Source organism: Anabrus simplex, chromosome 7 (assembly GCF_040414725.1).
Source record: "Anabrus simplex isolate iqAnaSimp1 chromosome 7, ASM4041472v1, whole genome shotgun sequence".
Taxonomy (NCBI): domain Eukaryota; kingdom Metazoa; phylum Arthropoda; class Insecta; order Orthoptera; family Tettigoniidae; genus Anabrus; species Anabrus simplex.
Genome location: NC_090271.1, coordinates 109,313,248 through 109,385,336, shown reverse-complemented (window position 1 = coordinate 109,385,336; position 72,089 = coordinate 109,313,248). Strand labels below are relative to the sequence as shown.

The window sequence follows — 72,089 nt, the reverse complement described above, 5'->3', positions numbered from 1 at the left end:
TATATGTACCATGAGATTACTGATGGAAAAACAATGGGAATATGGAGAAGATCTGGTGACGGTATTCCTTGATCTAGAGAAGGCATCTTCTTCTTCTGTGAATCTGTCTTGAGACAGGTATTAACTGGACAGCCTCCATGATTCTTTGTCCTAAGACGGGGCCGATAACCTTAGATATTAGGCCCCTTTAAACAACAAGGATCATCATCATCTTTGTCCTGAGCATCTTGCTTCAGTTGTTCATAGCTTCTCCCTTGTTTGCCATCTGTTAACGTTCCAAACCTTCTTCTTCCTCTTCCTTTCCTTCCATCCATTTTTCCCTCCATCACCCTATGTTGAAGACATTTCTATGTAGTATGTGACCCAACCAGGATATTTTCCTCCTCCTTATCATTTTCATCAGGTGTCTCTTATCTTCTACTGTACTTTTCTTGGCACCTCTTAATTTCTCACTTTATCTGTCCACTTTACTTTTTCCATTCTTCTCCACAACCGTATTTCAAAACTTTACTAATTCTTTCTTTCTTTCTTTCTTTCTTTCTTAATGTCCATGTTTCAGCTCCATATGGCACTTCACTCCGCACAAAACACTTTATGAACCTCTTTCTTAAATCAATAGGGATTGCCTTAGATGTCAAAAGCCCTCTCACCTTTCCGAAAGCTTCTTTTCCCATAGATATTCTGCTTCTTATTTCTTCTGTACAGCTTCCATTCCATGTCAACAAATTTCCCAAATATCTGAATGACTTGACTTGTTCCAATTTCTTTCCCTCTAGTGTTATATTAACAGCAATCTCCTCCTTTCTTATTCTCATCGCCTTAGTATTCCCAATGTTTACCTTCTTTCCAATCTCTTTGCCTACTCTCTCAATATTTTCCAATATGACTTGCAGATCTTTTTCCGATTCTGCTAATACCGCCACATCATCTGCATATTTTATGGTCTTTATTGGTTCTCATCCCACTACAACGCCTCTTGCTTTTTCCAGGGCCTTTTGTTACAATTTTTCGGCATACCGGTATATATTGAACAGAGCCGGTGACAAGCAACATCTTTGTCTCACTCCTCTTCGAATACCCGCTTCTTCTGTTTTATATTCATCCACTCTTACCATCAACTTCTGATTCTTATACAACTCTTTTATCAGTCTTCTGTCTTTTTCGTCTACACTAGTATCTTTCAGAATCCTCATCAGAATGCACCAGTTCACTCTGTCAAATGCCTTTTCCCATTCAATGAAACATACATACATTTCCCTATTCACTTCTAACATCCTTTTGGCAATCATCCTTACGCATCCAAATGCATCTCTGGCTCCTCTTCCCTTTTTAAAACCAAACTGGTCATCTCCCATATACTCTTCTACTTTCTTTTCTATTCTCCTCAGCACTATCTTGGTCACTGTCTTACTAACATGACATATAAAACTAAGTGTCCCATAGTCTTTAAATTGTTTAGCATTACATTTCTTCGGTAAAGGCACCACAATGGTCCTAAGATCTTCTGGCCAAATGCCTGTATCGTATATTGTATTCACCAGATTGGTCAGTCTAACTATTGCTTCAGATGGTATTTGGTCATAGCCCATCGCTTTCCTTTCGGCCGATGAACTTAGATGTTAGGCCCCTTTAAACAACAATCATCATCATCATTTCCTTTCCTTTAGGTCCTGGATTGCCTTCTCTACTTCCCATTTTTCTATCCGTAGACCTCTGGATTCTTCGTCACAATCCTGCTCATTCTCCAGTATCATTGTTCCATGATTAGCTTGATGATCATATAGATCTTTTATATATTCCGTCCACATCTTCATATTTTCTTCTAAACTTGATGTCATATTTCTGTGTTTGTTCATTATTCCTTGCTTGCTTATCTTGCTTGGATTTCTCCTCATCAAGCTCCTTGCTGTTCGATACATCTCTTATATTTTTTCCTCCTTTTCCAACTTTTCTATTTCTTCACATCGGTTTTTCATCCATTCTTCCCTGGCCTTATCAGTTATCTGTCTCAGCTCATTGTTTAGTTTTCTGTATTGTATTTTTCCTTCATCTTAGGAGTCGTTTTTCCATTTCCTGCATTCATCCAATTTATCTAACACCACCTTCATTATCCATTCCTTTTTATTTCTTTTTCTTCTGACTTGACCTACTTCTTCTTCTTCTAAGGTTTTTACTATTGCAGTCCTGATGGTAAGCCATTCCTGTGATACATGCATACTCATTCTAGAGTTTTCCAACTTTTCTTCAGTACTTCTTATATAAGACCCGACATTTTCATTCTTCAGTTTTGTTACGCCCCACTTTCTTCCAGGCTGTTTACTTCTGATATGTTTCAGTAGTGTTCTTATATCAGCCCCTAGCAAGTTGTGGTCTGCATTTGCATCTGCCCCAGGGAATGCTTTTAGCTATTTTAATGCTGTTTTTGAACCTTTGATCGAGTATAATAAAATCTATCTGATATCTGGCTGTATCACCAGGACTCCTCCATGTATAGTCTCTGTTTATGGTTCTTAAACCAGGTGTTCACAATCCAAAGGTCAAGGCTCTTGCAGAAATCAATTAGCTTTTTTACTCTTTCATTTCTTCTCCTTAATCCGTTATCTCCAACCATATTACTCTGTCTTCCACTTCCCACTACCTCCCATCATCACAGTTCTTACTGAACCTTTTCCATTCTCCTCAAACATCTCCTCTATCTGTTCATAAATCCAGTCTACCTCTTCCTCGTCTGCATCCGTTGTACGCATATACACTCAAATGAAAAGTCCCATTGTCCTCAGAATTATGGTTTACAGGCTGTTAAAAACTTTCGGCATAGCCTTCGCATTTGTTTCATAAGCTCTATTTTGCAGGGCACATTTGTAGCTTAAGCTCTCTTCCATTCTTCTTCACTCCGTTTATTTTTGGGCAAGTAAGTAGTTAAAAATATACAATTAAATATGAAGTTTATTTCAAACGGGGAGAATAAAAGTCAAACTTTTATTTCATGGTAAATAAGTGCTTTTGTAGAATTCTTAAACTGAGTTGTTCTATTTCATGTCTTTCTGCAAATCAGTTAACCCACTGAGCCCTGCATATTTGTTGGATTGAAACTACATTAGGACTGGGATTATTTTGAAGGAAACATAGGGTCTGTCATATAAACGAACACCGAACGGACGGTTTATATACTCTGCACTACGGCACTTGCCTCAGCTGAACTTATGTTGCGCGTGTCCACCTTGCTTTAGGCGTGTATACAACCTTATATGAAATCTTACCTTATAAAAGATGCTGCACTTTCTTCCTTCCTGGGTTATAAAGGCAATGTATTTGGCAACCACATTCTGGCCGTCATGAATGAGTTTTGCCGTTGTAATGATTCTGATTTAATTCATAATGTTTTATTTCAGTGCCTCCAACGTGTGAGGATTTGTTTGATACTTTTTCTTTCAGTTTATCCCGCACAAGTAAAAATCACACTGTTATATCTGGAGAACAAGGGGGAAATAACCAGCACTGATTACTCTGTCTGCAAACACTTCCGAGATTGTAAGAAGGGAATCTTCTGCTGTATGAGCAGGGGCTGAATCTTGCGGAAACTACCCATGCAATTTTTTTTCTTCTTCCATTAACTGATACAAGAATGGAGTCAAAATGACATCTTAGTACCTCTCTGCATTTACTATCTAAAAAAAAAACAGCCGAATTATTAGTCTTGCACCGTGCAACAACTTTTAGCTCTGAGTGCAGAAGAAATCAAAACCTTTACTTGTGCTAATTATGAGAGCAATTTATTTGGTTACCAGGATTCGCACCAATGTTATCTAGCTTTTCCTGTTAAAATTGTTCGTGTGCGCACGTTTTTTATTGAACACTGGGCCAGTAGTTTGAAATTTATTTACAATTATGTGAATCTGTGCTCGTGAACGTAGCACTTCACCACCAGATGTTGCGCACATACGTATTTACTCGTATATTAGACCCCCCCTCCCCTGGCTTTTCGAGAAGAAGAAAATGAAAAAATAAATCTCACATATAAGACCCCCCCAACGTAATTCGTCAGAGAACAACAACGATTTCGCTTCGAAGCAGGTACAAGTCTTACTGCAGCTCTTATGACATCACACAAATTTGTGAACAGTTTCGTCTGTACGACCTACGCAATGAAAATGCGTCCAATCCATACGGTACATCTGTGTTTCGTGGTTAAGAAATGTCCGCCCCCGTAGCGTAGGTCTACTGCAGCTCTGATGACGTCGCACAAATAGGTGAATAGGCCTAGCTTCGTGTCCAACGCGTACATTTCAAGCATGCATGTCATGCTATATGTCTGTCTTTTGTAGTTAATAATGTCCACCAGGATAATAGTTAGCACAATTAGTTGCTGCTCTCGGGAGTCTGACTTCGATTCCCGGTACCGTACTGCCAGAGATTTACGAATGGCAGGAAGGGTTATATGCGGTAAAAGCTGTACATGTAACTCTCCTCCATTGGGGTGTGTCTAAAAAGAGCTGTACCACCTCGGGATTAGGAAACGAGTTTACTTTAGTTGAGAAATATTCGCGGTTGTTGCTATTTATACAGCAGGCGAGATCATTAACAAAGTGATAGTTTAATATCTCGTAACTCGGACCAATATAGGTATATATTTGGAGAGAAGTAAGTTTAAAACTTGATAAAAACTATCCAATTAACTTAAAACGATTGTTTTACTCGTCAACGTACCTAACAAATAATAATAATAATAATAATAATAATAATAATAATAATAATAATAATAATAATAATAATAATAATAATAATAATACGGTAATAATAATAATAATAATAATAATAATAATAATAATAATAATAATAATAATAATAATAATAATAATAATAATTGTATGTCCCCACGAACTTTAAACGATTTCCGGAGACGCCAAACAAAACATACTACTGTAGAGTATGCGTTAATAAGGAGACCACGAACGTACGAAATTAAACATTATTATAATAAAACGCATTACCGCTACACCTGTAGATATCCATAAATGCGGTATATTTTTCTGTTATTTATTTTTATTCTTTCCTCGAGGAACTTTTGGCACTATCACAGGGCGATAATATACCTAACCTAAACAATGTGGTCTGTCTTATCACATGGACAACTGTTTACGTACATCCTAATGTGCTAAATGTAGAGAACAAGCATGAAATATACTTAAAAATAAGGGTCCGTGTTTCAACAGTCGCAAAATCAAAATAATGCTTTCAGTTACTATGTATTACATTCGGAAGTACAACTCGTAACATACGCTAGTTATCAGCTGATGGTTTGGCATGCCTACTACAGCACGACTTTATTCGGAAGGAGTAGTTTACGTAAATCCTAATGTGCTAAATGTAGAGAACAAGCATGAAATATACTTAAAAATAAGGGTCCGTGTTTCAACAGTCGCAAATATCAAAATAATGCTTCCAGTTACTATGTATTACATTCGGAAGTACAACTCGTAACATACGCTAGTTATCAGCTGATGGTTTGGCATGCCTACTACAGCACGACTTTATTCGGAATGAGTAGCTTCTGCTACATAATACACCAACTGGGAATATCAGAGACAATCTCCAGAAACCATTTGGGAATAGATTCACACGTTTAGACTCTATAGTTGGGAACGAAATTATTTTTAAAAGGTTTAAAAAGACGGGACCTCATACAAATACAGTAGAGACAATACGCGACACTTACGGATTTCACCTTGCTAAAATGGGAGACAATTCGACGGTGGCGCTCCTAGTGACTTGACCTGAACAAATCGCGCTAAATTCAAATATCAATGGAAATGTATATACGGAAATGGATAAATAAATTACGTCTAGAAAGAAAGTGGTATTGAGATATTAACTTCGAAGTTGCTGAAGCAATTCTGGATAAATGAATGAAGAATTATTTAAAAGGTTATTATTCAAAGACTGACATTAGACACATAAACAAGATATGAAATGGGCTGCTGTGAAATGGTTTGATCTTTCATTTATGCATTACTTTTTAAGCTTTAGCATTCCTGCCTGAACTTTTACTGTTGGACTTGTCTTTCTTCTCATTTAAAAAACATTGTATGATCACATTAAGATACTTGTCAATAAAAATATCGGCACATTCCTTACACGCATGATGTAATGAATTAACATTTAAAAGCTGGACAATTTTCCTCTTAACATGAAGCCTACTAACAGAAAGAAAATCTATAAAATTCCGGCTTTAATCTGAGAAGAGGGATTAAAGAAAGAAAAGTATGAAAATGTTGTCGATAGTGATGCTTTGAGGAATATTTACGTACAATTAGAGTAAAAATTGTAACATACCCTTGGCTGTATAGTCGAGGATTTTTAAAGTCGCTGGCCTGGAAATAATCTGAACAGATCTTATAATTCTTATATAAGCGTAACGTCCCTTCTTTCTTGTACACCTTATCAGGGGCGTATTCTCCTTGAATGCAAGGCATTCATTGCATGCGTTATGATAACACAAAGAACTGTCTGATTTACGATTTTAGGTTGTTTCAGGTCAAATATTAACGATTTCATCTCTCAGAAGTTCAAAAGGTCCGCGCAACTGTACTAGTTCCGTTGCTTGATTACGTGTGGTGCTGGTGTAGTCTCGCCGTCTACTCCACTCTCGGAAGAAAGAGACAGCAAATGTAGGAGTTACGGACGTAAGGCATTCAATCTTAAAATTGCATTCAGTGGCAGACGTAGTTCTGAAACCCTCCGAACGATTTCGCTGCAATTGAAACTTGGTCAGAATTTGTCACCCCATACCCGTGCTACCCTCTGCCATCTGTTAGCAACTTGGAGAAGTCGACATATTTACAGCGAACGGGACCCACAGATTACCCCCCAGCGAGAACCCAACGTGACGAAACTGACCAATGCCACTGGGGTGACTTACCTCCAGTGCTTGAGTTGTGGCTAACTAGTGAGTTAATTCATTGTGTGTTTTGCTGATTAGTGAGTTCATTCTGTGTGTGCTGTTCCTGTGCTATTCGTCGTTTTCGGTGTTTTATTATATTTTGCGCACATGTGGTATTAACGATGGATGAGTCTAAAACGGATATAATTGTAAATCAGTTTGAAAAGCCATTTACTGGCCGTTCGTTTGATGAAAGGATGCAAATAGTTAAAGCAACGAGACCTCTACCTTCCCTCATAAATTTCTTCTTTTTCTTCTTCTTCTTAATCTGCTTACCCTCCAGGGTTGGCTTTTCCCTCGGACTCAGCGAGGGATCCCTCCTCTACCGCCTCAAGGGCAGTGTCCTGGAGCTTCAGACTCTGGGTCGGGGGATACAACTGGGGAGGATGACCAGTACCTCGCCCAGGCTGCCTCACCTGCTATGCTGAACAGGGGCCTTGCGGGGGATGGGAAGATAGGAAGGGATAGACAAGGAAGAGGGAAGGAAGCGGCCGTGGCCTGAAGTTAGGTACCATCGCGGCATTTGCCTAGAGGAGAAGTGGGAAACCACGGAAAACCACTTCGAGGATGGCTGAGGTGGGAATCGAACCCACCTCTACTCAGTTGACCTCCCGAGGCTGAGTGGACCCCGTTCCAGCCCTCGTACCACTTCAAATTTCGTGGCAGAGCCGGGAAGCGAACCCCGGCCTCCGGGGGTGGCAGCTAATTACACTAACTACTACACCACAGAGGCGGACCCTCGTAAACTTAAAAACAGAAAACAAGAATTGTGTACGCACGTTCAATCCAGAAACTTACTGTAAAACTGTTTGGCTCGAGTTCACCTACATGTAATTAGGGTGAGTAGAATTGAAATTTACTTAATACATTGTGTTAACTGCATGGTTACTAGTTGCATGACTCAGTGGAGATTCCAGGATACGCCACTGCACCTTATCCAAATCACTTCTGTGACATTTCAAAACCCACAGATCACACCTACAACACCACATCGGTATTGAAGGTTAACTGCTGCACTATACAATAAAATATGCGTATTACATTTTATGGCAGTTAAAATATGGGTCGAGCAGGTCAGAAAATTATGAAGTACTATAAAAATCTCTGTCACTGGAAGAATATATATGCAAACACAATATTACTTACATGTTCTTGTCACGAGGGAACCTGAAGAACGACCGCGCATTTTTCTCTACTTCGTAATTACTGCAGCTAAACACAGCACGTACCTTTCCCTTCATGTTGAGAGGAGATATCAAGGAATGACACACGCTACTATTTAATTATGTCAACTCACTGAAAACGCATAAATAACACCAAAAAATTCACACAAAAATACACGTGCTCTTATGAGAGAATCAGTACTGTTCAGGTCTATACGCTAGAGTGAGCTCCAATAGCTGTCCCTCGATATCTCGCTCAGTGTCGCGTATTGTCTCTACTGTATTTGCCTCATATGCTCTCGATTGCAGTGCATGGCTGACGCGACCGACGAGATGACGTCACTTGGAATGCCGACACGCCGGTAGCAGGGCAGGGAAGTTGGCGGCGCAATGCGATAATTCAAATGAAAGCAGTGATCAGGTGTTTACTGTGTGGTAGGCCTAGGCTACTGCTGAACTGGCAGACAAATGACGGCCATTAAGTTCTTTCGTATCAGTATTTATTATATGATAACACGATACCCTTATCCCTTTCTTCTATGGGGTCGAGTATGAAGTGAGACGAATCCTCGTAGCGAGTTTTACGGCCGTATGCCCTTCCTGACGTCAACCTCCCCAGAGGAATTAATGAGATGTAACGAATGACGTGATTTGAGTAACTAAAACGGACTTTTATATGTACCGTAGGTCTAAAAGTCGTGTTCACCATTTGTCTTTTTGTGTTTAGAAATACTGCCTTCCGACGAAAATAGCCAGTATAACTTAAATACATTCTAAGTTTGTTAAATTATAGAATGTTTACACGTACAATTTATAGCTCTTTATAGCACATGTCATGTGTTCGCTGCACAAAATTTTGAGGTTATCGCATATTGGACTCCCCCTTTACGATTTTTTGCTGTAAAATAAATCACTATTCCAATTTTAATAAACCCATAGCAATATTCAATCAAATAAAAAAGTTTGGGAAAAAAGGGGTCTAATACGCGAATAAATATGGTATTACAAGAGATTGAAAGAAAATGTGATCCTCCTCCTTCTTCTTCGACTCTGCTCAGTGCTATGTCCATTCATTACTTCTTTTTCGAATCTGTGTTGTATGCTGAACAAATGCAGTGCATACCCGTCGAGCCGACTCTTACTTAAAATAACTTTTACATACGAAAATACGGTGTTGCAATGATTACAATCTCTCCATATTAACAGCCGAGATTCAGACTGGAGACTGATGCTTGCGAGGTCGAACACGTGCAAGCTGCTTGCAGGACCAAGAATTATGCAGGTCTCCGATACTGCAGCTTAAGTATTGGAGTAAAACGCCGCTCGGACGGTCTTAGTTTATAAGGGACACCCTGAACAGTGATGCTTCACATGATAAATTTCGTATATTTACAAGAGCATTAAAAAGTCAAATATAGGCCTACATGAATACAACAGTAATGGTACATAATCCTTCTCAGTAGTTGTAGTGTGCGTTAAGCCTAAAAACAGTGAAACCTGACAATTTTGGTAGAACCACTGCTCTCTTCGTGTGTTTTGTGCTAACTTTACTGGCTCTGGAAGGTAACTGCTTTGTTGCGGTGGGTGGAATAGGAAAATGAGTCCAGTTCCTGGATTTCAACCTAACAGGAGTCATCAGTAGGGACCTGAAAAATTAGCATCTATTTACAAAGTTAAAATAATTGCATGGTATTATTCATTTTAATGATTCCAAGTTTATGAAGTGCAATTTTTGTCCTTGGTTAACACACAATAAGAAATTCATTGTTCAAACAAAAGCATTGTCAGTACTTCGGCATTGCTTTTTTTCAAACTGCACCGTCTGTCTGTAACCACTGTGTTGTAATGAGACAACACGCGCTCGCTATCTACATTGTCCGTTGGGGTCCACAACAATTCAAGATACCGTACCGTAGTATTTAGCAAATATGCTGAACTCTGTCAATGCAGGCATGACATTACATTTTTCAATTTCTTTCATCTGGGTTTGAATTGCATGTTTCAGAGAACAGTAACCAGACCAGATATCGTTTTGTGAGAGATCTGTTACTCCAAACAAGCTCATCTAATTTATCAGTGTTATTCAAAATTATATTTTTTGGATACAAAGCTTGAGAAATTGACACAAAATGCTTATGGTTGGGGTCTTTAGTTTTCAATGTGGCTAGCTTTCATTATGAAGAATGAGCAGCTTTGACAAATGTGTTTCTACATGCAGCCTGCTGTATAGGAGTGAGCTTAATGAAAGCATCATTAGTTGCTGCAGAAAAATTCCCCTCACAAATTAAGGTACAAGTGGTGTGAAGGTTATGCAGTTTGGGGTAAAGGAGATGAGAGGTAGGATACAGAGACCTTTCAAGTTCAGTAAGGTCATAATCATTATAAAATATCAAAGCCATTTTGACAGTGCTGATATAATTATTTTATTATTATTATTGATATATACAGTCGTATCAGCACACGCGTTTTTTTTTTTTTTTTTTTTTTTTTTTTTAAACATAACCGGTTTTCGGACACTAAGGTCCATCATCAGTGTTAATATTTAAATTTAATTTCACATAAGTGTGTCGTCAAAATGAGTTAAAAATGAGTTTAAATTTGTAGCCCTGTTGACATCAACTGTAAAATGAGAAAAAAAGAAACCAAGTGTTAAAATTATGAAATCAATACATGTAAACTTACAATGTTGTTTTAAAAATTATGGACATACCATGTTAAGGCTGGCTTTCCTTCGTTCTCAGGCTGTTGGTCGAGTACTAACGAGCGTTCAGCTTTAACTACAGAACCGCACTGCAAGCACATGATGTTACGTCACCTCAAGGTTACGTAGTGAGCACCTGATGTTTACGTCAACTCAAGATTGTAAACAAGATGTTGCTTGCGGCTGTTTCATTTAAAATTTTATCTGGTTCCCTAGTCTGCGCTAAACCAGATAAAATTTTAAATGAAACAGCCGCAAGCAACATCTTGTTTACAATCTTGAGTTGACGTAAACATCAGGTGCTCACTACGTAACCTTGAGGTGACGTAACATCATGTGCTTGCAGTGCGGTTCCGTAGTTAAAGCTGAACGCTCGTTAGTACTCGACCAACAGCCTGAGAACGAAGGAAAGCCAGCCTTAACATGGTATGTCCATAATTTTTAAAACAACATTGTAAGTTTACATGTATTGATTTCATAATTTTAACACTTGGTTTCTTTTTTTCTCATTTTACAGTTGATGTCAACAGGGCTACAAATTTAAACTCATTTTTAACTCATTTTGACGACACACTTATGTGAAATTAAATTTAAATATTAACACTGATGATGGACCTTAGTGTCCGAAAACCGGTTATGTTTAAAAAAAAACGCGTGTGCTGATACGACTGTATATATCAATAATAATAATAAAATCAGTAAGGTCAACCAATCCAGCTGCATGATCTGTGACAAAAGCCATGTGGGAGCGAAGCCTATTCACTTCTCGATTACTCAGATCAGTCAGGTACTTAATACCACAGTTGTTGATGTCCTTCATGTCAGACATCTTGAAAAATGTAACATCAGTAAAGTAAGCACTCAAATAGAAGACAGCCTGAAACCAGCTTTTCCATGGGGTTATGACAGGTGCAGGAAAAAGCTTTGCTTCCTTTGAAGCACCATACTTCGATGTTAAGAATTGTAAATAATTATATTTTCGCTTTCATGTGTTCAAAAATGCAGACTTTACCATCGCAACAACATGATTTAAATCTGTCACCACTGCGACCCAACTATTGCCAACCAAGCTGATCTTATGTGCCCAGCACTGTACATGCATTAAATGATCCCCTATGACCACACTTAATGTTTCATAACACCGGGTCATGTACGGGGCACTGTAACAAACATTTTAACTGCATCATATGGTACACTATAACTGCGCAGAGCTTCTAAAACAGCACTAGAGCAGTTTGTAGCATTTCCTGCATCAAGATAGTTCACAGAAATAACGTGCAATTCTCTTTTCGATCCGGCTGGGACTTGGAATATGACCATAAAAACACAACGGCCCATTCTATCTGTATTTTCATCACCAAGTATGTTGATGTTCTTTCCCACAACAGCCTCTGCTGTTCTTTTGTGGTGGTCAGGTGCAACTTCCAGAAAGGAAGAAGGATCTCAAATTATAACAAAATAATTTAAAATTACTGGATCAATTGGGCACGGGTAAGATAGTTCGATATGGAAATCACACTCAAATTAGTGTAATCCTTCAATTTTGCGCATAGTTTCGATGTCGTAATACCTAAACCGTACCTGATCAATGAAATCGAAACTTACCCGGTAAATATACTTCACATAGAGTTCTTACACATGGCAGCTCTTCATTTGAAAACTCAGTAATCCAGGCTCTTAGCTTTCCAGCTTTTCCAGAAAAATATTTGCTTTGGCAACTACTTCAACTGTGCGTTTCGAGAAGTTATCTCTGGAAATTTTTCATCTTTTACAACTATCTAACTGTGTAAGCACAGAAGATTGCTTTCTTTGAGATGTACTAGCAGCAGGGATTGAACTTTCGTTATCGCGTCGCTTACCCACATGTTTTTTCATATTTAACATGTTTCACAATGCTATCCTTTTTTTTCCCACCGGCAATTACAATACTTGCAAAACACTGTCGCTGAATCTGTGGCATATAAACCATCCTTTACATATTGCTGAGCCCTTTCGTGCACCCATAACCTTAACAATCGCTTGACTTTCTACTCTTCACTATAGTTCAGTTATTAGGAGTTTCGACTTGACGATTGAGCGCTGTCCTTCGGCGGAGGGTAAGTGAATTAATCAACAGCCAATCATAGGCAGCCGATCTCTCCGATAGAGCGCGTTAGACTCCAGTTCTCGTTAGCGGTGTTGTCGATCTGTTGTTTACTGTAACCAAGTGCAATCAACTGTGTGTTGTATTGTGCTCAGTTCTTTTCGCGGTCTTTGTGTGTCTTTGTGCTAGGTTGTTGTTCGTTGATATTTCATAGCGTAGAGTTGATAAATGAATTGTTTAGTATTTTTGATAGTATAACGCGTTATATTGCAGTGAATAGTGTGTAACAGGTGATCTATTTATATAGCAGCTTAGTTTAATATTTCGTTCGGTAGTTATGTAGGTTAATTTTAGGCCCGTGTGTGAATTTGATATTCTGTCACGGTGACGCCTACGTCTAAAGATGAAGCTCCCAAGAGAAGAAAGCCCTTCGGGCGCGGTACTCCACTAAGGAGCCAGACGCGGGAAATTGTTTGTAATGTTAGGGAGTCATTCTTGACAAAGCACCAACAATGGCGGCTAGAAAGAATGAGTTGATTAAAGTGGTTGAAGGAGCACAATATTTTGGTTCGCGATGACATGGGGAAGGGGATCTTATGGATCTCCTGAAACAAAACAAGCCCCAGTGCCCAGTTTATGTGGTGGATGAAAAACCCAGAAGGAACGGGCATAAAGTAGTTGACCTTCCACTATACCATTGCCATTTTAACGCCATAGAACTGATTTGGGCCCAAGTGAAGGATTATGTAGCTGAGAATAACCGACTCTTCATAGTTTCGGAAGACGAAAGACTTATTTTCGGAGCCGTAGGCCGTATAAGTGCGGAGGACTGGAGCAACGTTGTGAGACACAGGAAATCCGAGATAATTAAAGCTTGGAAGAAAGAAAGTCTCACAGACGATTATGTTGAAAACTTTATTATCTCTTTAGTGTCAAGCGAGAGTAAAACCTCAACAGACGATGACAATGCCGATAGTGACTCAGAAATGAGTGGTATATTCGCTTTGAAGGATTATTTCCTTCGTTACGAGAAACTGAATCTAACGGCAACGCGAGATCTTCTACATTGGGAGTAGAAATGTAATTTTTCTCACGTTTTATCTGTTCGAGCATTGACATATTTTTATCTTATAGCCTTATGCTAAATGTGTTGTGTATTATTGCTCATCTTGTGTGAATCGTGTATGTTGTTACAAAGAATGACTGATTATGGACTTATATTCCAGTATTTACATTTCTGTTTGTATTCGTAGCAATTTGGCACCACCGTCTGACTTCCGGCTAACTGTCAAGTCGAAATTCATAAAAACGGAACTATAGTTCTATCTTGTTATTTCCGTGACACTCTATTTACATTTCGATAATAATCGATACAGACCTTATTCCCCTTGCTATTCCCATTGTAAATATAGATTAAAGCCAGCCAGCAAGCAGCAATCGATCAGAACGATCGAAAGATTTATGCAACATATTTTGAATATTTCTGACGATTTTGCCGAAATATGTTTTTGCCAGTAAGATAGCACATTTTTGCAGAATTCGCATATTCATACTGATTTAGCATTTGGGTGACAATTCGCATTTTTTCGCACTTCTATTTATGCGTAAAATGATTTTATTCCACATTAGAATATTACCATAGTACAAGATTCAAAAATTTGCATTTATCGCAAATGCTATTTTTTCAGGTCCCTAGTCATCAGCAATGAAGCTCTCCCTGAAATTCTCTGTACTGGAAGGCACTGCTGATCAGGTCTTCAGCTACATCTACTCTGAAATCAGGGTAGTGCATCTTTTTCCCTACAATATTCTGGCATAAAACATAGGAATTGAATAAGGTCATATCCAATGGTATTCACAACATGAAGTGCTAATTTTCTTCCTTTTTTTTGCTATTTGCTTCACGTCGCACAGACACAGATAGGTCTTATGGCGACAATGGTATAGGAAAAGCCTAGGAATTGGAAGGAAGCGGCCGTGGCCTTAATTAAGGTACAACCCCGGCATTTGCCTGGTGTGAACATGGGAAACGACGGAAAACCATCTTTAGGGCTGCCGACATTGGGGCTCAAACCCACTATCTCCCGATTACTGGATACTGGCCGCACTTAAGTGACTGCAGTTATCGAGCTCAGTGACATGAAGTGCAGAACAGGAATATATAGTTTTAAATTTCATTAGTATCACAGGTCCATACCCAGCCTGCATGCTGAGCTGAAACACTGTCATCTTCCACTTCCCCTTTGGATTTCCAGATCACTTCGTTCATCAGAACTACTAATTTAATTGAAAGAACTGCATTCCTGATCATCACCACTTTCTGAACGTAAGTTTTGGTCATTTACTGGCAGCCATGTTATTTACAATAGAACGTCAAGTCAAGAGAGAGCCTACTTCAAACTAATACGAAGCGTGTTTTTTTAAGTAAGGTCCGTTTTGTTGTAGACACTAGGGTTGGGCAGACCGGAACATTCACTTGTTCAGCAACATTAGGAGCTTGAGGCGGAGTGTTTCGGTACAGAGTGCCGGGACACAGGACTGTAACTGCGTCCTAGAGAGAACTTCGAGAGGCAACAGGACATGCTCCGCTTCAGCTGGAATGTGCCAGAACCGAACGTGCTGTGCCAAGGCCGCACTAGATAGTAGTGATGGGCAGTCTGAGACGAGGTCTCGAGATTTCTCGAGACTAGCGCAGGCATTATTTCTTGCGAGAAATTTCGAGAAATCTCGAGAGCGTTGTCCCCATAATGTGCGGCGAGCAGCGTGTCGTAGGCCTGCAGGTAGTCGGAGCTGAATGTTGTTTGTTCCGAATATGCGAATAGCCCACAGGCCTTCTCATTTTCGTAAATACGTGTCAACAAGCGACTAGGGCGTTCGTTTATACCGAGGTCTATTTTGACGAAGTATAACATAATTATAAAGGATACGCATTCGGGCATTGTATGCACTGGTAGGTACACGAATGAGTGGTTTAAGTACAGAACCTGACGGCTACTGTAGGTACACGTAACTGGATACTAGAGGCGTGCATTATTCGAACTCGAGACGAGGCAAGACGCGCCTTGCTACATATGCAACCACCATTACGCATGAGTGGAATGTGCAATCTAAATTGCTATAGAGTATTCGCGTCATAATTAGGTAGGTACTTCGATATATGACGGTGCAATGTGGACTGTACGCGACAACTTGAAGACGATGTCCGAAACGCAACGTAAGTCGTGGATGTCGGTTTTTTTTTTAAGAGATGTCACATAGCACAGCCCACTGTGTTGCTTATTCAAAAGAAGTAAAATGCATCGGCAGAAATACTTCTGGGATGATCCGGCACTTACAAACGCATAATATCAATGAAGACCGGGCGAGTTGACCGTGCGCGTAGAGGCGCGCGGCTGTGAGCTTGCATCCGGGAGATAGTAGGTTGAATCCCACTATCGGCAGGCCTGAAGATGGTTTTCCGTGGTTTCCCATTTTCACACCAGGTAAATGCTGGGGCTGTACCTTAATTAAGGCCACGGCCGCTTCCTTCCAACTCCTAGGCCTTTCCTATCACATCGTCGCCATAAGACCTATCTGTGTCGGTGCGACGTAAAGCCCCTAGCAAAAAAAAAAATCAATGAAGAGGAATCGTCACAGAACACCTCCGGCCCGGTCTGAATCACAAGAACTACCCTGCCGACAACGATTGTGAGGCATCCAGGTAGGATTACATCCTAATAACAATTATTAACAAATTATAGGGGTTATTCAGCCAAGATGTCCACCTGACATAATTCGTGAACAGTTTAAGATACTGGCATTCTGTATTCACTTTCGTTAATGGTAAGGAGCTCATAGTTCAACATGCAGTGCTTTCATAGGATTTTGACAAAATTTATCGTCACACACGTTTCCATGTGAGAACTGCTGATGATAACTATCAAGCTTACACTCGTAGTTACTGGGACGTCGCACAGCTCGCAGCACTCGAGAATCGGTCTCGAGAGCGTTGCCCATCACCCCTGTTACACGTTCCACTCCTGTGTAATGGGGTTTGCATATGTAGCAAAGCACATCTTCCCCGTCTCAGGTTCGAATAATGCACGCCTCTAGTAAGAGATGGGCACTATCGACTGATAACTATCGAACTAGTCGATACTCCACGCTTTGCTCTCCAGTCAGCACACAACAAGTCGACTGAATTCAGTTGCATTCCCGTCACGGATATCACCACGTTTCACTGTCCAGTCAGCACAAAACAAGTCGACTGAATTCAGTCGCATTCCCGTCACGGATCTCTCCACGTTTCACTGTCCAGTCAGCACAAAACAAGTCGACTGAATTCAGTCGTACTCCCGTCACAGCGACGCGGAAGCGAATGGAACTATCGGTTTATGGCCATTTCGGATATGTAATATATAATATGTTAACTTTATAGGTACATACTCAATGTGGCGATTTTCTTTTGTCGTTTTATGTGCTCTTTATTTCGTTCCATATTTGTTTATATTAATTATGTTATTCATAAATAAGGCATAACTATAATAATCTAGAAAATACAGTAGTAGAGTGTTTGGCTAGTCTCATATATCTTGATTGTGTACTATAGCAACAAATTTTACATATTATTATTGTTAGCACTGTTCGAGAATAGAGACTCATTGTGGTCTTTCTACGTTTCACTGTCCACTTAGCACCAAGAAAGACCACTCCTATGATGCTTATTCATATTAAGTGCATCTCCCTATTTATTAGCGCCGTGTACGGACGAGTGCGTAAATCGGATTTTAATCTGCGCAACTGTGAATTCCTCGATAGTGTGATTATAGAAGTCTGGGATTGGGGTATGCGCCCAAGGTACAGTACTACTGTGGCATTTGCCAGGAATGAATGTAGAAAACCCCATGGAAAACTGCATTAAGGATATGGTATCCGCTGTCAGTGAATGGAATACGGACCTGGGATATCCAGGTTGTGCAGCTTCTTATTCCTAATGTGGAGTGGTGTGGACTTCTCGGCTGCGAACGTGGGTCCCTCTGAATAAATTTGTAAGTCACTCAATTTAACATTAATTTTGTTCTAATGGGTGTCTATACAAGTGATTTCTAATTATTGGTAAATTGCGTTAAAATCAGTCGAATTCGTAAAAGTACGATTCTCCACTTTTGATACGGAGAGTTTCGACTGGAAACATTCGAATGTTTTTCATGGACTGACTAGTTGCGTTATATGAATACTTTCATTCGACTGTTCAGTCTTCTCAACAGAAAGTAATGAATACTTTTGTTCGACTGAAAATATTCGACTATTTAGTCGATAGTTCGCAGGGACTATCGCCCGACTAGTCGATAGTGCCCATCTCTAGCCTCTAGTATCCAAGTAGGTGTACATCCTATCTACAGTTATTCACAAAGTATGCATTGTTATTCACCTAAGATGTCCACCCCAAAAAAGTCGTGAACAGTTTAAGATACTGACATTCTGTTTCCACTTTAGTTAATGGTATTAAGGGGTTCATAGTTGAACATGCAGTACTTTTCCAGGCGTTTGACAAAATGTATTGGCTCACACGTTTTCATGAGGACGTTATTTCACGCAATAACTGCCAATGATATACTGTCAAGTTTACAGTCGTACTTACTGGTACGTCGCACAGCTTGCGCTACAGGAGTATCGGTCTCGGGATTCTCGAGATCTGCGACGTCAGTCTCGAGAGTCTCGAGCGAGAGCGTTGCCCATCACTACTAGATAGATTAGTTGGCCTTGGCTGTGTCTGCCTGTCGATACCGGCTGTGTGCCGCCCTGTGCTGGAGTGTCAACATTTTTTCATCCAGTTATATCTTTAATTCCAAAGCGATGACCCAATTTTTCTTGTGCTTAAAAGTTTCCTTAAAGTCCAAATTAATTTTTAACGCCAATCCCCGATAAAGTGTTGAGGGAAATTTTCGAGATATTGAAGAAAGTAAATGGAAGTTGGGAGGGAAGGAATTCGAAGTGCAGAGAGCATAACAGCACGAAAGTACAACAATGTATTCATCCAGTTATATTTTTAATTCCAAAGCGGACACATATTTTCCTTGGGCTTAAAAGTTTCCTTAGTCCAAACTAATTTTTAACGTTAGTCCCCCAGAAAGTGTTGAGGGAAATTTTCGAGATATTAATTACAATACATTCAACTGGTGAAAATATTCTTGAATTGGTTACTTTTAAACACCTGCACTGCCACTGTAACCGTGTTGTGTGTATTTTATATTGACCGGGAAAATCTTAACCTAAAAGCAGCCTTTAAACGTGATTATTGGGCGCGAAGTTCAGTGTTCCGACTGTTCGTTCACGTTTCCTGCAGCTTTATGCTGGACCATGGCCATAACTACACACAGACACACACCACACAGCACGTTCCGTATAGGCACATTCCCAGTTCCCACTGGCACGGAGCATGTAATGTTGCCTCTCGAAGTTCTCCTCTACACTGCGCAGTTACAGTCCCGCGTCCCATGCGCCCGCTGCACGGGTCAGCTAGTAGGCGAAGGGCAGTGCATAGTGGCGCTTCTGACGGGACAGCGAGCGAGTGCCTCCGGCTCGCTTGAGAATGTTTCGGATCAATTGACACTCGGTGTTCTGGAACATAACTGTGCATCGGCACAGTGTGCCGAAACAGGGACATAGTGCCCAACCCTAGTAGTTCGCGCACATATCGCAACGAGAGCGTGCATCGTGTACCGGCATGCCTCGGGAACCACTGTGCTAAGTTACAGCTCTGTAGTTAACCAGTACCGTTCTGTCCTTTCAAAACGTTTAAGACTATCAACTCGCCCGCCACGTGTGAGGTTCGGTCAATGATCGTTTTTTGTCAGCAAGGAACCTGTCTACTGCAGAAATTCATAGACAGATTTGCGAAGTGTACGGTGATACTGTTATGAGTGAAAGCAAAGTGCGTAAGTCGGTACAATTCAAAGATGGCCGTGACAACTTCCATGATGAGGACCGCTCCGGTCGCCCTTCTTTGATTACAGGCGATTTGGTGGCTTCAGTTGAAGCGAAGATTCGTGAGAACAGGCGCTTCACAATAACACGTATCTCAAACGAATTTCCTGATGTGTCGAGATCAGTGCATTACAGAATTGTTTCTGAACACCTAAAGTTTAGTGAACTGTGCTCCCTTTGGATCCCGAAACTCCTAACAGAGGACCAAAAAAAACCAAAGATTTGAGTTTGCAAAAGTTCTCGACTCGTTATGACGAAGGCGACTGCTTCTGGTGTCAGATCGTAACTGGGGACGAAACATGGGTTTCGCACATCACGCCCGAATCGCAGCAACAGAGCATGGAATGGACACACACACACACTCGCCTGTAAAGGTGAAGGCTAAACAGACTGTCCCAGCGCAAAATCATGGTGTCGGTGTTTTGTTGGTCGACTTCATGCAACGAGGAACAACTATCAATGCAGAAGCATACTGCATACCTGCCAACTTTTAGAAACCAAAAATAGGAAGATTTTTTTAATTCCTGGATTTCATCACATATATTCCACCACGGTCTAGGTGAAAAAAGGTCAAGATAAAAGGCATACATATCTACAGTTACAATGCGAATTGACCGTTAAATTTCAAATCTTAAACTACCAAAAAACAAAAATGGTTACAAGAAAATGTACCTTATCATTATCATTTATGACACTTAAACGAATAATAATATTTATGTCACACCGACACACGCAACAAAATGCATAATATCGTATTTTCTCGCGTAATTAACGCACTTTTTGACGAAAAATACAGGCGAAAACTTCGGATGCGTAAATTATTCAAGGAATTAAGATATTTACAATTCATTTACATTTAAAAGATGCATCAAATATAATATAAAAACACAACTGGTTCAACTCGTTTGCGGTTATCGTCATTTGGCGTAAAATTCCGGAGTGAGATTTTTCCTGAAAATTCAAATAGGGTACATCAGGTAAGTTAGACACGTGGGATTGAAGTACCGACTGGAAAATATTCTTCCCATTACGAGCTGACAATACGACCTGGAGTGAAAACATGAACTAATAAAAGTACAATTCATGTAACGCCATAACAATGACATACCGGCAAAAAACTGTCCAACACAAGAAGGGCCGGGCATCGAAGGAGGGACCCTGCTACATTACCCCAAACCGTTTGTATCCAATCTTGTACGAGTGACGTGTCCATCCATCCTTCTTGAATACGAACGTGGATCACTCGCGGAAATTTGGCTTTGGCATTGTTTTTCGTTTTAGATCAATGTAAGGTGTAAGCTTTCTGAGATCAGCTGTTATAGCAAGCATTGCAGTACATCGTTGTTTTTTGCTTCCGGTAGCGCGTACGATAACACTGTATGATCCTTTCTTATCGATTGTTCGACTTTGTGGCATATGGAAAATGATTGGCGTCTGATCTGCGGTTTCTGTAAGGGAGATCAAATATTCCTCACTTTACGCTTCTCAATCACAAAACGATGAAAATGGTTTAAATCATTCGTCATTTTTTGGCATGATGATGTTCTTCGCTGAAGAGGAAGTCCATTTCTCTTCATAAAAATAATCAAGATTCGGCTAACCTTCAAATCCGAGACACTGATTCCATGTGCAGCGGTTATTTCACATTCTTATAATACTGCATTTCGTGAGAAATTGCTTATCCAGCGTTGCGTCACAAAATCATGTATTTAAGCAGATCCTTCTCTACTTGCGGAAACTTGCCGCTTTTTGGTCCGCGAAATGCTTTGCGAGACATGTTGGCCGCTTGACGTGCACTTCTGTTACCGCGGTAGCGCACGTTTCATTTGGGCACTGAATACTCGCTGCCCTCTTCCCGTATGTTTCGGTGTAACTGATCACCGCGAGTTAGTATGATGCAGTATTACTCGAATACTGTGGACTGACAAACAATTTTGAGATCGCAGAATGTCCCGTACCCGAAACACTCGTAAAACTAGTGCAGTGGGATTTCCTGCCGGCTAATAAAGGCACGTTGCCCTGTATCTGGAATGCCCGCTTTCGCAATAGGAAGCCTGCTACTTGAGTAGTTGACATCTATATTTCGAAACGCATCCGGAGCTGTGTGATGGATGTTCGAAGTTGTGGGGGCGTCAAATACGTGAACATTTGTTTTTTGTCCACTTTGGACCCAAAAATATTGGGATGCGTAAATTATGCAAGGGCGTTAATTACGCGAAAGAATATGGTAGTTTCTTTATCAGACGGTAAAATGAACGGAAATTTATAGGTATCTCTGAACACTTGGAGATAACGTTTGTTATATTTTTGGCCTTAACGAGAAAATGAACTACCTGAAACTGTCACCGACACAACCCACTTAAAAACATTCAACTCATTAAAATGATGCACTTAAATACGCGAAACTACCACATACAAAACAATTCTATATGTCCCATACATTATTAACATACGACTTTGGCAGTGGGGGAAAGCATACAAATGCAAGAAAAAAAGGGGCCTAAAACTCCGACGAAACTACACACAGAAACGATGTTAACAGCGCGCGAACAACAATAATAAACTCATTCTTTCATCCCGATTAACTGAGTCGCCAGCGCGCGCCAGCCTGTCTTGCTTGCAGGACAATTGCCGCCCCGAATCCCCAGCTGTATAAAGCGGACACGCTGCTGTGGTGAGCGGGAAACACGATACACGAAGGCGCAGGACGAAATACTCACGAAATAAAGCATCAAATAAATACTCTTGAAAATGAGGTTTCGTAAATTACACAAACACATAAGAATTTATAGTAGGGGAAGATTATTGGCCGTACTAGAAGTTATATTGGTCAAAAATAGGAAGAAGTAAAAATAAATCGGAAGACGAGTTAAAAACCGGAAAGTTTCCGGGTAAATCGGAAGGGTTGGCAGGTATGATACTGACAAACCCTGAGAAAGCTACGCAGACCAATTCAAAACAAAAGACGCGGCATGCTGTAAAGGGAAGTGTCCTTCTCCATGACAATGCAAGACCACACTGCAGGTCAGACCCGCGATTTATTGGACAATTTTAGACCACCCAACCTACAGTCCTGATCTTGCGCCGAGCGATTACCATCTGTTCCTCCACCTCAGTGGCAACCATTACAATGATGAAGACGACGTGAAAACGGCAGAGTGAACTCTTGGTCATCGGAGCAGGTGGCAAGTTTCTATGAAGAGGGTATTTTAAAATTGGTTACGAGGCATGATAAGTGTTTGAACAAACTTGGCAACTATGTCGAAAAATAGAGTGAAGTATGTACCTTCTGAAAAATAAATTTACTTTTTTAAAATAACCTTTCGTTGTGTACTTATTTTCAAATGGACCTTACTTAAAAAAAAAAACATGCCTCCTATTTCCAAGCACACTATCGATGGGTTAGCAAAGAGCATCTAACATTGGAGGCAATGTTTCCACACATATCACAAGTGCAACTCCCACCTCTTGAGGGAAAGGTGAACTTGGTAAAGCGAGATAAAGGAACAGTTCCAGGGTCAGGCATTTGCTCCACCAGGAAGCACACAACGGTTTTGTGGTTCAGGCCCAGTGCATTAATATTAACTATGAAATCAAATATACAGTACTCTCCAGGCAAAAAATACAAAAAAGATGTAGCACATATATTACAAGAGATTGAAAAAAAAATGTGATCCTCCTTCCCTCTTCTTTTGCAGCTCTGCTCAGTGCTATGCCCAGTCATTACTTTTTCTTCGAATGTGGTATGTTGTTGCTTTACTGGTAGATGGAAGTCAACTGTAAACAATTTTTTAAGACGACTTACAACAATACTAATAACTAAGAAGTGAAGCTCCCATGGTGTGTAGAGTTATTTGGTTCTTTTTCCAGGTTTGAACCGTATTACCATTTTCTGTACACTCCGAAAAAAGTTTGCCAACGTTTCAGTAAGAACACTGCAATGTATTCAAAACACTGGCAAACTGTATGAAATGTACAGAAAACAACACTGTTCAACCCGGTAAGAGAACTAGAAGATTCTGATTAACAAGACAATGTAGCTTGCATACGTCCGCAGAGCTATTTGCAATGACGAGAGATATTTGGAGATGGCTAAGATTTTGGTTGCCGGCCTCACGACTTTCGAGTGAGAATAATTTACATTCCTGCTTTAAAATGTTTGGACTTCAGTTTACCACAGGAGGTATCCCTTCATGGTACCTTATTCTTCATGGATTAAATTTGTGCATTTAACAAATGAATCGGTCGGAGCAAAAAGGCACTTCATCAAAATTTACATTTTTATTTCTTTCCTTAATTCAAGATTTAAGACAGACGCATTGACCAGTGGAGAAAAGCATTATGTCATTGACAACCCACCTTTCAGCACCATACTTCTTTTCATCTTTCTTTTAGTGTGGCACGGCTGGCGTTTCTCGCGCTCCTCACAACTTTTCTTCTGAGACCCGCACATTGCACTGTAACGAAAACTATGCTTCCTTTTTTTCTTCTTAGGAGGACTTTCTGGATCTCCCCTGCCTCTTTCGAACAATTCAGATATTTCAGTGACAAACCAGTAGTAGTAGTAGAAGCAGCTTTAATTTTCATAGATTCTCCTGTGAAACATACATTCCTTCTAGGGAAACCTCAATTAACAGCCTTTCCTGCAATGCCGCAAGGCAAAGCTTACAGTGGAAAAGTATCAAAACAGACTTTTGTTTTTGTAATCCCTTCTTTTAGTAGTAGTTCTTTCATTTAGTAAAGAATTTCTATTGTTAATTATCATAGGAAGTCTTAAACCTTGAAGTAATGATGGTAGGTACAATACGTGGATCTGAAAAAATTTGCAGAAACATTACTATTTGGCTAGGGAGAAATTTCAGGTCCAAAATGGTTTTGAATCCCAAAACAAAATAAATGCACCTTAAAATATGAAAATTGGTCCAATTTTAGTTTTTTTTTAAACGAAAATTTAAGTTTGGAGCTGAAAGGAAAGATTTCATTTTTATAAAATTATTTAAAAATATTTATGATACACAACTGCATGCTGTCAGATATATAGCAACTGGTAATTGTCTGTAATACTGCATACGTGTCTTCCGCATATTGGCCATTTTGAAACTAGAACATTTTTCTCTCTCCTCAAAAGTTGCAAAAAGTGACAATGCCTTTTAGCTTCGACAGATTCAAAGACTCCACTCTTTGATCGAGGCAGAGATGCATACAACTATGGTAACAAAGTACATCAGCTGCAGACACCAGTTTTGTCTGCCTGCACAGTAAACATAGCTTGTCTTGGTACCATTCAACAATGCCTAGACATCTGCAAGCCCAATACTCAAGTAATTCCACAATTGGATGTAAGAGAATATTTCTTCTTGTAAAATACTTTAAGAACATGTTTAGTGTGTCATTTGTTATCAGGCACTAATAGGCTATGTTAAAAGAGTAAGATATAATGGTCAACATTTAAAAAAACTCACTAAATTCACATTTATTCCATCAAAATTATACAAATCCAAGAAAAATCTTTCTGAATAAACTGCGAATAAAAAACATGATTTCCAACATTCACACATCCCAATGTTCGAACACAAAGGGGGCATCTAGCATGTCTTAATTTGTTTCCTTTATAGGGAAATCATTCTTACAGTTGAATAATTTACGAGCACTGGACTTCACACCCACTGTTAACAGAATTTTTAAAAATTGAACACAAGAGTCTATTTCCAAACTGAAATTGAAATACAAAATATAAACTGCTATATGAAATTCATGGGAAGAAAACACTTTCTTGCCTTACATTTGTAAAATATCAGAAAGGGGTGGACGAACGTAAATAAACGTAACTTACAGAATAAAATTATAAGCTTGCCTTTTATAAGTCTATGACACATACAAATACATTAAGATAGTAAAAAAATGTATTTCACAGATCTCTACAGTGCACATAATATGAAGGGAAAGTGAAGGATGGGATCAGGTAAGGATGGGAAGTCGTTACTGTCATCTATATTATCAACCCTTTACAAAATATGGTGTAAACACTTACGTCTTCACGGGACAAGTCAGTTTTTGATAGGGAAAACTTAATATATTACATAAAAAACTTGAAAAGAATTCAATACATTTCTGGCCAAAGCATTTACACCAAACTACGCTTTTATTTACCGCACAATAGTTACTTGTAATTATTAATACATTACAAAAACTGTTAAAGAAACGAGTTTTACAGCATTTTGTCGACTTGACTGGTGTGTGATGACACAAAGCAGGTCGAAAGGAGAACCTTACTCTGTGATTTGGCCTGTCCTTTGCACCATATTCTCCTTTTCAAGACGAGAAGGAGAGGATAAAAGGGTCTTAATCGACGAAATGATTTTTGAGGTACTTCATCATACCAAACGTACGGAAACGCTTCACACCTAAAAATTAAAATACAGAAAATACTTAAAACACTGAAAAAATTCATGTTAGTATGTCACATAGAGCAATAACAATATTCAACAATTCCAATCACAAGGGCAAGATTTGTAAATACTTAAATAGATGAAATGTACACAATTGAGAAAGATTAATTACCAACGGGAAAAGAGGTATGAAATAGTAGCTATTTAGAGTATCTTAACAAAAAGTAAACTGAAGTATTACTTTCACTTTGCAATTTACATCTTGGATGGATCAACCATGATAGACATGGTATTTTAAAAACACCTTTACTCCAAATCTGAACTGTGAAGGTTTCACATGTCAAGTCATTCTTCCTTCCATCATGAGAATATGAACAGGTAGTAAATTCAATTTTAGTGATTGAGGCAAAGGTATTATCATAGCCCCTCTGAATATTAATCCAGTTACTTTCAGGTCTTTTCAGGGTGGTATGCATCAAGGCTCTCAGCCATTTTCATAATAACACAATATTTTAAAACATTTTTAATATCTACACAGTCACAGATGAGAAATCAATCAATACTGATCTGCATTTAGGGCAGTCGCCCAGGTGGCAGATTCCCTATCTGTTGCTTTCCTAGCCTTATCCGAAATGATTTCAAAGAAATTGGAAATTTATTGAACATCTCCCTTGCTAAGTTATTCCAATCCCTAACTCCCCTTCCTATAAATGAATATTTGCCCCAGTTTGTCCTCTTGAATTCCAACTTTATCTTCATATTGTGATCTTTCCTACTTTTATAGACGCCATTCAAACCTATTCGTCTACTAATGTCATTCCACGCCATCTCTCCGCTGACAGCTCGGAACATACCACTTAGTCGAGCAGCTCTTCTTCTTTCTCTCAATTCTTCCCAACCCAAACATTGCAACATTTTTGTAACGCTACTCTTTTGTCGGAAATCACCCAGAACAAATCGAGCTGCTTTTCTTTGGATTTTTTCCAGTTCTTGAATCAGGTAATCCTGGTGAGGGTCCCATACACTGGAACCATACTCTAGTTGGGGTCTTACCAGAGACTTATATGCACTCTCCTTTACATCCTTACTACAACCCCTAAACACCCTCATAACCATGTGCAGAGATCGGTACCCTTTATTTACAATCCCATTTATGTGATTACCCCAGTGAAGATCTTTCCTTATAGTAACACCTAGATACTTACAATGATCCCCAAAAGGAACTTCCACCCCATCAACGCAGTAATTAAAACTGAGAGGACTTTTCCTATTTGTGAAACTCACAACCTGACTTTTAGCCCCGTTTATCAACATACCATTGCCTGCTGTCCATCTCACAATATTTTCGAGGTCACATTGCAGTTGCTCACAATCTTGTAACTTATTTATCACTCTATAGAGAATAACATCATCCGCAAAAAGCCTTACCTCCGATTCCAGTCCTTTACTCATATCATTTATATATATAAGAAAACATAAAGGTCCGATAACACTGCCCTGAGGAACTCCCCTCTCAACTATTACAGGGTCAGACAAAGCTTCACCTACTCTAACTCTCTGAGATCTATTTTCTAGAAATATAGCAACCCATTCAGTCACTCTTTTGTCTAGTCCAATTGCACTCATTTTTGCCAGTAGTCTCCCATGATCCACCCTATCAAATGCTTTAGACATGTCAATCGCGATACAGTCCATTTGACACAGGCATAGCATAAACCACATGGAAACAAATAGATGGCCATATTTTATATATGAGGTTGAGTAAAAATTACCAGAAAATTGAAAAAATTGTAACTTAAAAGCTTTTCAGTCTACTGAACACACTAGTTCAAAACATACCTGTAAAAAAAAAGTACACACTATTAAGCAAAAAATGACATACAAGAACATCTTCAGGTTCTATCAAATTGCTTATCAAGCGCATATATGTATAATATTGTTTACGTTGCATAAATTAAGACAATGATTATGAAATTGTAATTATATGAACCCAAATATAGACCCCTACTGCCAGATTACTAAATTATGGACATTTTTCTGTACTATCTCATTATAGTGTTATATATCTTGAACTTGTGTGTTCGAGAGACAAATAATAATTGTTACTGGCTTTACGTCACAATAAATACTTCGGTTCAGAGACAACAGAGGTGCCAGAATTTAGTTCCGCAGTTCTTTTACATGCCAGTAAATCTATCAACACGAGGCTGACGTACAAGCACCTTCAAATACCACCGGATTGATCCAGAATCAAACCTGTCAAGCCGGGGTCAGAAGGCCACCACCTCAACTGCCTGAGCCACTCAGCCAGGCTATTCGACAGAATGAAAAAGCTTTCAAGTTAATAAACTAACTCATATCATTCAATACAGGCCCAACAATGAAATTTATCGCTTATTACTCAACTAAGTTGTGGGATATGCCATATCTCACCCGGAACCTATGAAGCCAACCAGCACTACCCATAAACTCAGGTAGAGGTGGAAAACTATCGATAGCGACCACCATCGTCTGACATCGATAGTCAGTTGCCTATTATCGATAGTCAACGATAGTCTTCCCCCTTACAGACTTATTCTTTTTCATTCCCTGCCCTAAAGGCGGGGGGGCCCACCTGGAGAGTGACGCTCTCGCTTGGGCTGGGAGATGTGAAGAAAGCAGTGCGATGTGGCTAAACGAAGAGGATGGGTAAAGCGATGTGAATATTTATTGAGAAGAGAAGATGGGGTCTCTTGGTTATGGAGATGGGAAGAAATGGACGTTTACACGGGAGTGCTTAAATGGAAGTTGTGGGGTAGTGAAGTGCGGAGGCGATATGATACAGTATAGTTGTGAGTTGTCGGAGATGTTCGAGTGTTGGCGGCAGTGGGAAGGAGATATGAATTGGGGGAGATGGTGGACGGACGTTGTGGGGTGGTTGAAAAGGAGGATGATCGGCCCGCGTGCGGTGACGTGGTGTGGTGAGGGGATGTCTAGATTGTGAAGGGGAACGAGAGGGTTTGACGTTATGGAGACGACCGTAGATGGGGGCACCGGTGGCAATGAGATGGTCGACGGCTGTTGCAGTGGGTAGCTGTAGGCGCACTAAGTATGTTGGGCCCGTGGAGTTGAAGATCCGAAACGTACAGGCTTACTGTATTTTTCGCGCTAATAGAAATTGTACAGCTGTTTGCAGTTAACTGGTGAGGAGTTTGTTCCAATTCATAGGTGTGCAATAAGTATCTCTGTGTACCTACAACTTCAGTGCCTAACCTTAGTTGAGTTGATGCCAATGCGGGACAAAAATGAGATTTATTAGTTGTCAGAGATTGTATGTTGGCGAGAGAAGAAAAGGCACATTTTAGGTCAAAGACTCCATGAAAGCAACTGAAAACTCTCCTGCCATCTGTTGAGAATGCTGTAAAACATTTTTCCAAAGACATTACAATACCCGAGAATATCTCGGACAATCACAAAAGGAACACTGCAGTTGAACGAGAATTTCTCGGGCGGTCACGTTATGGGCAAGTGCATGCAGCCAGAGAATGTCTCGGATGTGCCACTGAAGAGATGAGTGATTCCAATTAGAATTTCATAAGTTGCATAGCATGAAACAGTTGTGATTCCAATTTGAATTTCATAAGTTGCATAGCATGAAACAGTTGAGGCGTCTAGTATCAAAACCGGCCAAGTCACAAAATTTACGAAAATGAGTTAAGGTTATAAATTTGAAGTAGAAGTATAGCACTATCAGGTAAAACAAGAATATGTTTTAAAATCGTCCATGTCTTCATGTTATAGAGCACTGAATTCTCGGTCTTGCAACAGAATCGGCCAAGTCATGCAGCCAGTGAATTCAAAACCGGCCAAGTCAAGGAACGAGCGACAATCTTTATGATGCAGCATTATTGTGAGGAATATTGTGTTGTTACATTAAGCAACAAGGTGATAATATCAGTAGACAAAATCGTTCCTTGTAATGTATATTCTCTGAAGTCATAATATTTTGTTTTTTGTTCGTTTGCAACACTGATTTACGTATTGGCGGGCTTCTTACCGCCATTGGCGCCAAAGCAGTCCTATTTCCGGTGTGCTCGTATTTTGTCATTATTGTGTGCTGTAACGTGGATATTGTTCCAAGTGGAGAACTGAAAGATTTACTTTCATACCTTGAGAAATTGTACAAAATTGCAACAAAAACGGCGAAGTCAAAATTTAAATTAACAAAAAAGATGGGTTAATTATGAGTTAGATTTCTCAAAACAGCGGAACTTAAATATTAAACCATTAAGGATATAACTATGAAAAAAAAAACTTTTCTGAACATCATCGCTTTGTCTCTACAGATTTTTCGTCCATATTGAAAAATATGCCTTGAGTGACTTGGCCGGTTTTGATACTAGACGCCTCAGTTGTGCTTTCTGATTTTTTTGTGGATTGTGTTCAATACAGGTTCTACTCTATTTTCAGGCATAATGATACGATTCATTTCACTTTTTGAAAACTATCGATTACCATCGATAGTAGAGCTCATAATATCGGAAAATATCGATGGCGATTACTATAGATAGTTTGCCGCCTCGAAACTCAGGTGACCCAAGCGAACGTGCGAAAGATCGCACACGCTCACATAACAGTGGGCCATTTATTGGAATGTTTTTACTCCGCATTTCCACTCACCTCGTATAGACGGCTTGGTCCACCTCCTTGTAGTCGGCTGATCATCTTACGCTGTGGACCTAGGGCATCAGCATCAATGTTTTCCTCTATCTTACTTTTCTGTTTAAAAAAAGGAGAAAGTGTTGACGGTATAACGTCATACTCCTTCGCTACATCTCCTTTCTTTCCGCCTTCCTCTACTTCCGCAGGTATTTTACGTTTTTCACTCAATAAAAACTGCTGTCGCTTCTGCTTATCCATTTGCAATGATATAAACTTATTTAACGAAATGCACATGAACTTTGCAAGTTTAATGATATAACCTTAACAGCAAGAAGTAGTTCTCCAAGAGAGAAAGAGAAAACAAGCAAAAATCAGCCTGGATTTTTATTCAGCCGATGCTATGATCGATCTCAGCAGGACCGGTCCAAATAATGACATGAGAAGTGCTCTGAATAAGCTTTGCAAATTAAATACGAAGAAACATGCAATGCACGATGCGACGAAACCGTCGCGTTCATTGGTGGATTACAAACATCGCGATCCTACTCAGACAATAGTGTGACTTCTTATATTCATTGATGGGCGAAGCCTATTGGTTGCGCAAAGCGTAGCGTTCATTGGTGGACTGCAAACTTGGTGCTCTTACTCAACCAATAGAGTGACGTCTTACATTGAATGACGGGCGAAGCATTTTTATTTATTTAACAGCGCACAAATGTGCATTAAAAGAAAAATACATTAATCTTTCGCATATTCTAGTGAAGATTTTGTTCTCTTGTTGCACTTGCTAAAATGATAAGAGATCACAATGTTTATCACACAACATACACACACAATGTAGGGACGGTTCATGAAAGCCCGATTGCTGGCACAGACGACGGTGAAACCCATGTACCGCCGGCCTATTCAAAGCACTTCTCATGTCATTATTTGGACCGGTCCAGCTGCGGCCAATCATAGCATCAGCTGAATAAAAATCCCGGCTGATTTCTGCTTACTTTCTCTTTCTCTCTTGGAGAACTACTTCTTGCTGCGTACCATGTGAAAGCTGCATTCTTATTTTCAAATCTTCCAGTAAAAAAGTTTCTTTGGATAATTCATACGCAAGTCATGATGGTGACATCTTGGAGATGTCCAGTGTTTGTTTCAGAAATCTAGCCTTTACATTTTCAATAGTTCGAAGGTCGGACACCATTAGTCTTTCCCAAATAAGTTCCATACCATGTGAGAACCGGGCAAAGCATATTGGTTACACAAAAGCGATTGCCTTCTCGATCGTGTACGGTGCATATATGGAAAATGGCGATCATATCGCCTGAATAACGAAATAATGTAACAAGAAAAAAATGGTCATAAAACAGGATGAATTTTGGTTTTAATTTGAGAAAATAGGGTCAAACTGGTAAAGAAAAGAGCTCAATTTTAATTCGTTAAACTGAAACTACGAAATTCATTAAAATGAAATATTTTAACATACAACAAATAGGGAAAAAGAAAGGGACCAAAAAAAAAATCGTTATTCTGAAAGTTTCGTTACAGCAGAATTCTACTGTACATCTTTCTGTCCAATCATAACAGGAGCATCGTCTGAAGAGAATGCCAGAGTTCTTAATTGGCACTTTCATTCCAACTGTGACAATAGCAGCCGGTACCGATAAAACAGTACTATAATATATTACCGAGCAGCATCATAAAAGTAACCACTATGGGATACAACTTGGAATCTGTATCATTGCTTGCATCTATTGACAAAGAAAATGGACTATTAAGCGTCAAACAAAATTCACATGTTTTTCTGTAACTAAAACACGACCTAGGCTTTGTTAATTCGTGGCGAAAACAAAGGAACTTTTTTATACAGGACGGTAAAGGTTATCAAACGAATCAATGCAAATAACAAGTGAACGGTTATTCAAGTCTTTCAACACAAACAGATATAAATCGACTAGGATACAGGACGCATCTCGTATTCCCAGTCGAAGACTGTAAAGATCGGATGAATACAAATCAGAGCGATGTATTGAACACTCACAGGTCATACAGCATGTGTCGGCAGTCTGCGGTGTGGATTTTAAAAAGTAGATCTTTGTACGTAAAATATTATAGTTTATCCGCAAAGTGCACTGTCTTTCCGTAAATTTTATGGAAAAGACATAGAAGTTCAGGTACGATAAGGCGTCAAGTGTATATGGTCTGACACTGTGGTTAGCCAGTCTGAGTCCCACTGATGGGAAGGAGTTTCTAAGATTGTGTACAAAAGCATGGACTCAACCTTAAGCAAACCCCTTGGTGTTTTTCCACGGGAGTAGGGCATCTCAACAGTGTGCTCCACTCTACCACTATCTCATTATCATAATCAGACAACCAGATGTGCAGGTTACCCATAGATGTCAAATAGAAAGACCTGCACCAAGCAAGCCGAACATGTCCTTGGACACTCCTGGCACTAGAAGCCATACAATATATATATATATATATAAAATGTTGAAGCCTACCTCCTCAACAGGGCCTACAAAGCAGAAACTTAACTCATCGGGGTCTGAGAAGAATAGGGACCAATGAGGAGCGAGTCCTCTATCTGAAAAGGAACGTTATGAAGAGGTAAAGACTAGCACCGTCCTTTTCAGTTTCGTCCTTGTCTCCCTTCGTATTACTCTCTCTTTTGAAGTCCATTAAGTTCCACCTAATATGAATTCTTACCTTTCAATACATGACTTGGGATGTACAATAGATTCATATACATTTGTTCTGTTAATTATCTTGTCCAAATGCTTCTTAAAAATAAGTCCAGCTATTACTGGAAAACTATTTTTGCCCACAAATTATCATCACAGTGAGGTCTCAAATAAATTTAAGAGAGAAAAAACATGAGATGAAGACAATACTCACCAAACACTTTCATCAGCTCATCATCACATATGGCGAACTGCTTATTCTTGGGGTCCTGCAAGAAAGAAACTTAATTGATACTGGAGCTATACCATACAGATTTGCTTAATGAAAAAGCATATAAAATAAGATTACTTACAAAAAGATTTCTTTCCTTAATGACAGCCCATACTTTCCGCACCACCTCAGGGCGAGCCATTGTGTCTTGTCCCACAACTGCAGCAAGTTCTGGACTGAGTGTGTAAGGTCTGGTATTGCCAGCACCACGCCCCTTACCCTAAAGGAGATGATAAAGTATAAAACTAAGATTTGAAAAATTGGAAGAGACCTACAAACTGAACAATTAATACTGCAAGGAGTAATTATAAAATGTTTTAAGAAACAAATGGTATGGGTTTTAAGGTACAGATAATTTATACTTAGCTTTCTAGTAAGGATCATCACAAAAGGCAAAGATGCTAACATGAGACACTTACACCACCTCCACCACCCTTTTTGGCACCTCCACCTCCAGCGTTAGTTTTCCTCGACTTCGCCCAATCCTCATCACTATCACTGTCACTACCCTTCTTCTTTTTAGCAGCTGGTTTGCCCTTCTTGGCACTTCCTTTAGCCTTTTTTGACGGACTGTAATCGTCATCACTCGCATCCTGGAAAAAACAAAAATTTAAAAAAATTAAAATCAATAAATGGAAAAGAAAAAATTCATATGCACTTAAAAAAACATTTTTTAAGTACAATAACATATTCATACAAATTGCACTCAAATTAATGTTGCTTCCACCGTCTTTAACCTACCTCATCTGAACCTTCATCACTCTCATCACTGCTGCCTTTCTTAGGCCTCTTCTTCTTATTGGCACCACCTCGTTTAGGTTTTGCCTTTTCCTCTTCCTCCTCCTCTTCTTCTTCCTCTTCCTCCTCTTCTTCTTCTTCCTCTTCCTCCTCTTCTTCATCATCGTCATCTTTCGATTTCTTCTTGGTGCCGCTCCCCTTCTTTACATCTTGTTTCTCTTGGAGGCACTCCATTACAAGACTGTCTACCTCTTTTTTCCTGAAACAAAACCATACATCACACGTTATTAATATTCTATATTTCCAAGTTTTCATCACAAAATCTAGAGATAGTTATGAAAAAAGAACTAATGATTAGAACAAAAAATATTTAAACAATCCTCATGAAAACCTGCATGGAGTAAGTTTTGTTATAACACCTGAAACAAACATGTAAACAATTTTTAACTGGCTTGATGGTGTATAAAATGCACAAATTGTTAAACTGAACATATAATATATAAATAGGCTTATTTTTCACACACACTTGAAATTATACTTAACAATGCTTTATGGCAGGGGTGCAGAAATTCTCTCTGAATCATACCTCGAATCCTTATCTCGTTATCTCTTAATTTATGACAGGGAGAACGTCTCGTTTATTTAAGTTTCAAGAGAGACTCGGCTAGCTGAGCTTTTAAATATACTGACAGCCGTGTGCAGTGGTGTTCACTTAATCACCAATCAATATTATAAGATTGATTAAATAAAGATCAGTGATATATAATATTTAATGGCATGTGGCCTCCGAAGAGGCCGAGTGCAGGTCTTTCGAGTTGACGCCGCATAAGCGACCTGCGCGTCTACAAGAATGGAGCCCTACCTGTGATGAATTCTAATGCTGAAGACGGCACACGCACCCAGCCCTTAACCATTGGAATTAACCAATGAAGGTTAAAATCCCCGACCCGGCCGGGAATCAAACTCGGGCCCCTCTGGACCAAAGGCCAGCGCGCTGCCCATTTAGTCATGGAGCCGGACAAGTTCAGTGAAAAATGTATAGTTCTTGAGGATAAGTGGATTGTGTTTGTGTAGTCTGTGTAGTTGTCAGTTCATGTTCGTGCGGGGAGGTTTCTCAGTTCGAAGAAAAAGTGCAGAAGGATGTACAATGGATCGTCAAATTAAAAGGAAACGTTCCACAGGTAAACTCATGGGAAAGGAACGCAATATTATAATGAGTGTCCCGGATTATTTTTTAAAGACTATGAATATGAGAAAGGAAATCTAGATGTATGAATATTAAGAGCTCGGATGGAAAGCCACTTCTAGTGAAAGAAGACAAAGCAGAAAGATGGCAGGAACATATCCAAAAGTCATATCAAGGTAAAGATGTAGATAATTTGGTTCTGGAACATGAAGAGGCTGTTGATGCTGATGAAATGGGAGACCCAATTTCGAGGTCAGAGTTTGACAGAGCTGTGAGTGACCTCAATAGGAACAAGGCAATTGAAATTTATGACATTCCCTCCGAATTACTGACTGCCTTAGGAGAAACTAGCACGGCAAGGTTATTTCATTTAGTGTGCAAGATGTATGAGACAGGAGAAGTCCCATCCAATTTTCGGCAGAATGTTCTCATACCTATTCCCAAGAAAGCCGGTGCTGACAGGTGTGAAAACTACCGCACTATTAGTTTAGTATCTCATGCCTGCAAAATTTTAACACGTATTATTTACAGAAGAATGGAAAAACAAGTTGAAGATGAGTTGGGAGAAGATCAATTTGACTTCAGCAGAAATGTAGGAACACATGAAGCAATCCTGACTTTATGTCTGATCTTAGAGGATCGAATCAAGAAGGACAAGCCCACGTACATGGCATTCGTAGATCTAGAAAAGGCATTCGATAATGTTGATTGGACCAAGCTATTTATGATTCTGAAGATGATAGGGATCAGATACCGAGAACGAAGAATCATCTACAATCTGTATAAAAATCAGTCTGCAGTGATAAAAATCGAGGGCTTTGAAAAAGAAGCAGCAATCCAGAAAGGAGTGAGGCAAGTCTGCAGTTAGTCCCCTCTCCTTTTCAATGTTTACATAGAACAGGCAGTAAAGGAAATCAAAGAGAAATTTGGAAAGGGAATCACTGTCCAAGGAGAGGAACCAAAAACCCTGAGATTTGCCGATGATATTGTTATTTTATCTGAGACTGCAGAAGATCTCGACAAGTTGCTGAATGGTAAGGAGTACAAGATGAAAATAAATAAGTCCAAAACAAAAGTAATGGAGTGCAGTCGAACGAAGGCAGGTGATGTAGGAAATATTAGATTATCACTATCAACCAACCTTAAAGGAAGTAGATGAATATTATTACTTGGGTAGTAAAATAACTAATGATGGCAGAAGTAAGGAGGACATAAAATGCAGACTAGCACAAGCAAGGAAAAGCATTCTTAAGAAATGAAATTTGCTCACTTCAAACATTGATATCGGAATTAGAAAGATGTTTTTGAAGACTTTCGTGTGGAGCGTGGCATTGTATGGAAGTTAAACATGGACGATAACTAGCTCAGAAAGAAAGAGAATAGAAGCTTTTGAAATGTGGTGTTACAGAAGAATGCTGAAGGTGAGATGGATAGATTTGGCTAAATTTGACGAGACGAAGAGATAGAATGATAGGACACATCTTGAGACACCCAGGATTTGTTCAGTTGGTTTTTGAAGGAAGTGTAGGTGGTAAGAATGGTAGGGGTAGACCAAGGTATGAATATGACAAGCAGATTAGAGCAGATGTAGGATGCAATAGTTACGTAGAAATGAAAAGGTTAGCACAGGATAGGGTGGCATGGAGAGCTGCATCAAACCAGTCTATGGACTGATGACTCAAACACAACATGAATATGAGCAGTGAACTCAGTGAAACAGCTAAAGCTACACGTTCCGAAAGAACAATCTATGCTATAAGGAAGGAACACACACATGGTCATTTTCGAACAGGAGAAGATTCTTTGCCACAATTTTCCAAAACTACATTGTATCGCTTCTTACATGATATAGGCTTCCGTTATTTAAGACGGGGTAATAAAGCAGCTTTCACTGAAACCAATGAAATTATTAATTGGAGGCACATATCTCAGGGAGATAAAACGTTCGAGGGCACAAATGAAAGCTATAATTTACACAGATGAATCGTGGATAAATATTGGGCAGACAGTGACAAAAGAATGGAAGGATACGACAGTGAAAAGTGCACAGCAGGCCGCCATTGAAGGGGCGAGTTCGGGACTTATGCCACCGAAAAGCCGAGGGCTGTGATTTGCCTTAGTCCACGCAGGTAATAAACATGGTTTTGTTCCAAATACTAAACTAATATTTTTATGCCATAAAAACATAAGAAATCGGGCAAATTACGTGAAGGAAGTGAAGAAAAATAGTGGAAAGCAGAAGAATTACAGGACGATGTCAACGATGAGAAGTTTTTAATACGATTTTCTTCACCGTCCGGATCATCCTCAAGTTCATCTCCTGGACCCGGTTCATCCAAAGCAGAAACACAAGGCCTTGCAGAAATGATAGGTGTACGTCCAATGTCTGAGAGCAACGCCGGTGAGTAAGGTATGTTGTATTTATTTTACCATCCTAAAAATATTAATTTATGAATGAATGAACTTTCGATTTCGCAACAGCGCGCTCCATCTACGCTGTACTGCAGTTTAAGGTTGGAACACTCTTTAGATCTATTGCCATACTCTCCTCTCATCCCTGCTCCCAATTTCTCACTCAATTTTATAATCCAGGAAAATTTGTGAATGGACTGTTATTCTTTGCAATATAGACATATACTTCTTCAAATTGTCAAACACATTATAATCCATTTTCTTTACACACATGGGTAGAGGTGTCATTTCTGCGTTGTAAAGATTTGTTATCTTTTTAATTTAATTGGCCCAGTAAAACCTGTTACTACTTTCAGAGACGGATCTGATGAATTTGGAAACAAAACACGAGATTTATGTTTAGCCATACCTGGAGTTTTAGTAAATGCTATCCACGGCAGTTCCTTACATCACTCTCTTTTTTTAAAGAAAACTTTCTTTTACCTGGTTTAAGACCTACTACAACCACTACATTTCTCACCTACTGAAAGCCTGAACTCCTGCGCTGATTATGGAAGAACCAGTCGTATTTTCTGCATCTTTGATTTCTCCCAATATCCGTTTGATATGTGTAGGAGTTGTGAAGAATTGTGTCAAATTAGCCTGGTCTGATTGGTCATACACTCTAGAGTTCTTAGTGCATCTCATGTTCGAAGGCTAAAACAATACTTTAAAGCCTGCACAAACACAAGATTTATAGGCCTTAACTCTGCATTTATTAAAACTTGAATAATAACAAAGGACATGCAAAGAACCAATAAAATGTTCATACAGATTCTCTGTACTTTTGACTACATGAATATGAAGTAATTCTCCATTCTTCCACCAAAGGCTCCGCTGCTGTAACACACAAGGGCCAACTGCGTTATGTACGTCGACTATCCACTATCATTAGGGCTAGTCTCTTGTTGATGATGCTTGTTGTTTAAAGGGGCCTAACATCGAAGGTCATCGGCCCCAGTCTCTTGTTTGTGGATATACTAGGAAACCCACGGGTGCCGCACTTTCTACTTATAAATGCCCGGCATGCACAAATGATGAATGGGATATCTACTAACTGATTTTCACAGGCGCTCTACCACCAGCAGGCAGGTTACGCCAGAATACGAAGAGATAACTGACGGTCGCTCGCAGCATGTTCCTCAGCGCTACCTGTCTAATGTAACCCCGAGTTAGTAAACCTCGTTTTCGACTGCATAGTAATAGGCTGGTATATGGTACAGCAGCACTATATTTGCTGTCTGCAAGTCGGCAATAGCTAGTGTGTTCAACGACGACGAATACACAGACATTATTTTAATCTATGGAGAATCTGGTCGGAATTCAACCGAAGCTTGCAGACGATATGTGCAGGAATTTCCAGACAGACATCTGTCTTCTACACACGTATTTTGCCAGGAAGTATTAGGTTTTGTTTCATAAGAAAACTCTCTTATAGAGTGGAATGTCAACACGTGTATAAATTAACAATCTTTGTCATACTTACAAATGCACCGTTATGGCACGTGTTCAGTAAAATGACGGCTATTTGTTTAACATCCGAAATACAGCACGTTGTAGTGCTCCTTCGAAAAAAAGTGATTAGGCATCGCATGCTGACTATTGCATGTGGGACATTTGTAAGTAGAAAGTATGGCACGTCATATGTCACAGGGCTTTTTATTGCAGATTGATGGATAGGAGAAGTTTGAAAAAAAATGGAAAAGATATTTTCAGGGGACCAAAATTTAGGCACCAGTAGCAAAAAGACAGTCATTGCGATGACCTGGCTCCATGGATTTTTGCACTCGTGGTTTATGATAACAATGACCATGGCAGAGTACATGCACACGCTATAAGACTGTTAATAATGTGTGTCGCTTTCGACCAAGTAGCCTCTACCCGCCAAGTGTTCCATGTTAAAACTGAAACGATCATACAAGATGATTAATGAGTAGAGGCATTTGTTTGCGGTGAAAATTGTTGCCCAATTTCAAAATTTTTAAAATGTTATTTCGGTATATTTTTCGCTTTTATTTTATTTCATCAATACGATTGCTAAATTTTGTTTCCACGTTTCAGCAATAAAGCTAAACCAAAAGATTTGACAGCATATTTGCAGTAAAACATGTTTTTTTTTTTTTTTTACATATGTACAGTAAAACCTTGTTAATTCGAAGTCTTTGACACTAAAAAAATTGGACTTCGAATTACGTGATTTCGAATTAACCGCCAATTCGCAATTCAGAAGTACCAACCCTTGCCGCATTACAAAATATCTAAGGCCGGTTACTGCATGCAGTTAACCTTGATTCACAGTTTATACCTTTCAAAATGCCATGAAAAAAGAACTATTTCCAAAATGTATCCCAGAAGGTGCATTTACAGTATTCAAATAATGCACTTGGATATCTGACTGCTAAACATAACTTCACGCAACGAAAAAAAAAAAAACAATTCAAAGACGAGGAGAAATCTATACTGTCTCCCACGTGCAAGTGCTTTATTAATTGGATAACTATACTGTATGCATTTTAGATGCCTTGTATTTACACAGAAAGTAACCGATGCCCTTAAAATCAAACTTTTCTATGACCCTATCCTTGTACGATTTCCCGCCATGGCACTTCTCTCGTACTTCGGAAATGTAAACACTTGCCATATCACAAAGTATTCTAAGATCCATTAATACATGCAATCACCTCGATTCACAGTTTAAACCTTCCAAATGCCATGGAAAAAACTTTCCGAAATGTATCCAATAAGGTGCATTTACAATGTTCAAATAATGCACTTGGATAAATCACTGACAAACATTACCTCACGCAACGAAAGAAAAAAATCGCACAATTCAAAGACGAGGATAAATTGGACTGTGTTATGCATCACTTGACCAAGCGCCAATTCTCTAATTTTTCAAGATATCTACACCACCTGGTAGCCGAGGCTTCAAACTACATGGAAAAAAATATTCGTATTCTCGAACATCATTTACATCGAAAATAAATCGATTAGGACCATGCGCCAATCTAAATATCGCCTGAAGATATTTCTGCATCAACTGACCGAAGAAACTCTCATGCAGTTGAATTTTGCATCACCTGACTAAACGACATTTAGCGGTCGCTTGGTCATGTTATGCGTATTGCTCTTTCCCGCCTTTTTATTCCTGTGCCAACAGTGAAGTTTCTCCGTGATTGTCTACCGTCTTCATATCAACAAAATTATCTAGTGAGTGCTTAATAACATTATTCACTTGTGTTTTGGTATGGATCACTTTAGGTCTTCCTCAAGAGCCCATCGAATCGTCGAGTTAGCAAGGAAGGAAATCTACTTGCAAACATTATTACAGGTTAGTTGCTCAGTCTATATCACAGTACGACTAGAATACATGACAAATACATGTTACTTATGGATTGTTTTTCAAACAGTTTCACCATTCTATATTCTCTTCTCGTTACGCAGGAAGATGAGCCGGATTTACATCCGCAGACACCAGCTATTGCTACACCCGCGTACGAATCCCCAAAAGATGTCATTTTTTCCAGCAATCTGACAGAGCTGAGTCCAATGAAATGCTGTCAAGCTACTTAAAGTACTGTTCTGAGGTGTAATACAGCCACGACTAGCAATCTTCAGAATGATTATTCAGATTTAAAACTGAGATGCTCTAGTGATTTAAACTTTGTTGAGGAAAGAATGGACGCAACAACATTGTTGAAGGTAAGTACGATTTAGTTAATGGAAAAGAAGCACCATCATATCCTATAGCACTGCCAGGCAGATACTGTAGATCAGAGTCGGGTAAGGCTTTTCTAGGAAGAAATACATTCTTACTCCACAATATAATGTTTCTGTTTTACAGGAAAATACACGGTCTGAAGATCAGCAGCAGTCCGTTCCTATATTACTGGACGAACATCACTTCTCTCATTCCCATACAGACTTTAGTTTCGATGATAGTAATGCTACTAATGAACATGTTGTTTTAGACTCCAGCATCTCTAATTATGCGGCTAGCCAGACCCATTATTTAACTCCTCAGCCGATGAATGAAGCATCTCAGATATTGGAAGCTCAAAATAATGATTCTATGGGAGAAGGGAGACCAAGAAAAGGTCGGAAAAGAAAATATCCATTTCAGAATCGAAGAATTAGGAAGATGAAATGTGTTCAAAATGAAATCTATATCACACAGTGGGGATATCTTAAAGAACCCAAAGAATTTAGAGAATACATTTGTTCATGCAAATGTCTGAACAAGATAGGAATTGAGGCAGTGAAAGAAGATTTTATAAACTTCTATAGTACTACATCACACGATGCACAAACAGCTCTTATTTGTGCCATGGTAACAACAAAAGATGTCAAACGGAAGAGAGTGAAGGACTCCAACAAAAGAACAGCCACAAGAACTTAAACCATCCGCGGTGTCAAAGTATGCAAAAGGTTCTTCTTGCAAACATTTAGGATCTCCAGTGGAAAGGTTCATCTGGCAATTAAGAAGATACAATCACCAAGGGGTGTTGTGGATCGTTGTGGATTGGCTGGTGGAAGAAATAAACAGAGAGGTCATCGACCACATAAAGAAGTTTCCACGTTACAAATCTCACTATAGGAGAAGCGATACATAAGCAGAATTTCTTGCCCCTGAAATAACGGTCAATGTTATGTATGATATGTACAAGGACGAGGTTTAAAATCCTGTATCAAAAGCAAGTTATAAGAAGATATTCCTCACGAAGTTCAACATCAAAAGGAAACCACTGAAAAAGGACACATGTAATGTTTGTGACACATTGGAAGTTCAGATCCAAAACAACTGGATGCGAAGCCGAGAATTTTAAATCAGAAAAAGAAAATCATCTTGAACAAGCCAAAATTGCGCAGGATATGAGGTCATCAGACATGTCGAAGGCAAAACAAGATGGCGCCCTGGAAGTTCTTTGTTTTGACCTAGAGAAAACCTTGCCATTGCCTAGAATTCCTACAAATACAGTCTTTTATAAAAGGCAGTTATGGCTTTATAACTTAGGAATACGCAGCGGTAAAGATTAAAGAGGACACTGCTATGTCTGGTTAGAGTGAGGCAGGCCAAAGGTCACAGGAGGTATCCTCATGCCTGATGAAATATTTAATGGAAGAGCTACCAGCTGTTGAAGAAGTAATCTTGTGGTCAGATTCCTGTGGAGGACAGAACCGAAACATAAAAATGGTTGTGATGTTAAAAGCTATCTTAGAACAGCATCCCACAGTGAAAAAAACCACTCAACGTTTCCTTGTTCCAGGACACAGCTTTCTCCCAAATGTCAGTGATTTCGGGGACATAGAATGTGCACTGAAACTTTCGCAAAGGTTGTACACAGCAGAGGACTACATCAATGTGATGAAATTTTGTAGGAAGAGGAATCCCCTAGTTGTTCACAGAATGAAGTCTGAGGATTTTAAAAGTACAGATTTAATTGAGAAACAAATCGTGAACCGGAAGACAAATAATTTGAGAGAGAAGATAAACTGGCTGAAAGTAAAAGAGATAGAGTTACATAAAGACAAACCATTTAGCATCTTCTTCAAGCAGGATTATAAAGGACAGCCAGTTGAAATAAACATTCAGAAGAAGAAAACTGTTGGTCGTCCTTCACAAAATGGCGTGACCCACTATTTTAGCAATGTGTTAACACCTCTGTGGCCGAATGGAAAACCTATTTCAGAAGCGAAGCTCAGCGACATACGCTCTTTGATGTCACTTATTCCAAAAAATGTCACTGATTTTTATCGTAAACTCTGCAGTCATCCGGGTATTGAAGACGATATTGATGGATTCGATTGCCAGGAACTTGATTTTATTGTTGAAGAGGAAACTTAGATGAAGCTGATGATACTTCCCATTCCTGTGTCAGACTGAACATTCTGAAGTTTATTTCAATTTCTGTTGTTAGTGATATCAAGTAGATACACCGGCATAAGTGAAACCCATCTGTAAAATATCAGTATGTAGTAGTGTGGATAATATGTTTCTTTTTATGTATGCTAACGGTATTGTAGAATAATAAACAGAAGTTTTGTTCAACATTACTCATAAAACTATTTATACGTCTGTTTACCTAGATTATTACCCTTTCGTAGTAACAATCCCCAATGTAAAACATAAGTAAAAGCATAACATGAATATGCATCACATGACCAGCCGACAAAATTGTCACTTGGTCAGTTGATGCGAAACAGAAAGAATGAATTACTTCAGAAATTTAAAATTGACTAAGCAACATTTTATGGAAAATCAGACACTTAATGACTTGCTATGCAGTTGGTGATTGGTCTGTAAATAGAACTGACCTTAGTCCTTCTTATGGTGGAAGAAATCTGCCAATTCATTCACGACTCGAATTTATATGCTAACAAACGCGTTCACGTCAATATCTCGAAATGACAATTTGGCGCTTGGTCAAGTCATGCATAACACCGTCCAATTATGCCGGTTCCCCTGTGCAAATGCATTATTTTTTGGATTTCTGTACTGTTTGCATTTTTATTATAGATGCTTTGTATTGGCATGTAAAGTGCCCGACGCTCTTAAAACATTGTGGCTTATCGAACTTTCCTATGACGAGGGGATAAAGTATCTCGCTTCCATGTGCATTGCAACGCACTACTATGACCCCCATACCTCACACTTGTACGATTTCCCGGCAGGCAATTTCTTCTTTAAAACCATAAGACCGTTTGAGCTCGCATTAAAATAAAGCAATGCAGTTTCACCGGTAATGACAATATTGTTTGGTGCCTATGAATTTATTATATTAGCCACGTTTTTTCGTCAACTGTCGGTATCGCCAGTGTTCGCGGATTCTTTTTTCCCGCACACTGCCTGTTGCGTGATATTATGGCGTTCCTTAAAAGGTTGAATACAAAAGAATTCCGATTTCATTCAACTTAGCAATCATGAAGCGCACTGTAGACCCACTGAAGTGAGAGTAAGTGCGGAAAGCTACCCCTCCACGTTCCGGCAAGCGTGTTCTATTATGACGCGAAGCGGATAAATTTCGAGTTGAAATTACTCTGTAACATACTATTGTTTTAAAATGTAAAGGCAGTTTCGAATTAAAAATCTGAATTTCGGTAATGGGGCAGACATTGTACTTCGAATTACGAATTATCCGTATTTCGAATTAAACAATTGAAATAACGTGCAAAACTGTATCTCATGTTTCCGGGAACGAGAGTTTCTTCGAATTAGGCGGGATTTTGAATTAACCGATTTCGAATTATCGAGGTTCTACTGTATAAGGAACATGAGCTGTCTTGTCAGACATATTAAAATGGCCTTTCATTATCAATATGACCAACAGAGATCCATAAATCCTTCACTGATTCATCCATAAAATGCCCATATTCAGATGTCGTGGAATGAAGAATGACAAACGCATCAATATCTTGATGAGCTCTCCATAAACAACAAACTGGATCACTGAACACTGTGTATCGTTCAAGATATTCTGATGTAAGTACTCATAGGATGGGAATTTGCTTGATATGATGAGACTTCATATTTTGAAACACATTTCAACATGCTTCTTGAATCCAAGATTGTTTCTACATAATTTCTTCAATTATTTCGCGATTTTGCTTAAGGTAAATAGTTGTATTTTGTCCAAATTTGTAAAATTTTGCGATTTCACATTTCGCCAAAAACAGACGCCTCCATTAATGAATTTTAGCAGTTAAGTTAATCTGGTTATAGAATGTGATTTATTGTCTAATAGGGAGAATATTAGCTTTATGTAGAGTGGATATGGTGAACATTCTTCTTATCCTGCTTCAAGCGGGGTCGATGTTTCTGGCAAGTCTTTTCCACTTTATCCTATCCCACACATCTGCCCCTAATTTCTTCTTCAGATCCTTTCGTACATTATCTGTCCACCACCTTCTTGGTCTTGGTCTACCCTTATTTCTACTCCCATCCACAGTCATATCCATCACTCTCCTCCCTACATAGCTTTCATCCCTTTGCATAGTGTGTCCACACCACAGCAGTCTTTTCGCCTGACTTTCTTAGATACTTCTGGCACTTCAACTTCCCCTGATTTTTTTTAAATTTTATACGGTCCATTCTAGTGACACCACTCATCCATCTTCATCTCTGCAACATCTAATTAATTACAATGTGCATTTGTTGTTGCCTAAGTCTCTGCACCATACAACATGGTTGGCCTCTCACTACTATCTTATAGGCTTTTCCTTTAACCCTGATGCCAATAATGGTCATATTAAATAAAGAGGAAAAAAACAATAAAAATCAAGAGAACGTAAAACCTAAAACAAGAGCAATTAAAATATGGCTTGAAAGGAATATAAAAAATTCAGTAACTAAATATTCAATTGTAAGATACAGCGTAAATCGATCATTCAAAAGTCTACAATGCTAGGAAAATATGGGCTATAAGAAACTAAATTTAACCACAATAAAAAAAAAGAGTAACACAGTAATAACAATAACACTGTACACATTATAGTGTATTTTTAATGTAGTATAGAGAAGCAAAAGCAAATAGGGAATGAAATATTGGCTTCATAGAAATTATAGTTCAAAACAGTTGCACAAGCCTATTATGTTCTCATATCTGTTAACTAGTTCGATATCTTCATTAGGTTTTCCTCTAAAATTTGCAGTATTCAAATAGTACTGTGAAACAGGAGTATCCATAAAAACTTATAATTTCAGAAATTGTAAATGCATCTTCTTCCAGTTTCCCCAGGTACAGTTGGTGAGCCTCTTCCACCATGTCTTAATGAGATATGTTCTGTTGGTAACTATGACCTCCAGTGTCCTCTCCTGATCTGCAATGTCCATCTTTACGATGTCCATCCAGTGTGTTCTTGGTCTTCCCACCATCTGGTTTTCCTACTACATGTCTCTCCAAGTTAACACAAGCTGACCTTGTTGGCTCCAGCCTCATTACATGCCTGAACCACCTCAATCTGGACAGGCTGACCTGATCTAATAATGTTTCAATCCCAGCTTCCTTTCTAATCACGCCATTCCTTAATTTGTCCAACTTTGTTTTTGAATTGTGGACCTTAGGAACTTCATTTCAGATGCCTGCAACCCTGATGAGTCCTCCTTAGTGAGGGTACAGGTTTCGACACCATATGTTAAGAATTAAATAATTGAAAAGGAGGTTCAACCTATTCAATACTTAAAAGAAGGAAATGCAGTAATCACATTCCTATTTAAATGGGACCGGTTTCGACCTTAGTCCGGGTCATCATCAGCCGTAAAAAGATGTACAATGTTTATGAATATTGGAGATCAGTTTCACACTTTGATAGGCACAAAGACACGGCACCACATTCTGTATGCACAAAGTCACAACACTATCAACTAATATACGAAGTTCAAAAATAACTAGAAGTCGCAGACGAATAGATTTGTAGTAGAAAGCAGGAGTACAAGTACTCACTCAATTATTCTGATTTGCGTCGTATATTTTTATATACGTACTTAACTTCCCGCAACCGTGACAAATTCTAGACATTCAAAACATTCTCCACTCTACTTTGGCGTTCGACCGCAGCGCATGACCTTGAATGTGCCGCGCTGATCACCAGGAGCTGGCGGCTTTCTACTACAAATCTATTCGTCTGCGACTTCTAGTTATTTTTGAACTTCGTATATTAGTTGATAGTGTTGCGACTTTGTGCATACAGAATGTGGTGTCGTGTCTTTGTGCCTATCAAAGTGTGAAACTGACCTCCAATATTCATAAACATTGTACATCTTTTTACGGCTGATGATGACCTGGACTAAGGTCGAAACCGGTCCCATTTAAATAGGAATGTGATTACTGCATTTCCTTCTTTTAAGTATTGAATAGGTTGAACCTCCTTTTCAATTATTTAATTTTTAACATCAATAATTTCAATACGGAACAATGAAGTTTTTATCTTTAAACCATATGTTAAGGTCGGTATGAAGTACCGATTGAACATCCACCAGCTTTGATTTTGTTGGTAGTTTGGGAGCCCAGGAGTGTTCGTACTAGCTGATAAAAGGGAGAGCTCTTCTGCATTCTATTTGCCACCTTTGTGGCTAGTGTGTCTTGAGATATTACGCTGCCAACGTATGTAAAAGTTTCTGCATATTCCAGTGGATGGTTTCGTAGCATGATATTTGCTGATTGTCATCCCTACTTCCATTCTTTGAGTCTCAACTGTACCTGTTCCTCAGTGTCTCCCCAGATCATAAACATCAGTGAAAGCCACTGCATTTAGCTGACCACATGTTTTCTTGATGTTCTTCATTATGTCACCCATAATGATGATAAACAATAATGGGGATAGTGCACTGCCTTGCTGGACTCCTCTTTTGGTCTGAAACCAGGTTGAACACCTATCACGCTGGTACAGTGCTCATACAGAATCTGAACTTTCCTCACCTGTCCCTTCCGGCACGTTCCTTTTTCTCGGGCATTTCCAGATCTTCTCTCTTGCAATGCTGGCATATGCCTTCTCAATATCTAGGAAAACCATGAACAGATCGTTGCCCTTTTCCCAATATTCCTCCTTTAACATAGATTAGGTCTGATGTAGACTTTTTAGCCCAGAAGCCATACTGTTCCTCTTCCAACTGTGGCTCTAAGATGACTTACAATCTGCTCTCCAAGATTTTCTGAAGAACCTTAGGCCCATGAGTAGGGGGTGTTATTCCCCAGTAGTTGGAGCATTTTCGGCAGTTTTCTTTCTTAAAGAGGGGGATGCTCTTGCTCCAATTAGCAGGTATCTTGTCATCCTTCCAAACTGCATTAAGCACCCTGTAACTGCATACAGGTAGAGAATGTTCACATGAGTATTTAGCTACAACTACAGTAGATGTGATTATGCAATAATGCTGTACCTTGAAAACATTTGTACGTGGGTAAGAGAAAAACACGGGTTTTATAAAACAGTAAATTATATAAAAAGCCTAACAGGCAGGGTTATGTACCTTACCTTGTCAGTAGAAAAGGCACAGGATCTGTTGCCATGCTAACCGAGTCTTAAGTTTTAGCCACACGTCTTCTAATCGGCGATTCTATTTGCCTTTCCTCAAAATTGTTCTTGCTGCATCCTCTACCTATTCAAAGAAAGTTTTTAAATATTTCACTAAATGTTCTACGGATTTCAACGCTACTAATTTTTGGCACCATGAATTAAATACCTAAAGAATCCCTTCCTTGGCCTGTCAGTTGCAACATTTTTTTTCTTTCCAGCAAACGTCAATAATAATAAAAAAGGGCCTAATGAGCACATATAAATATGCATTTTGCTGGCTGTACTTCTCTGGTTTAAAGAATCGATGATATATTCCTTCTCAATCTCTCTTTCCTAACATTACAGCAAACATTATTTGCTTCTATCCACAACAGGTTCCTCCAACTTTGTACTTCGTACATTCTGAATATTTTCCATTTTTTTTGCTTACCTTTAATCTATGTTCGTACTACCAGTACCAGGTTTGATGCAGCACTGCATGCTACCCTATCCTGTGCCAATCTCAGCTCTATGAAACTACAGGGTGAAACCAAACTCTACCAACTAACATTCGGAGGTTGTTCAGGGATACTTTCTGAATATAATGTACAAACGACCCGTGGTCTCCAGTGGCTCATTACAGAGTAATTGCATTTAGTTTGGTTTGTTGCCCCAGTTAGCTGTGTACCTGTATTGCACTAAAAATAATAAATGCTAGTTCTTGACAAATGCCAGTGTATGAATTTTGTAAGGTACGCGTTCTTTAACGCGCGATCACTCACGCTATGAGGTTCAATCTAACATTTTTACAAATTTTGCTACAATTCGTTTGTCCTTAGCTTTGAATCGATGTCCATTTGAAACTGCCTCATTCGGTCTTTGAGCATGCCATGATGTATTTGTGTAGTAGCTGTGGTATTTTGAAGGGAGGGAAGAGAGGGGGAAAGAGCATGTCACGCGTTGTGTTGATATCTCACAGCATGAGCGGTTGTGTGTATGTGTAACCAGTGAGTAGCATTAGGGGAGTCCTAACAGCGCGAGTGATCATGCGCGTGATATTCTGCAATCCGATTGATTTTTATTGTTATCATCGGCAATATAAGTGTAAGTCAAAGCCAGCAAATTATTAGCTGGTTGATAGAAGAAGAATATATTGAAAAATCATCTCCATTGTCTGACACAGATGATGTTAGTGAACACGACACAGCTTCAGAACAGTCAGATGAAAGTGAAACATCTACTGAGAATATTGAGGTTGGAGGTGAACGGCAGACAATAACTAATGCTTTTTATACTGGCAAAGATGGAACCGAGTGGAACATTATATCCCCAAGCAAAACAGTGCGACAAAAACTGGTAAAGAAATTACCAAGTGTAGCTGGAGAATTTCAGCATCATGAAAATGTATTAGATCGCTGGAAGATTTTCTTTCCTGATGATTTGATTATGGACGTAGTTTTTACAAACCAGCAGTTACGTGTACTGCATTCACAATATACTCGTGAACGAGACAGTCCATATAATGATTTTCAAGAAATAAATGTTTTCTTAGGGCTTCTATATTTACAGTAATAGGCGTTAAGAAACGTCAACACCTGAACGCAGATGAAGTGTGGATCACAAGTGGAACAGTTCCAGATATATTTGTTTCAACAATATCTAAAAAAAAAAAAAAAAAAAAAGATTCAATACCTTAGTGCAAGCAATCTGGTTTGATGACAAAGCTACAAGGAACGAAAGAAGATATGTTGATAACATTGCTCCTATTCGTGGCATATTTGAAACTTTTATAAGCTTATGTAAAGTGAGCTGTAACATTGGTGAATATGCAATGATTGAAGAGATGCTTGAACCTTTTAGAGGTAAATGCAAATTCCGAAAGTTCATTGCAAATAAACCCGCCAAGTATGGAATAAAAATATAGGCACTTGTTGACTCAAATACATATTTCATTCATAATATTGAGATATATGCTGGGAAACGACTATGGTCTATATAATATACCTAATGATGCAAGTAGTGTTGTGAAAAGTTTGATAAGTGTTGACAACTGTGGGCGTAACATAGCCATGGACAACTGCTATACTAGTGTTCCTCTTTCAAGTGACTTGTACACAAATCTGCTAACAGTAAAAAAGAGCGACCTCACTGCAGCAGCAAGTTTAAATTTGGAAAAGATTCTAACAAGTGTACTTTAGTACTGTACGTGGCAAAGAAGAAGTTGAAGGAGAATGTGTTGTCTCAACAATGCAAGTGGATGATGAAATTGATGAGGAATCAGGAGACGACAATAAGTCAGTAATAACTTTATACATGACCGAAGGAGGAGACGATGTTATTGATAGGACGAAAAGCGAGTACATATCACCTGAGTTAGTAATCGATGGCCATTTATTACTTTTTTGTGGGTTACTGAACGTTGGCGCAATAAATGCCCAAATAAAATACAAAGCAAACCTAAATATAATGATGCTGGGAATTAAATTCTTGCCTCATCTAGCAAGGAACTGGTAAAGCCTCACAGGATTCGTCGATCTTCCACTGAAACGCTACCTACAGCACTGCGCCAAAAAGTAAGGCAACTAACAAAACCATGGAGAGAAAACACTAAGGAAAAACTGATTCACCCTGCCTATGTGCAGTGGCTGCAATAGGCGTATCTGCAATGAACATACTGATTCAACCACTCACATATGCCAGACGTGCACAGTACGAGATGCAGACAAACGATGACAGTGATTCAACAAAATGTCCATACAGACTTAAGTCGTCTTTTATTTTCATGTTATTTCATTTTCTGGTATTGTCCGTTTGGGAACAACGATTCGTATTAAATGAAATTTATGTTGAACACATGACTTATCTGGGAATAATTATCTGTTGCTTGCGTGAAGATGCTGAAAAGAACATTAATACCACCGGATAAAGCAACCTAACTTTTAGACCGTAAACCAATATACTATAAACTTCATTTATATTCCAAATTGTATTTGTGATTTAGTAAGTACAGTAAACTGATACGTTTATGGGCTTCTTTCGTAAGTTAGTGCTATTTCATTTCAAATAAATGTAATTTGAAGTTTAACTGCATGTCATATTCAATAAAAATCTTAAAACATGTTAAAATTATCAGTATGCAATAAAAACATTAAAATAAAATAAAAGCAAAAATAAATCTATGAAATTAATGATTTTATAAGAGAAAAACATATGTTAGGTTCCACTTAACAACGCGAGTGATCGGATGACTTGCAGATGCGCGAGTGACTGCGGGTTAACGTGCCGGAAGCCAACAATGCCGTCATCAGGGGGGGGGTCGACATTTTAAACAATACCTGTACGGGAACAGTTCTTTTAAAGTCAAATAATAATACCAGATTATAAATTCCACCTGTTCAATGCATAAGAGTTTCTTATTTAAGTTTACAAAATAGTTCTTAACATATTAGATATAGGGACATTTCACCTATAATGAGTATCATCAGCCTAAAAATCTCATACCTGAAAGATTAGGATCTTAATTGTTCTTATACGTCTAAAATATATATAAGAGGATACTGTTTTAGGTACAAATGTGTATATCCTTATAGTAGATATTTACAAATATCTTGTTTTTTAAATGTGGTAACAAGTAGTTAGTTAAAAGTTCGAAAAAATATGTAAATTGCTGCGTTGAAACGAAATCTGGTAAATATGGTGCCTTATTCTGGAGGTGGCGTAAGGAAGCTTATAATAGCTTAATATTTAGGATAAAAGTCACTCTTAGTGGTAGTTAAATTTAAATTCCAAGTTAAAGTTGTTAATTTTATACGAAAAGATAAGACGACAAACTTCTTGAAGCACTTAGGAAACATAGCTATTTTTATAATTAGCCGGTAGACGTGTTTGTAGTATCTTGTATTAAAAGTCAAAAGGAAAATGTGCGAGGTTGAGTAGAGCTTGTAGTGTTATGTTTTCCTTCGTTCTCTCCCTCTCCTTTTTCATTCCTTAACATTTCACTCTCCTCTTATTTCAGACATAACACCACAAGCTCTACGCTGAACAACTCCTTACATGAGCTGTCACCTAATAACCGATTTCAATGTTGGAGACACACGATAATTAATGAAGAGAGGACGTTCATTGATGTCATTCTGAATATGGGACTAATAAGAAAACCTACTATTGTTCCTTACTGGAATACTGTAGAACATTAACCCTTGGTTTGGTGAAATGTTTTTAAGGAATATGTTTTAAATATTTTTTGTTTACAACAATGTCTTCTCATTCTGGCTCTCCCAACAATTATCCCTGGGCTCGATTCCAGCCTCTTGCAGATCATGCTAATAGGCTATTTAGACATTATACTCATAATTAGGAAATTGTTTAACACCAATTATTAGAGGAAACTGTTCCATTAGTTACATTATTTTTTTGCTTTTCAAATGTACTGCAGTTTTGGAGAGCAATATGATGTTTAGAGATCATGAATACACTTAAGAGCTGCTTTCCATCCCTAAGTGCTGGACACTCAATTTTATTGGATAAACTAGCAGTAACACCTTTTTAAGTTCTATGATACTGGGGCGGAAGCTATTGATGGATTATGAATGTGTGACAATATCTGCCACAAAGACTTCCTCAATTTCTTTTTCACAGCTGAAAAGTTAACATGCCTCTTAGCTCAGAAGACGTTGCAAGAGCAGTGGCATAGTTGGAAGATGGATGCAACATTTGTTATGTGGCTAATGCCATCGATGCGCCCAGTTTCAAGATGATTTTGTGAACTCTGTACCTACTACAGATGACCTGGATCAGGCCGCCTGAGGTTTCCATCTGCTAGGCACAATAGGTTTCTGGTCATCCAAGTCTTGAGTGATTGCCAAACTAGTCTTCCAAGCCAGACATCAAATCGAGGCAGTAAGAAATGTCACTGACTGCGAGGATGTCAGATGAAGAATCCGAGAAGCCAATTTGACCTCAAGAAGATCAGCAACTGGTCCAAAGCTTACCCCGCAGCACAGAGCAGCTCGATTACAGTTTGTGAGTCAACACAGTAATTGACTGTGGAGCAGTTGTCAATGGTACTGTTCACAGATGAGTCATGATTATGCCTCTGGTCACCTAACAGGTGCTCTGAATGCACACCGTTACATCGTAGAGGTGTTAGCAGAACATGTAATCCCCTATGCTGCCTTAGTTGGTGAAAATTTCAATCCTGCATGATAATGCACGCCCCCTTGCCACTTGCTGCCTGAAGGAACATCTACGCATCGTCAGGATACGAACCCTTGACTGGCCAGCTCGCAGTCCAGACTTGTCCGGCGTCGCAACTTTGACACCCTTAATGAAATGCGGGCATTATTGCTGCAAGAGTGGGCAGTCACACCCTAGAAAACTATTCAGAACCTTCTAACTAGCATGCAGCGAAGGATAGAGGCCGTAATCATCGCCAGAAGTAGTCACATCCGATACTAAGGCAAGATAAGTGTAGTGCCATCAAGAAAACTTTCACATTATTAACTGCTGGAGTGGAGACAAAGCAGGACATTATTACATAAATACTAGAATTTAAGTTCCTAAATATTATTTCTAAATATTTGAGTGCGACTTGATAACTCTGATGTTCTCTTAAGAACGAAACATGTCATTCTTTGTTTTCTTTTTTGCTAGTAGCTTTACGTTGCACTGACACAGATAGATCTTGCGGTGATGATGGGATTGAAAAGGCCTACGAGTTGGAAGGAAGCGACCATGGCCTTAAGGCACAGGCCCAGCATTTGCCTGGTGTGAAACTGGGAGACCACAGAAAACCATCTTCAGGGCTGTCGACAGTGGGATTCGAACACACTATCTCCCAGATGCAAGCTCACAGCCGTGCACCCTTAACCGCCCGGCCATTCTTTGTTTAACAGTGTTATTTTTATTCCTTGTTTAATAATGTCTTACAGGTATGTTGTATAATCAGATGTGTCAACTTTCAAAGGTGTTTTGAGACATGTCCCGTCATGCTACGTCACATCATTGATGACGTAACTTTGAAGAATTTTTAACATTATACTACACAATTACCGTATTTACTCGTGTATTAGACACCCCCCCCCCCCTTGACTTTTCGAGGGGAGAAAACGAAAAAAAAAAAAAAAAAAAAAATCTCACATACAAGACCCCCAACGTAATTTGTTAGTGAAGAACGATTAAGCTTTGAAGCAGGTACGAGCCTAATGCAGCTCTGATGACAAGACACAAATTTGTTAGTTTCGTCCGTACAACCCACGCAATGAAAACGCGTCAAAGTCACACGGCACATCTGTGTTCAGTAGTTAAGAAATGTCCGCCTCCGTAATGTAGGCCTACCGAAGCTCTGAAGACGTCGCACAAATAGGTGAATACTGTCGAGTCCGACCCGTGCATTGCAAGCACGCATCATTCATGTATATACGTCTGTATTTTGTGGTAAGGATTGGCAGCCAGTATAATGGTTAGCACAATTAGTTGCCGTTCTTGGGAGCCTGAGTTTGATTCTCGGTACCGTATTGCCAGAGATTTATGAATGGCAGGAAAGTTGACTTGCAGTAAGAATAGTACATGCAACTCCCTTCCAATGGGGACCTGTCTAAAAAAAAGAGTTGCACCACCTCGGGAGTTTACTTTAGGTATCTTGTGCCACAGTCTTGGTGAAAACAAGAAGAGATAAAAGGCATACAAATCTACAAATACAAGACGAATTGACCATAAATTTTAAAATCTTAAACTTAGAAAACAAAAAAATGGTTACAAGAAAACGTAATGATCACGGAAGAAAATCCTTAATAGTTTCTTTTATTTGACTGTAAAATGAAAGGAAATTCAGTTTCATACATTTTTGGCCATATTGTGGAGCGAAAATACCAGAAACTGTCACCGAGACAACACTCTGAAATACAATCAAGTCATTAAAATTATGAATTAAAAATGAACACAAATGCAGTGAAATACGCAAAACTACCACATACGAAACAGATGAATATGTCTCATAAATTAACATACGACTTCGACAGGGGGGAAAAGCACAGAACTGCAAGAAAAAACACTTGAACTACAACTCCTCAACGAAACTACACAGAAACGATGTTAACAACACGCAAACCACACAATAACAAAGTAACACAAACGAATTCTTTCGCCCCGATTAACGGAGTCGCTAGCCTCTCTCGCTTCTAGGATGATTCCGTCCAGAATTCCCAGCTGTGAAGTACACACTGCTGTAGTGTGCAGGAAACAAGATACAACAGCCAAATAAGTATCAAATAAATACACTTGAAAATTACACAAGCACATAAGAATTATCCTAGGGGAAGAGTATTGACCATACTGGAGGTTATATTGGTAAAAAATAGGAAGAAGTAAAAATAAATAGGAAAATCAGAAGAAGAGTTAAAAAGCTGAAAGTTTCTGGGTTAATCGGAAGGGTTGGCAGGTATGATATACTGTAGGCAGACGAGATCATTAACAAAGTGGTCATTTAATATCTCGTAACTCGGCCCAATATAGGTTTTCTTGGGGGGAGAAAAGGAGGTTTAAAATGTGGTAAAAACAATCCAATTACAATTCTTTTACTCATCAATGTATCTAACAAATAATAATAATAATACTGATTTTTTATGTCCCTATTTACTTTCAACAATTTTTGGAGACACCAAACAAAACATACTAGGATGTGCATAAAAAATGGGAGACAACATACGAAATTAAACATTTTGGTAATAAAACGCATTACCGCCACACCTGTAGATATCTATAAATGCGGTATATTTTCCGGTTATTTATTTATTTTTATTCTTTTCGTCGAGGAATTTTGACATTATCCAGGTGATAGCATACCTAAACAATGTGGCTATCTTATCTCATTTACAACTGTTGAGGTAAATCCTGATGTGATAAATGTAGAGAAGCAATAAATAGACTTAAAAATAAGGGTCTGGCTTTCAACAGCCGCAATTATCAAAAGAATGCTTCCAGTCACCATGTAATACATTCGAAAATACAACTTGTAACTTATGCTAGTTATCAGCTGGTGGTTTGGCACACTTTCAATCTCTCTCTCTCTCTCTCTCTCTCTCTCACACACACACACACACACACACACACACACGCGCGCGCGCGCTGGGAATATCAACAGACCATCTCCAGAAACCATTTGGGAATAGCTTCACACAGTTTGGACTCTACAGTCGGGAACGAAACTGTTTTTAAAAGGTCTTGATTGCAGTGCATGGCTGACGAGATTGCAGTGAAGATAATGTCACTTGGAATGACAACGCTGATGGCAGGGAACATTCTCTTTGGCAGGGAAGTTAGCGGCGCAAGACTATTAAAATGAAAGCAGCGATCAGGTTTATTGTGTGGTAGGCCTACTGCTCAACTGACAGACGAATCACTGGCCATTGAGTTATTTTTTAAAATCAATATTGCATAATATAATACGAATAGACACACCTACTTCAAAATCTGCAAGAGTTTTGGAATATATGGAGGAAGAAGGCTTCTCTTTAATAAATCAGAAAGAAAATTAAACATGTCATAACGGATCAAGCGCAATCGATTTAGTTTTTACAAATATGAAAAACATCAAGTCAGCGACTCAAAAGATAAGAAACACTACGGACAGAAAGCATCTCATTACATGTAATAAATATCATTTTTGGTCCGTATTGATGATATTAGATTGAAATAATAACATTAAGTTATTTATTAGACCACCTAATCAATACAAAATCGTCTTGGATGATTTACATAAATTTGTTAGCTAATAGTGGGACATGTTTCGCCTTCCCTGAAGGCATCATCAGCCATAGTCTTAACCTTAAATTAAAAATAAGCGTCTAAATAACATGTAGTGATGAAATGAATTTTAGAATCTTGAAGAGATTTGAAGTGAAATAACATTAAAAATAACAATGATGGTTTGAAAATACAATGTGATGAGATACAATAGTGGAAGTATTAGCAAAATTAACATTAGAAGGCTGCTAAAATAAGTACAATGGATAAAAACAACAGATTGTTATACAACCAGTAGTAAGATTGCATAAAAGTAAAGTTGATAGTCATGGCGGTTATAATTAGACGATGGCGAAAAATCTTATATAATCAAAGTAAAGAGGAGAGAATAAAAGTCAAAGTTAGTCGTGAGATCAGAAGTTCATCATGATCATGAAGGTAAAAGACGAAAGTCAGATGCATATGGTGAAGTTGTAGAACACGTTGAGGATATGAAGTTGGTGAATAGAAGTTGAAGAACCCATAGCCACACCCACCGGAACATCGCTCCCCCCAATAGCCTCACACCGTTACAACACGCGCAGTAATACACTCTCTTCCTTCCCTCCCACCAATAGCAGCCCCCCTCCAATAGTTACGTCAACGCAAACAGATCCCCCTCCAGCACAAAACTTCAGTTATAACACACGAAGCAAGAAGTCTACTGTTGCAAATACTTCTAACTCATAATATTAGAAGCTATCTTTGTCACCGTCAAATGGTAAGTGCATACGATTCTACTTCAATATTTTTCAAATATCTTTTCACACAATTAACTCTACGTTTCTTGCTTCCATTTACAGATTCCACTTGTATATGCTTTTTCAACTAGAATATCTACAAACTCACAACTTACAACATTTGAACATCACTTCAAATTTTGAGATGGTCCATAGTGATCCTATTTGAAACTGTTCTTCAACTTCTATTCACCAACTTCATATCCTCAACGTGTTCTACAACTTCACCATATGCATCTGACTTTCGTCTTTTATCTTCATGATCATGATGAACTTCTGATCTCACGACTAACTTTGACTTTTATTCTCTCCTCTTTACTTTGATTATATAAGATTTTTCGCCATCGTCTAATTATAACCGCCATGACTATCAACTTTACTTTTATGCAATCTTACTACTGGTTGTATAACAATCTGTTGTTTTTATCCATTGTACTTATTTTAGCAGCCTTCTAATGTTAATTTTGCTAATACTTCCACTATTGTATCTCATCACATTGTATTTTCAAACCATCATTGTTATTTTTAATGTTATTTCACTTCAAATCTCTTCAAGATTTTAAAATTCATTTCATCACTACATGTTATTTAGACGCTTATTTTTAATTTAAGGTTAAGACTATGGCTGATGATGCCTTCAGGGAAGGCGAAACATGTCCCACTATTAGCTAACAAATTTATGTAAATCATCCAAGACGATTTTGTATTGATTAGGTGTTCTAATAAATAACTTAATGTTATTATTTCAATCAGAAAGCATCTACCGGTCGAAACAAGAATCAAACTGTGCAAGGAAGCGCAACAAGAAGCATCGATCACCAGGAGGTTAAGGCGAAAGCTATCAAAGGGGAAAGTGGACCCCGAGTTGAAACAACAAATATCTGAGCACATTCGGCAAGGACACCTTAACACTGGAGCAGCTGGTATAGAGCAGGTAATAAGAAGTGCGGCATCGCCGGTCCTTCCTACAGCGAGAAAGGCAAAGCCTTGGTTCAATGAAGCATGTTATGCGGCTCGGCGTAAGGCTCTGGATGCTTTACACATAGCAAGGAGTGAACCATCAGAGATAAAAACTGCATGAAGTATGCCGAAATACAAAGAATCTATAAACGCCTTGTGAGGGAAGCAAAGAAAGAGCATCACCAAAAAGAAGAAAGTGAACTGATACGTGAAGCAGAACAGAACCCATATAAACCGCTAAATGCACGGCAACCAACATTTCCTAGAAGCATTTCAACAGATGTACGGGAGGAACATCTATGCAAAGTAGTTCAAGATAGAGAAACACAACCTGAGCTGGAAATGGCAAGTGATGTCATGAACGTCGAACCTTTTACGGAGGAAGAAGTGGCGGAGGTCATAAGTATCCGGAACAACAAATCAAGTGGACCCGACTCTATATGACCTGAAATGAAAGATGAAATAATCAATCTTCTTAATGGATGCCTAGAGCAAAGCAATATTCCGGACAGTTGGAGGAAATCTACGGTCAAAATGTTATACAAAGGGAAAGGAGACACTGGGGATCCTAACTCATACAGAGGAATCGCCCTGAAATGCACAATGTTCAAGTTACTGACTAAATTACTATGCAAGAAGCTTACAAACATAATAGACCTGAAATTACCTGAGGAACAGTTCGGTTTCAGGAAAAATAGAAGCACAATCCAAGCCATTGCCTGCCTACTCAACGACATACAGACTACCTTTTCAAACCCAGGACGAAAACTACATGCAATATTTATAGATTACACGAAAGCTTTCGATTCCATCAGTCGGAAATTAATAATAGAAAAACTACAGCAACTGGTTGGTAGAGAGAACTATCTATTGCGAATTACTCAAAACATACTTCACGACAACAGCATAATCATCAGTGACGGTATAAATATCTCACGACCAATTCATCAAACAAATGGGGTACTCCAAGGAGATCCACTGAGCCCTCTGCTCTTCATTGCAGCAACAGCTGACGTAGTTCAAGCAATATCATCAGAAAAGGTAGCCTACGTCTATATATCTATGCAGATGATATGGTAATAACATCAACAGACCAGGTAGAATTGCAGATTGCCTTTGATCACCTGGTGCAATGGACAAAGGAAAATGAACTACAAATTAACAAGGAAAAAAAAAGTTGCCCATGAGCTTCTTCTACCAAGAAAAGAAACAGCAGTGTCACACTTCAAATATCTCAGCATGACCTTACAAACACGTGGTATCATATTCTGAAAACACATAGAAGACAAAACAAACACGACTATCAAGGCGATGAACGACATAAAACTCATCAATAGACTATCAATTGGAACAGCAATGAAATTATTCAAAATTAAAATCACTCCTATCAAAACATATGGACTAGAATTAATTTGGATACACTGCACACAGAGAAATCTGGAACAGATTGAGAAAGTGAAAGCCACTCTTCTGTAAAAAATATTATCTTTCCAAATTTACACCCTCTCGGCTCGCATACGAGCTCACCAGGGAGCCTTTCTTCATTGAGGAACTATGATTACAGCTACTTTTGCCAGCAACTCCTACATATAAAGGCCTCATAGAAAGGGCCAGCGGTACATCAAGCTGGCTCAGTCAAATAGAAAATGAAACTCAGAAAAGTAAGGAATTTCAAGTTACCCAATTGCAACAGTCAAGTTTTAGGGAGGAAGGGGGTCTGAGATTGCTCTTGGTTAACTGTCAAGAGTGTAGTAAATAAACAATTAAAATTCGGTACATTGATGGAATCTTATGAGACTGATGTGGTGACAGGAGTGGAATCGTGGTTGAGAGAAGGGGTGGGTAATAGAGAAGTATTTCCAGAAGGGTACACAGTCTATCGTAGAGACCGAGAAGATGTTTATTCTGGTGCAGGAAACTTATTGTTCACATGACTGGTTTACCGATGAAAGGGATGAAATATTAGGGATAAAATTATTTTGTCATAATATGAAGGAGGTGGGAATTATAGGAACATACAGGCCTGGAAGAGAGGAAAGAGACATGGAAATATTTGAGAAAATAATAGATTATACTCATAAAAACAAGAATAATGATATGGTAATAATTGGGGGGAGATCTAAACTTGCCTGAAATTGAATGGAATGGAGCTGCAAGTGAAGCCCGTGAACAGAAACTGGCAAATAAGTTAATTTGGGAGGGAGGATTTACACAGGTAGTACAAGAACCGACTCGTCTCAATAACTTACTAGAGGTAATTGAAGGAATAGGTGACCATAAGGCTGTAATAATGGATGTAGGACTCGTACCAAAAAGACTTAATAAGAGGGTCACACAAGACAAGAAATTGTACAGAAAAACTAAAGTTGATGAATTTGGGACTTTCCTTAAACCACAATTCAATTGTTGGATAAGTGAAGGGAGTAATGTGGATACACTTTGGGCTAAATTTAAAGGAATCATTTGGGAAGGAGAGAAGAGATTTGTACCTGTTAAGAAGGGTAAAATGACCTCAGACCCTGTTTATTATACAAGGGAAATAAGAAAATTAAAAAGAAAATGTAGAATAGTAAACAGGAAAATCAAAGAGGGTAGGGAGAGTAGAGAAACTAGAAAACAGCTAATGAGGGAATTGAATAGAGTGAAAAAGGAAGCAAAAGAGAATTATATGAATGACATACTTCAAGAGGGTAATGACCACAAAGGGAAATGGAAAAAGCTGTATTCATATATCAGGAATCAAAAGGGAAAAGGAATCCAAATTCCTACAATGGTGGGAGAAGGGGGTGAACACTATTTGACAGATACTGAGAAAGCAAACCTATTTAGTAGGGAATTCAGAGATTCAGTAGATGATTGTCAGGAGTTGGAAACCGAAACAGAAGATAGAGAGGGAGAGAGACAGAGGGAAACAAGAAGCTTCTCATTCACAAATGAAGATATTTTCAGAGAAATCCAACTGCTTCAGCAAGGAAAAGCAGCAGGAAGTGATCAAATTACTGGGGAGGTATTAAAGACAATGGGGTGGTACATAGTGCCTTATTTAAAATTTCTGTTAGTCTATGTCATAAATAAGAGTGCAATACCAAAGGAATGGAAGGAATCTATAAAAATACCAATTTATAAAGGAAGAGGTGATAAAAAGAAACCAGAGAACTACAAACCAATCAGCCTGACCAGTATAGTTTGTAAAATACTAGAGAGTTTAATAGCAAAGTACATCAGAGGGATATGTGATGATAAAAATTAGTTCATGAGGAGCCAGTATGGATTTAGGAGGAAATTTTCTTGTGAGGCACAACTGGTGGGATTTCAGCAGGACGTATCAGATCAGCTGGATTCAGGAGGCCAGTTAGATTACATAGCCATAGATCTTTCTAAAGCCTTTGTTAGAGTGGAACATGGAATATTATTAAAGAAATTGGAGGGAATATGATTGGACATAAGGGTTATACGTCGGATAAGAACATTTCTAAATTCAAGGGTTCAGAAAGTCAAAAGTAGGAAATAATATATCGCAGGAAAAGAAAGTTTGGAGGGAACAGCACAGGGTAGTATAATCGGTCAGTTACTTTTCTTAATATACGCAAATGATCAGGGAACAATATAACATCAAAAATAAGATTGTATGCAGATGACATAATTGTTTATAGGGAAATAAATAACATTGAGGATTGTTCAGAATTACAAAGGGACCTTGAGAGTATCCAACAATGGGTTGAAGAAAAGAATATGAAGGTTAATGGAGGCAAATCAACTGTTACAACATTACCAAACAGGAGCTTTAAAACTGAATTTGAATATACTTTGGATGAGGTAGTTATCCCAAAAGATGGCAAGTGCAAATACTTAGGTGTGAGATTTAAAATAATTTGCACTGGAAGGGTCATGTTGATGACACTGTTGGGAAAGCATACAAATCGTTACATGTCATAATGAGGCTACTTAAAGGATGAACAAAGAATTAAAAGAAAAAAAAAAAAAGTTCCTTAAGTATGGTTCGTCCATTATTGGAATAAGCAAACAGTGTTTGGGATCCTCACCAAGAATACCTAATAAAAGAAATAGATAGTGTGCAGAGGAAAGCAGCAAGATTTCCAACAGGGGATTTCAGGAGAAAAAGTAGTGAATCAGAAATGTTAGAGGAACTTGGGTGGGAAACTTTAATAGAAGGGAGAAAGTAGACATAGGATTATATAGAGCGTATACAGAAGAAGCATGGGGAGAAATCCATAGGCTTCAGTTGAAAAATAATTATATTGGCAGAACTGACCACAAGTATAAAATAAGAAGGAATTTTAGCAGAAGCGATTGGTGTAAATTTTCATTCATTGGGAAGGACGTGAAGGAGTGGAACAGTGTACCAGGGGTAGTGTTTGATCCTTTTCCAAAATCTGTACAGATATTCAAGAAGAGAATAAACAGCAACAGAGAAAAATAAATGAAGTGTTAGAGGGCATTCGACCAGTGCAGGTTATTGTAAATTAAAAAAATGTGTGTGAATAAATTAATTCCATCCCCTGGTCTAAGGAGTTTGGACAGCCAAAGTAGGGGACTGCCTGTAGGGGTGAAGTACAGTGGGGACTTCGAGGGCCCTGGGACCGCTACGGTAGCTGTGAAGGCCCTTCAAGAACTCTGAAAAGTGGTGGCAAAAGGGGCTCTGGTTAAGATACAGCAGGTCTTTATGCTACTTAGGTTCCAAAATGGGTAAAAAAATAAATAAATACAATGTAAATTTTAATCTTATACCAGTTGTATAGTATTATTTGAAGTAATTCCACATACTGTATATGAGTTGACTATGTAAGTACAGGAGATATTATAAGTAGAAATTTGTAAACAATATAAATTTATTAAGGATGAGCTGTGTTTAATAGAAAAATTGTTAGCATAAATTGTGTAATATTGTATTCTAGGAAAATTTTCTTCTTCTCTTGTTAATTGAAAATTTAGTGCTTGACAATGTATTTTAGTGTACCATTTGCCACCAAGGTAGACACCTCATTTGCAAATAAAGATCAGGAGAGAGGGAAGAAGGACAAAAAATAGGGAGTCTCCCACTTAAATTGGGGAAGTACAATATTTATATTTAACCTGTGTGTTCGACAGACTGAAGTGCCTTTTAGTTAATCTTAAACCTGAATAAACTATAAATATTTAGATGAACCGGGTCATAGTGATATTACAGTATTTCATAGCGGTAGTGAATTTGACAGTGATGAAAGCGATAAAGATTTTTTGCCAGAAAGCAGGCGTGAAAATAAATATGAAAGTGTAAATAGTGAGCAAGATAGTGATGATGAAAATGGAACTGTCTTGTCAGTGAAGTGTCAATGTAAACAAGACTGGAAATGGGATAAAGTGTATGATTCATACAATCCTCAAAAAACTGCATTTACTGGAAAATGTAGAATTGTAACCATATTTTAATAAAAATCCTATTCTTGACACGCCTTTATTCTACAATGACAAGAGGACAGGTTTGAAATGACACACGCACATCTTGAAAACTATGAAGGCAACAAAAAGTTGTTAAAATAAATTCAATCTCACACCTAAATGAAAAATACTCCTTCCCCTTCTTCCTCCTAATAATTTACTACTGTTGATATTGTTTTTATTCTTATTAACAATATTATTTAAATATACGTCGCCATCTGTATTACTTTAATTTATTCATATTACTATTATTCTATTACCTCAAAAGTTTATCACACTGAATCCAACCTTTAGATGAGTGAGATTTCTCTTTAAATTTTTCTAACGAAGTGTCTATTGGTGGTATGTACCTCCTCAAAATTTGGGTTATTTATGCACAAATGTAACATAGTTGCCGCTGCTTGGACTTTTAAATCACCGCCAGTAGGCTCGGGCGAGGGAAATTTACATCCCGGCTTGATGGGTTAGAGAAATTTTACATTTCCCATTCTGGTCCTCTTAATGTTACTACACCATTGAATAGTAATCAAGCAGCATATAGCCTCATGCACTCTCTGGATATCCTTCCCCTCTTAAAAAACCTGGTTTCAAGAAATTCTAGTGCCCAGTATATTCTAATGCTCAGTGATGTTCACATAAACAACCAGACTGATCAAAATTGAAACAATCCTACTTTTGACTTTTGCATCCCAAGATTAACATAAAAACTAAAACATTTGAAGAGTACAGACAAAATTGTAATTTTCTTTATATACTTACAAAGAGGATGAATTTCAAGAAACTATTACATATTAGTTTGTTTATATTTAACAAGTTTCCATGCTAAAATTCAATTTTGTACTTAAATGACTTGTGAGATATGAATATTCACTACATTGGGGATTACCCACTTTTGTACCACTTAAAGATCAGAGTATCAGAAAATCCTTCCACATCTCTTGCCAATGGATAATAAAATGTCAAAAATTTCACTTTTCTTGGTACAGCAGTTTGAGCTGGGGAGAGTGAATCAGTCAATAAGTCCGAGTCAGTAAAGCTTTTCTTATGTATGTAGACTATCTCAATATAATATAGCTGAATTTTGAAGGAAGTCCAAAACATGTGTTAGTTTTATTTTTCAACAAGGAGTTCATATACCAAAATAGCGGCTCATGAGATAGGGACACATTAAAGAAAAACAGTATCCTTTCTGCCCCTGTTATGAAAGACTTTCAAAAAATGCTGAAACACTTACAGCGGAACCACAACTATCGGTTCCCGGAAACATTTTCCTGGATTATTCATTCAAATGATGTGGTCCTGCGAACATCCAATTGAATCATCTTTTAAAAACCTTGCATTATCTGTTCCTCGAAGGAACTATTTCGCACAACATCCTGAAAATTTGGTCCCACATGTTAAAGCCTTGATCAAGCAATTTTTTCAAGACTGGCAGAATCGAATATAATGCATCTGAGAACTTTTGAAAATCGATACTTGCACTCAAATCCATACTCAAGAGTACATGATAATAACAAGAACGAAAGTGCGGCAACATCATGCCTATGGATCTTTGTGTTGACGTCCCCTCATTGAGGTAATTAGAGAGAAAGTACCGGAAAAGCGATCAGCAGTGAATTTGCTTGAAAGATCATCTTTGCATCACATTTGCCTGGTATAGTTCAAGGAAACCAGAAAAATAATAAAGCAGAGACGCAACAGTTGGAAGGAGACAGTGCATTCTGACAGCTCTACTTGAAGATGGAACGAGCATACGGTAAAGGCAATCTGTCGAACTGCAGCCCTCCTTCTTGGACCTACACATGCACACGAGACCTTCCATTAGAAGTACCAACCTAAAAATTATCACTTGAGGTTACAGGACGTGACGTGAGGATTGTGGAGCGGTGGCCAGTTTCAACAGCGTGGAAGCAGAATACAACAAAATCACTGAATGTAATAATTAGCTTACTCACCTTATTGAAGGTACCGCTCAGAAATCAGGTGCCTGTCCTCCCCTCACCTCCTTTCAACCTCAACACTATCACTTACCTGTTCAGTGATGTCAGAAATATATAATTGATTTTTCCAAATATTTTAACTTAAATTGTCATATTTGTTTAATAACCAGTTACATGCGGCGGATATGTCCATATTTAGATGAACCGAAGATAAGGACCGCAGGTATTACACCTTCCTCCTTCCGCAAGGAAGGGTTGGCTGCCCTGGTTTGTGCCACATTTTTGCAGGTGTACCATATATCCTGAAGGAAAAGGGTTGGTGACATCACAAACAACTTCATGTCTGTGAAATGTTGAATAATAAAATTTGTAGTGCTTGCACAGTAGTAGAAATCAGCCTTCGATGATAAAGCAGCATGTTCTCATTGTAATGGACATAGTGTTTATTTTTGTTATATGTTATCTAATATATATATTTTTTCAGTTATAGAGACAAGAAAAATGTCTTAATCTGAAAAATATGGCAAGGCCCCAACACTCCCTTCAACAGGCTTTTCTCTATGGCCAGAGCATACTGTCTGCACAGAAAGGAAGAAAGGTCATTTAGTCCATTAAACCTTCAGCTTGTCCCATCCCACAATAGTTTTGAACAGCTGGTAGAATCTAAAGACGCTCCTATCAGCGCTCCCATGAGCAAACAAAAGAAAAAATAAATCACCTTGCAGTCAGCACACTCAAGGGAGACCAGTAGAACAATGCGCCGAAGTCTCCACCCCTAATATCTGGAGTGTCTTAACTACGACTGTACCGAGGCTTGATACCCTCCAATCACTGTCATTACTACCATCACCTTAGTTGGCATTGTCGCCAAGGCAAATTATCACTTCCCACAGTAACACCACTTATACTAGCCATACTGCTAACGACAATTGAATGAAAACATTTATTTTGCAGCTGACTTAAATGTTTCATATTTTGAAAATCCTCATATTTTCTAAGTAAATGAAACATAAGCACTATACGAAATTGACCTAATATGTATACAATGGGTGTAAGTTGACACAGTACCACCCATTGAAACATTTGAAGTGAAAATAATGCAAATCTTACTTGGATTTCCTTTTAGAGGAGATTGTGTTCATTGTGATGTTTAACAAAGAGCAGCACCCACCATCGTCCATGGCTAAAATAGCCACTTGCATTCCTACTGGTCCGTCAACAGAATGTGACGGCATTGCCACTGATGCTGATAATTAGACTGCGTTACCAACCCCAGCTGAATAAATAAAAGCACAAACAAAAAACACCTGTAAAGGAAATGCTAGACCTAAAAGCCACTCACAGTCCAATGATTTTGTCACTAAACGGACCTAACCAGCGCAAACCAATGGTTTTGACACTAGCCAATCCAGATCAATCGCTTTCTCACTGACCCAAAATAATTCAGCTTTTCCACACTGTCCAGTATAGAATGCGCTGCTACCAGTCCAATGCAATAGTCTTAGTTCCCAAATGAACAGGCTGGCAGCATTGTTAGACCACCTGAGCACGTACTCACATCTTAAGCGAGAAATAAACAAACGAGTCATTCCACACGCAGCTGAACGTAGTGAGCATTGGGTGGCGCGGCGTCAACTAGGTACTGATTATACATTGTATACCTATATCCGAAATAATAAGTAAAAAAAGTCATCCTGACCGACGGGTGACACTCCACATTTAATTTTTGTAGTGGTACGAACATGAAATATAACTGTCAAATACAACCTTCTGCTGGTCATGGTTCCTTTAAATAATTTCAATCAAATACATATTACACCACTCCTGAATGCAACAAATATTTTCAAGAATCAAATCTGTATGATGGAGCTGACTGTCACACATATGAAACTGTGGGAACATTAGCCAATTTAATCCTCCTTCCGCAGTAGAGGTGAGCATATATTTAACATAAGATTGGAAAAGGTTGCAAAAATGTGAAGTGGAATACTCTTAAAGGCACTCCTTTTGAAATTTTAATTATTTCATCCTATAGTAACAAGAATGCTCTGAAAACAAACAAGTCAATATCACATACTCTAAATAAGGACCAAATACCAGCTTTCAGGTCAATGAAACAAAAGGTGCACGAGAATAAACTAACAGGTCTCAAAAAAGTGAACACAGTTGTAATGTAGAACACTCATTCGCAATGCAAATTTTTAAAAACTATTGGAATTCTGCAGTAACAATTACCTGCTCATGAGGTCTACGTCCAATTTTTCTTCAATTTGTTGCCGCACTTTTTTGGCAGACATAGTCGCAAGATCGGCATCTTTCAGGATGGCTGAAATTAATTCAATTATGCTATTTTGTCAATAAGTAAAATGAAAATTATTAATATAACTTTATAATAATGCACTAGTTTCTGCAAGAAAAAAAAAATTATAACAGAATGAAAATAACCTTTTTTTCCCTTTTAACGTAAATTACTACGTAAATACACGTAACTGACGGCTGATATTAAATATCTACAACTAATATTTACATTCCTCCAAGTCCCAGATTGTGAACTTGTTAAATATGCCTTCATAAATTATTTAATGGCCTCTGCGGAAGGCTTGGTTCCTGCAATGGTTTGATGAAGGAATGATATCGGCATCCCGCAAAGAAAATTAAGTCTAAATACAAACAACTTTACCAAGATTTCCCACAGAAGATTATTAAAAGAATAAAATATATCTATTATTAGGATCATTCAATGTGGCACTAGATCATAAATAAATATAAAAATTAAAATATGTTTGTTGATACACAATGCCACAACGGCGTCATGAAGCCATTTGGTCCTTCAAAACATAACGATTACCACTGCCTCGTACAAGAGCAAAATTAAGTAAATTCCTTAAATAACCCGGTAGTTTCTATACACTAAAATATTCGTTATTTTTGTTGAAACCAAATTCATATATTTCTACACGTTAGGCTAACAGAGAAACAGAGATATTAAGATTTACCGGTAATTTCCTTGCGAAGCTCCTCTTTCGTGATGTCTGCCATTTCAGTCAGTGAGGTCAATGCTACCAACAGCGAACAGTTTCTAAGCTCTTTCTGTTTGCCTTGGATGGAAGAAGAGTTATGATCGGCGAGAGCAAGCACCGAAACATGTCAACGTCCCTATCTTTACATGCCGTTGCAACGTGCTCATTGGATCATACAAGTTGACATAACATAACAAAGTTCCCACAAGTTTTATCTTACTACCGAAACACTGAGAATATTGCCATCGTATTTGTTATTGATGTCAGAGATGGAATTTTCATGAAAAAATAAAAGAGCAAATATGTGAACGCCAAATGGAAATAAAAGTTATCTTGGTTTAACTTCATAATAGGAAAAGTAATGTATTATATTAACTATATTAATATATATATTATATCGAGCATGAAGCTCTATCGCACGCATTTGCTCTCTGCTTCATGGAACAATAATTATCTTCTGCAAGAAAAAGAAAGATTTTTAACAGAATGAAAATAACCTTTTTTCCCCTTTTAACGTAAATTACTACGTAAATACACGTAACTGACGGCTGATATTAAATATCTACAACTAATATTTACATTCCTCTAAGTCCCAGATTGTGAACTTATTAAATATGCCTTCATAAATTATTTAATGGCCTTCTTCTTATCTTCTGCTACCCGCCCTTATTTCTCTTCTTTGAACGGTTTTGGATTTTGCAAAAACCCAGCATCCGCTCGCTACGTTGTAGAGTTGAGTGGTAACTAGTTTACGGGAGTTAAATGCTGAGGCCCGGTTTCATCACCACACGTTAAATATATACTATAGGTGGGCCGGCGTAATTTTGAACATGACAGCTGCGCACAATGTTGGTCACACTGCAATGGCGCACGAAGCGATGCCGCCGCAATAACAGCTGATTGCACGACACGTGAGTTTTTAAAAACATGGGAGAATTTATTTTAATTTCATCGCGATTATACACAATACAAATGAAATCGGCCGACAAAAATCGAACTCTCAACACACCGACTAAGTTTACAATAAAATATTTCATCAAACAAAATGATACGAGATACATATACTGAAGTTCTTATTATCGGAAGAAATCGGCCGACAAGAAACACACTGTAAATACACCAATAAATGTTATAATAATATACACCGGTGCTAACACAAAAGAGTTCAAGTAAAATCTATAAAATTTACGAAAATTCAGAAACCTTATTTTCACACCTGGTTCATACAGGTAGAGGCTCGCTACCCTCCAGATCACTGCTATCACTACCGTCGCCTTCGCTGTTATTGTCATCGTCGTCTAGGCAGATCATTAACTCCTGACGTCACTGTTGATGTCATGTATTGCCATTGCCGAGTTAATGAATGTTGCGACATGGCTTTCTTCCTCCACAAAGCCGCATCCATTAGAGCAATACTCTCCCGGATCAGTCCTTCCTCTTCAGTAATTGTGAAGCACTTGTTATTAGTGCGTACGTAATGTTCTACTTCACCCCATACCGTACCGGTACCAACTCAACGAGGTTGAAGTGATAGTGGTACGGCGGCAACCTAATAATCTCGTGCCCTTGTTCCTTCGCTACCTCATCGACTAATTTAGTCATACACATATGCGCTGGGATATTTCTTTCCTGCAGCTATTCCACTAACAGTTCTTTACGGGCGTTCGAAGTAGCGATCTTGTCCATTATTACGGGGTGGTAAGTGGCATTGTCCATAACAATGACAGAAGGGACTTTGAGCTGTAATAATCGTACACGTGTCTTCGTATTGCATCAGCCTGGAAAGAATTAATTCCTGTTACAGGAGATAGCTAAATTCGTTTCATTCCCAGAGTGCTGTGAAACTAGTCCCAACTATCAACCCCGTTTCCGCTACTGCTATGCTCCCGTCTCTTTTTCCTTCTGTTCTTGGAGGCGAAAACCTGTCTGAATAACAGTAGGCTACGCTTTGATAGCCCTAATGTTTGACATATGCGTTCCGCAACTTGATTTGCAGGAACACAGAGACGGGTATAC

General features: G+C 38.6%; 1 protein-coding gene across 2 annotated transcripts; it reads right to left on the bottom strand.

Moving 5' to 3' along the window:
* Window positions 1-25,300: 25,300 nt before the first annotated feature.
* Non2 (upstream activation factor subunit spp27 homolog Non2) lies at window positions 25,301-70,194 on the bottom strand. 2 transcript variants are annotated; one of them, XM_067150705.2, is made up of 7 exons: window positions 70,050-70,194; window positions 69,289-69,379; window positions 34,571-34,826; window positions 34,249-34,422; window positions 33,912-34,049; window positions 33,773-33,827; window positions 25,301-26,257 (listed from the first exon to the last, which is right to left on the bottom strand). In XM_067150705.2, the coding sequence occupies exons 1-7, from the start codon at window positions 70,090-70,092 to the stop codon at window positions 26,196-26,198; spliced, it is 819 nt and encodes a 272-aa protein (XP_067006806.2). In that variant the 5' UTR covers window positions 70,093-70,194; the 3' UTR covers window positions 25,301-26,195. The 2 variants fall into 2 exon arrangements, with proteins under 2 accessions (XP_067006806.2, XP_068084703.1); XM_068228602.1 differs by lacking the exon at window positions 70,050-70,194 and adding an exon at window positions 69,499-69,658.
* Window positions 70,195-72,089: the final 1,895 nt, after the last annotated feature.

Excerpts from the sequence above, each read along its gene's own strand:
- Non2 (XM_067150705.2), bottom strand. The coding sequence starts at position 70,092 with ATGGCAGACATCACGAAAGAGGAGCTTCGCAAGGAAATTACCG. Across the intron at positions 69,380-70,049 it reads GCTTCGCAAGGAAATTACCG|CCATCCTGAAAGATGCCGAT; the intron begins GTAAATCTTAAT and ends AATTAATTTCAG. Across the intron at positions 34,423-34,570 it reads GTGATGAAGGTTCAGATGAG|GATGCGAGTGATGACGATTA; the intron begins GTAGGTTAAAGA and ends TGTTTTTTCCAG.